This window comes from Anguilla rostrata, chromosome 7, assembly GCF_018555375.3.
Source record: "Anguilla rostrata isolate EN2019 chromosome 7, ASM1855537v3, whole genome shotgun sequence".
In the NCBI taxonomy this organism is placed as follows: domain Eukaryota; kingdom Metazoa; phylum Chordata; class Actinopteri; order Anguilliformes; family Anguillidae; genus Anguilla; species Anguilla rostrata.
The window spans coordinates 55,446,936-55,517,288 of NC_057939.1; the positions used below are offsets into that span (position 1 = coordinate 55,446,936).

General features: G+C 43.4%; 5 protein-coding genes and 1 long non-coding RNA gene across 14 annotated transcripts in view; 2 read left to right on the forward strand and 4 right to left on the reverse strand.

Moving 5' to 3' along the window:
- The first annotated feature begins 15,241 nt into the window (after positions 1–15,241).
- Positions 15,242–17,154, forward strand: foxe1 (forkhead box E1). Its single transcript, XM_064345290.1, has one exon. It carries the CDS (start codon positions 15,481–15,483, stop codon positions 16,606–16,608), a length of 1,128 nt encoding a protein of 375 aa, XP_064201360.1. The 5' UTR covers positions 15,242–15,480; the 3' UTR covers positions 16,609–17,154.
- A 5,571-nt stretch (positions 17,155–22,725) lies between these two features.
- Positions 22,726–33,381, reverse strand: hemgn (hemogen). 4 transcript variants are annotated; one of them, XM_064345294.1, is made up of 4 exons: positions 33,078–33,381; positions 25,981–26,071; positions 24,257–24,816; positions 22,726–23,905 (listed from the first exon to the last, which is right to left on the reverse strand). In XM_064345294.1, exons 1-4 carry the CDS (start codon positions 33,097–33,099, stop codon positions 23,796–23,798), a joined length of 783 nt encoding a protein of 260 aa, XP_064201364.1. In that variant the 5' UTR covers positions 33,100–33,381; the 3' UTR covers positions 22,726–23,795. The 4 variants fall into 4 exon arrangements, with proteins under 4 accessions (XP_064201364.1, XP_064201365.1, XP_064201362.1 ...); XM_064345295.1 differs by having other exon boundaries at positions 25,993–26,071; positions 33,078–33,366; XM_064345292.1 differs by lacking the exon at positions 33,078–33,381 and adding an exon at positions 27,244–27,876.
- Positions 24,982–25,974, reverse strand: LOC135260110 (uncharacterized). Its single transcript, XR_010331474.1, has 2 exons — positions 25,274–25,974; positions 24,982–25,227 (listed from the first exon to the last, which is right to left on the reverse strand). It is a non-coding gene; the product is annotated as an uncharacterized LOC135260110 (long non-coding RNA).
- LOC135260108 (acidic leucine-rich nuclear phosphoprotein 32 family member B-like) lies at positions 31,459–37,038 on the forward strand. Its single transcript, XM_064345296.1, has 7 exons — positions 31,459–31,672; positions 34,389–34,538; positions 35,019–35,141; positions 35,333–35,525; positions 35,856–35,971; positions 36,191–36,278; positions 36,469–37,038. The coding sequence occupies exons 1-7, from the start codon at positions 31,619–31,621 to the stop codon at positions 36,537–36,539; spliced, it is 795 nt and encodes a 264-aa protein (XP_064201366.1). The 5' UTR covers positions 31,459–31,618; the 3' UTR covers positions 36,540–37,038.
- Positions 37,039–38,860: 1,822 nt separating this feature from the next.
- On the reverse strand, positions 38,861–59,112 carry LOC135260104 (coronin-2B-like). Of its 3 annotated transcripts, none has more exons than XR_010331469.1 (13): positions 58,620–59,111; positions 46,845–47,045; positions 46,554–46,670; positions 45,753–45,902; positions 44,981–45,160; positions 43,862–43,978; positions 43,527–43,631; positions 43,282–43,378; positions 42,509–42,621; positions 41,757–41,847; positions 41,307–41,563; positions 40,972–41,155; positions 38,861–40,932 (listed from the first exon to the last, which is right to left on the reverse strand). XR_010331469.1 is itself a non-coding variant. In XM_064345289.1 (13 exons), the coding sequence occupies exons 1-12, from the start codon at positions 58,629–58,631 to the stop codon at positions 41,024–41,026; spliced, it is 1,572 nt and encodes a 523-aa protein (XP_064201359.1). In that variant the 5' UTR covers positions 58,632–59,112; the 3' UTR covers positions 38,861–40,932; positions 41,014–41,023. The 3 variants fall into 3 exon arrangements, 1 of the variants encoding a protein (XP_064201359.1); XR_010331470.1 differs by lacking the exon at positions 58,620–59,111 and adding an exon at positions 50,169–50,474; XM_064345289.1 differs by having other exon boundaries at positions 41,014–41,155; positions 58,620–59,112.
- A 1,304-nt stretch (positions 59,113–60,416) lies between these two features.
- The window catches only part of tec (tec protein tyrosine kinase), a 10,077-nt gene continuing 140 nt past the window's right edge, over positions 60,417–70,353 (reverse strand). The window contains exons 1-18 of one of the 4 annotated variants that reach the window (XM_064345284.1): positions 70,157–70,353; positions 69,143–69,332; positions 68,320–68,424; positions 68,102–68,183; positions 67,195–67,323; positions 66,793–66,842; positions 65,873–66,069; positions 65,423–65,488; positions 65,151–65,205; positions 64,459–64,538; positions 64,076–64,209; positions 63,789–63,863; positions 63,470–63,641; positions 62,839–63,055; positions 62,441–62,505; positions 62,160–62,278; positions 61,912–62,069; positions 60,417–60,789 (exon numbers count right to left, since the gene is read on the reverse strand). The exon at positions 70,157–70,353 is cut by the window's right edge and continues 106 nt beyond it. In XM_064345284.1, coding sequence (XP_064201354.1) covers positions 60,718–60,789; positions 61,912–62,069; positions 62,160–62,278; positions 62,441–62,505; positions 62,839–63,055; positions 63,470–63,641; positions 63,789–63,863; positions 64,076–64,209; positions 64,459–64,538; positions 65,151–65,205; positions 65,423–65,488; positions 65,873–66,069; positions 66,793–66,842; positions 67,195–67,323; positions 68,102–68,183; positions 68,320–68,424; positions 69,143–69,280 — 1,914 coding nt within the window. In that variant the 5' untranslated portion in view covers positions 69,281–69,332; positions 70,157–70,353 and the 3' untranslated portion in view covers positions 60,417–60,717. The other 3 variants (XM_064345286.1, XM_064345285.1, XM_064345287.1) reach the window with 3 other exon arrangements.

Genomic DNA, 70,353 nt, shown 5'->3' on the forward strand with positions numbered 1-70,353 from the left:
ATGGTGACTGGATCATTATTTCAGTGTTCAGGAAACACAAAACTGCAAATGCTATAAGAGAACGCACTGAAGCTAGAAATCCTGAAGTAACAAAAAACTCCCAGTCAGTCCCCCATACCCCCCCCACCCCCCCACTCTCCAACCTGCCGAAACAATGCAGATTAGGAATGACATTTCACTAGAGGATCTGCTGGACCTCTGGCTGGAGGTGGCGGGAGGGGGATGGGGGGGGGGCATTCCAGGATTTCAAACTGCAGCGGTTGACACGAGTCACACACTTACCCCTGTGATATCCCAAAAGAGAGAAGTGACCACAGAGAGGTGCATAAGCACAGGGGCAGACAGGCAATTCGGTAAAAAGCATTCCTCAGGGCCTCGATGTGGGTGGCCCCCCGGACAGACGCCTTCCCCCTAAACCACCGCGGAGGCCGCTCGTTGAGCGCACAGGCAACCAGACGAACGCTGGGCTTGTCTTCATTGTTCTGCTACGTGCCAAACACTTGTAACCACATCATGTAGACTGACAGGTTTCGGTATCTGAAAAACCTCATTAAAAGCGTTTGTCACCTGCAACCTACACTGGCGATAAGAGGGCTCATTGTGCTCACTCTTCACTGTCCTCATTAGACACCATCATGAGAAACGAGGTACGTTTTACAGCCCACCGCCCAGCCCGCTACACCAGTACAGAGCGCCGCCTGCTTACCTGATTACATGGCGGTAATAGCAGGGCTAAGCACAGCTGTGTGGAACACCCAGCCATCCGAAGACCTGCAGCTGGTTTCTGTCAGTAACAGGCTACGATTGACTTGCACAAGGTGCTTACTGACAGACATAAAATATCAACATCAACATGTCAATTTGCAATGAGTCTGATTTTTAAAAAGTTTGGCACCAGGAGTCCTCTTTGTAAGATTTACTGAAGGGCATACACTTCTGTGGGGTCGTTTATAGCATGAATTACTTCGTGAATTGTGTTATTAAAATGGCAGGTGAAACAGAAGGTTTTGAGAAACATGGCCACTCAGTCAGCAGTTACAAGCCACAACTGGCAGCGTGGCCAAGAAGCACTTTTTTGTGTCCTGGATTACAGCTTAGTGCTGTGTGCTTTTTCTAAAGCGGTGTGTTTGCTCTGTCTCTGAATTGTCCCTGTTAAACCCTGGAGACTCGGAGCTCGGAGCCAGCAGACCCATTCAGCAGAGCCCCCTTTATCCCACCCCCTCCTCTCTCCGTTCCCCCCTGAGTAAGAGAGGCACGCAGACTTGCTTCCTCTCTCGGTGCGGACAGGGGCCAGCGTTAAGAGGCGGCTGTCAGGTGACTGGGCCAGCCTGTGTCATTACATGTTTTCCGTCGGGCTTTTACATACTTTCTCCATTCAGCTGAAAGACCCCTCTTTCAGCACCCGACATGATTTCCTAATTGCCCGTCTTTCAGCCCTCATCAGGGACAATAATCAGGGGAGATAAACGAAGCAGAAAGACGGGTCGGGCGGCTCCTGACTCAGCCGCACAGGTGAGGAAGCTCCTCGCTCCGGCAGCGCGATGCTGTCGCTCACCTGCCAGCTAGCTCTAACCGTGGGTGGGGTGTGTGTGTGTGTGTGTGTGTGTGTGTGTGTGTGAGTGTGTGTGTGGTGTGTGTGTGTGTGTGTGTGTGTGTGTGTTTGTGTGTGTGTGTTTGTGTGTGCATGTGTGTTTGTGTGAGTGTGTGATTATATGTGTGTGTGTGTGCATGTGTTTGTGTGTGTGCGTGTGTGCGTGTTTGTGTGTGCATGTGTGTTTGTGTGAGTGTGAGTGTGAGTGTGTGTGAGTGTGAGTGTGTGTGTGTGTGTGTGTGAGTGTGAGTGTGTGTGAGTGTGTGCGTGCATGCGTGTGTGTGTGCATGTGTGTGTGCATGTGTGTGTTTGTGCATGTGTGTGTTTGTGTGTTTGTGTTTGGGTGCGTGTGTGTGTTTGTGCGTGTGTGCGTGTGAGTTGTTCATGCGGCATGTATAACTGGCTGGTGGCCAGGGGACTGGTCTGGGCTGTGTGAGTGTGTGTCATCAGCAGGTATGAAGAGGGGATTTGTGGGGAATCTGTGGGGTTGGTCATGGGCTGTCATAACAGAACAATGCAGACTTGTCAACTCACAGGAGTTACAACATCCACCCGTGCGCTGCTGCTAGTCCACGTTTCAGTCCTTTCCTTCCGCTGCAAGAATCATTTCCTTGTGTTCTGTACTGAGGATACAGAATGTTTCTATCTGTTCCAAGTGCCTTCAATTTAATAAGATTAACCTGCATAAAACACTGACCATATGCTTATAAAACAAAATTTTCTGTGTAAAATAAACTATTTTAAAATACGTTTAAATTCTTCCAGTGTACTTCTGGAATTATATGAACACAGCAAGAGTTAATTTAACACTGGGAATTTTGACACATCCTGTTTTCTCCTACATGCTGTGAAGCTGTATAAAATCCACTCTCAGTCTGAGGTTAAAACTGCATTAACTTCACTCTGGGGTCAACAGTGCTCTGCGGCTCTGGTTTTGTAAAAGGGCTGTACCTCACAACACAGGTGGTGCGAAAAATAAACGAGCAAATTTTTGTGGAATACAAAAAATCTGTCAACATTGTTCGCATGAAAAAGACGATGTGATGACAGTTTGAGTGGAACAGATGTGGATGTACAGTATATCTGCCTGAAATTAACAGGAACATGGTGTGCATCCAGGGTTGGGGTAAATTCCCTTTTAATTTGGTCAATTTAGACGATGAATTAGAGTTCAATTCATGAAATTAGAACAGCAGCAGGAAGCCCTGTGTTAAAGGGTTAAACTCCATTTGTTGTCACATCAAATACCATAAATTTATCAAATATGTCTGGTTTTGAGTAAACTCATATTGCATCTCTCGAAGATAACAATAAACCTTTGAAAACTGTGTTTCCAGGTGTAAAATTATGTTTCAATTTCAATTTTTTGTGCCTCATCTCTGTAGGCTGTGTCTTTTTTTAATGGTGTAAATGTTTCATGCAGCAATGTGTGTTACATTCCTGTTTCATAAGACGCACAGAATGAAAAATTCTGCACCTGATATTGCTGCATATGACTGCGCACACGCACTCCGCAGGTTGTGTCTGTTTGACGCTGCTGAAATAATGACCTGTCTGTGGCATTAATCCGCCCTGCACATCAATCACACGCTGCCAGCGCATGCCTCGTTTGTCACTCCCAGCTCTCATAAAGTGTCAGCTCACTGCATTAGTGCTGTGCTTCTGCACTGGAACGCAGCTCACTGCATTAGAGCTGTGCTTCTGCACTGGAACGCAGCTCACTGCATTAGAGCTGTGCTTCTGCACTGGAACGCAGCTCACTGCATTAGAGCTGTGCTTCTGCACTGGAACGCAGCTCACTGCATTAGAGCTGTGCTTCTGCACTGGAACGCAGCTCACTGCATTAGAGCTGTGCTTCTGCACTGGAACGCAGCTCACTGCATTAGAGCTGTGCTTCTGCACTGGAACGCAGCTCACTGCATTAGAGCTGTGCTTCTGCACTGGAGCGCAGGGCGAGGACGAGCGGGAGCTCCACGGAAACGGAGAGCGCTGGCGGCAAAGCGCCAGCAGACGCCTCGTTTCTCATCCCCGGGCTCAGGCTGTAATCTGGACTGAAAGTCACACCCAGGCCGCCATTGTTCAGGCGCTCTGGAAAAGTGCTCTCTCTGCATGACTGACTCCCAGTCTGCTGGCACAAAGAGCCAGGATCCTCGTTCCGCCCCATTCAGACATGGGAACCGCGAGTCCATGAGTCCATTACTTCAGAAGCCCGCTTTAGGACAAGTCTCTCTGGCTGGCCTCCCAACTCCCGTCAAGAGTCCGGTCAAAGCGAGCCAACATCCACGGGCAATTTTCCTTTTGGTTTAACATGTCACTTTGGGCCTAGCAACAGACGGAATCCTGCTGTGTTGTGTTGCTACTGTAGCAGGCAACGCGATGTCTCTCTTACAACACTAACAACATTACATATACATTACATTACATATACATTCCCAAACAGCGCAAACTCAGTTTATTTCACGACCAAAAATAAACAGATCTCACATGAATTGCCACCCAATGAAATCATTAATACAGTCACCGCAGTGAATCTCTATTGGTTGCTCATTTGTCTTTGAGTCAGCGCCATTTCAGGTAAGCAGCAGAGCCCTGTCCTAACACAGGAAATCGATGTTCAACACGCTAAACAAACACAGCCACGTGATTGGTCTCTGTGCCTCATCCAGTCGGGTCACACGCAGACTCAGAGCAGATTTAAGGGGAAGTGTACCGGCACTTTTCGTGAGGCTAGGCAAGTACGGCGTCTCTACTAGGCCTCCAATTACCCGTACGGTCGACGTGGGGACTTAAAATGGCTTCCCGCTGGAGGAGAGATTAGTGCCCCCGCGCACCCTTCAGTATAAACGAACACAGACAGCAGGGAACTGAGGCGTCGGCTTCGGCTGTCTGCAGCGCATTGTCGAACCGCTTCCTGCATCTGTGACCGCGTTTCTCCCTCGCACAATGGCTCACACCCCCCCCCCCGCACAATGGCTCACCCCCCCCCCCACCCTGTGCGCACATTGCTGATGGAGGCGACCCCAAACCCCACAAAAGAGCAGGGGAATTTGGGTCTGACGGAGAGCTTAACCTGAGAGACTAACTTGTTTTCTGTATTCAATCCCCAGGCACCGGAGAAAAACACTACAGGGGAGGGGGGGGGGGGGGTTTGGGGGGTCAAAACCCAGCTCAAGTCCATAAAGGTGCGGCAGACTATGGTTAAAAGAATAAAATATGATGAAAGCCACAAGCATAGTTTTCATAAAGAGCCACGCTAACATGGATCATAAAGAAAATTCAGCAGCAGGAACGGAGACGCACAGTATATGAATGTTTGAATATCTGCCCACAAGATTTGACATGTATTGGTATTTGACTTAAGCACGAATAAGCCAGAGGTGTCAGTGATTGAGGACGTCCAAATCCCTGAGTAACAGTCGTGCAGGTGGCTATGGGAGTACAGGCATACCACACATGTCCCGCCCCTCCCTTGCCCCATTCATTTTTACCTACCTCCAGTAAAGAGGTAAATGGATCAAGATGACAAGCCTTGCTAACAGGAAACCTCGCCGTGTGACATTTGGCCTAATGCGGTGTGTGGCACATGCTCCTGGGTTTTTGTTCTGCGTAGAGGAACATTCTGGTTTATGCTACAACCTGTCAAGACTGTCACACAATTATGCTCATCGCCAAGTACTAGAGTGTGTCTTCATTAAATGTGAACTGAACACTGCTTTACAGATCGATATGCAGTACGATACGACACATGTAGCAGACAGACGATAAGGGTTATTGCTATGAGCTAAAACCTTTTTCTCCCATAAGTGTACCTGTCCACATTTAAGACAAGTAGCCTAGTATTTGGAAAAAACAGAGGATAATTTACTGTGTACTAAATGTTATGACTGACATCCGCTTCCTCTTAATCAAGGCTCTTCTACCAATTAGACAGAATGAATGTTACACTTCAACTATGATTAAAATACAATGCCGATTTTGTTTAACAACAAGAAGGACATCATTAGATCTTCATGAGACCTGAATGCTCCTGTTTGCAATTAGGCTATTCGAAATAAATTTACAGAAAAGCCTGAAAAAAATTCCAGCGGAACATTTATCAGCAAAGCTGCTTCCATTGCTCAACTGCGCACTAAGGTGAGATGTAAATGAACAACGCACTTTTGAAAGACCCCAACACTCCCACATCATGTCATCTTGAACATAAGCACTTACCAAATCAGGTAAGTGATATTTTTACTCAACACTTGTGCCAAGTAGAGTGTAACGTCATGGATAAATTACTCAGACACAAAAGATCATGCATTCACTCATCCATTCATTGAATGCATGATTTTAGATCGCTAGGCTATCATTAACGTTAGACACTTACCTTCATAATCTGATATGGAACACTCCAGCTACAAAGCCTTATAAATGAAAGCACACCCATCTCAGTTAGCTACAACATTTATATTATTGTCATAAGGGAGACGCTACTGTTAGTAAACCAACCTGAATGCTGAAATGAAACTTAATACCGCTTAATACTGATAATTTCTGTCTGATTGTCAACTCCGAGTTTGCCGTAGGTGCTTTCGCGAGGTTTCAACCACAGCCGCCATGTCCCACAATGCTTCGCGGCCAGTTCAATTCAAATTTCACCGTATTTAACCGTAATATTGCGTATTCTAGCCATTATTTCACATTAATATTAGCTGTAAAAAATGCTCTTCTTCCGACTACAAAAAATGTAAATAAATGATTACAGTAGCACTTTAGTACTTTCAAGGATCAATTTTCTGTGAATTACAATTTCTAAGCTCCAGTGACAAGCTTTTTATGTTGGCACAGCAACCATAATTAAGTTGTGTGCGATTCAGCTGACACAAATATTTGTAGTTTTGTGAGCTACATTTTATAACTCCATTCAAATACAAAGGCAAAATGACCAAGTTATTGTAACTAAGAATTTTACACTGGGCCAGGCTAAAATATAAAGATGTTTGTACAATATTTTATGAAGAAATATTATTCTAAAATCTATAGTTATTTTTGACAGGCAACAAAATTACATTTATCTTAAAGGCTAACACATTACCATCCATTAAGAAAATATTTTAAATGTATATTATGCAGCGTCTGCGTTGATGAATTGATCTGTACAACATCAGCATGCCCTTGTTACAAGCAACCGATCTCACCACATGAAGAAAACAATAACTAGTTACTGTTCCGTCACGAGAAGTACCCGTTGACTGGTAAGTATTATTCAGGTAATTGCTTTATTTATTTATTTTATTTTATTGCTAAATGATCATAGCAAACTGGTTTTAAAGGATAAAGGTTCTGATGTGTCTGGAAGCATTAGCCTGAGGTATAATTAGCGTAAGGTTGACGCGTGTCAGTTATGATCTGTGCTGCTTTACGTCTGCAGAGGCCTAGTCTGAAAGGGAAATCTGCGCGAAGAAAACCATTGGCAAGTGGCGCATTCTAATTACCATCTATTGTGCGTTCTCAGTGATGTTTAATGACAGAACCACACTGTACCTGCCATGCCCATAAAGAACCGATGCGTACGGGGAGCCAAAGATACTTCACTGCTGTCTGTCAGTCTGATGGGAGCGGTGGCTTCACCGGACAGACGTGAAAAAACAAGCAAGGCCTGTAGTCTGGCTGGAACCCTGACAAAAGGCTTCATGCTGAGTTACTCTGAAACACTGAGTCGAAAATAGAATACTGGACTAATAATTGCAAGTGTGACTTTACCGCCTGAATACATAATAATGAAGATATAGAGGAGGACCTGCCTAGGATGACACATAATAAGAGGCCATAAACTTGTCATCAACTTTGTTCAGCTGTCAACGTAACAAGCTGGTAAAAAAAAAGTTAAGCATGATTCGTGTTTTTTATATTTTTTCGGTGATGTGGCAAATGCAGAAACTTGAGGCTACAGTCTCTCTTTCTCGCTTGGTGTTTACACGGATCTTTCATTCACGGGTAATTTGAGGAACTTCTGCCTATTGTTTCTTGCTTCATCCACTCTGAAAATTACGACAAGGTATGTGAGGCATTTAGCGTTGCTTTTCAGTCTGTTTCCTAACAGTATCTCGGGGTCAAATCTGCAACACCTTGCAGAATTTTAGACGTTTTGAGGGTCGATGCACAAAAACATACATTCTGCTGGACCGAAACAGAACTAAACGTGACACTACTTTTTTTAGCAGAAACAAGTGAAACTGTACACCCGACTTAAACAATGCACTGAGATAAGAACTGATGAAAATCTCAAGAAAGCAGACACACTACAATGCAATGCTGTTTATGGTGCTGTAGGGAAACGGTAAAGAGAAAGGGCTTAATTTGCAGGAGTCACCAGTAAACAGAAAGAATGAAGCCTTTTGGATGGCTGCCACTCCTGAGCACTTTGTCAGTTCTGTGAAAAGCCACACAGTGAGAAATTAATCCCGCTTAATGACAGAGAATAAAAAGCACATCTGATGCATTCAGCTCCACGCCGAGCTCGTTGTGCAACGCGATGCCAGTCAGGTACGGACAGGAGAAGAAATTCTGATTTGACAAGCCGTGTGAGGGGGGGGGGGGGCAGAGAGACTTTTCAGGAGGTGTTGAAACGCAGATCCAGACAGATTTGCTACAGTGCATGAGCTGACATCTGCAATCAGGCGCAGCGGCGGCTCATGCGCCATTGTGCTCCCGGTGTTCCTCTGCTGAGCGTCAGGAACAAAACACAGGTGTGTCTGACGAGCAGGTGAGAGGGAGGGAGTGCGTGTGCGTGTGCGTGTGTGTGAGTGTGTGTGAGTGTGTGTGTGCGTGTGAGTGTGCATGTGTGTTTGTGTGTGTGTGTGAGTGTGTTTGAACAATTCTGTGTGTGCAATTCTGAACAAGCTGAATTTTTCAATTTCCAGTAAATGTAATTTATAGTACATTTTAAAATGAGTATGCATCACTGTACTGTATGATATTCAGTACTGCTAGTTTTAGACGTTAACAGGCATATAAAAGTGCAGGAAAATGCTTTCTGATTGAGTCTGATTGGTTCCTCATCTACTTCCCTCTTGCAGTGGAAGCACACCAATACTGTCAGCAGGAATGATGTAAACTGATCGTTTTGATAAGATTATGGTTTGCACTTGAAGATAGATTTTCCATTCCACACACTGTATAGAGCATCATAGGGAGAATCTGCTGAGCTCACTCCACTTCTACACTGATTTGCATCATGCCAGCTTAAAGCAGATTTGTGTTTATGTATATCAAACGCTTCACACCAGCAGACCTATGGCTTAGCTCTCATGTGGAGCATCTCAGACTGTTCCTCATGAGAGCAGGACTGCAGCCCCAGTGTCAGAGTGATCGTATCAGAGTAATTAAACACACACACACACACACACACACACACACACACACACACACACACACACACACACACCTACACACGCACACACACACACACACACCTATACACACACCTACACACACACTCACACTCACATACACATACACATTTACTGTGATGCATGCAAGAATGCAAATATTAAGATACAAGACATAGAAAAATGATAATTAGTGATTGCACAAACATCATTGGGCCTGGATCCAGTCAACATTTGTCTTTAACTTTGACTTTCAAATAAATGCAAGGGCTGGATTTTTCCCTTGCAAATATAGTGTAGGCAAGTTCAGCATTCACGAAAATTACCCCACCAAGCAGTGTTTGTACAGAAAAAAACTATACGAGAGAGAGAGAAGAGAGACAGAGAGAGACAGAGAGAGGGAGGGAGAGAAAGAGAGAGAGAGAGAGGGCGTTTTGATTATTCTTGAGAGATGTGTATGTTTTGTTTCATTTCAAATGTGCTTTTGCTGCAAATGAAATGAATGTTGCTCTGGCTTTCATCTTCATCAGTAAATAAATAAATTCAATAACAACATTTATTGATGTTTATTTATTTATTATTGACTCTACACGATAGTTAATCTGATTGAAAAATGGAAAAAACAGAGACAGGTCACTTTCCATCCAATGGATTGGTGAGTATGTGGTAGTTTGGTACCAGAGTGACTACCATCTCGTCCAATATCTCTTGTACTGCGTGGTTTGGGAGCCCATATGCTGTATGTCCATATGATAAATACTGAGTTTGGACGTCTGTCATAAGCATCATAAACCTCTCCAGTGCTGATGTTTATTTACAGCAGCTGAGAATAATCTGAGAATAGGCTGCTGGAAAGGAAAGCAGTCTCGTACTGAGCCCTCCATTGCTTTTCTCTCAAATGTTAAAATGCAGCTGATTATTATTTTTCCTGCAATTGCGGCCAGTCTTTATTTCTCACGTGCGTTTACTGCGATCCTGTCACTGTTCTTACGGTTTCAATTTTTTAAATAACAATAATAATAATAATAATTAATAATACATAAATAAAAGCAAATGTGTATTAAGGCTCATGTAAAAAAATGTATTGTAAAAACATTTAGTTAAGTAAATATCGAAATAAATAAATACATTTCATACGCTCATTTGGCAGGTGTGCCCGCTCAGAAACAGGCATTTTGGCACGTGTGCTGCTGGTTTTGCATGTGTTTCATCAGTGTTCGTTTTTAGTTTACAGACAGATAATGTAATTAACATCGTCTTCGCTGGACGTGCTACGTTTGTTTATTTATTTGCCATGTAAAGAGGGCAGCGCAGGTGTTTGCTCTCTGACGGACAGTTCCTGAACACACACGGCGAATTAACGGCGGCCTCCCCCTCTCTCGCACGGAGCTGCAGTTATGTAAACTCGCCCAGTCTCAGATCCAGTCAAACCCTCGCTGGGAATCCTCAGGTGCAATGCAAACAAGCAGGCCCTGGCCCAACGTGCGTGCGCCTGCAGTCCAACCACCCCCCCCAAATCCCCCCCCAACCCCTCCTGCCCTGCCCCAACGTGCGTGCGTCTGCAGCCTCATCTGCAGCCCAAACCACCCCCCAAACCCCCCCTCCCTGCCTCAACATGCATGCGTCTGCAGCCCTGTCTGCAGCCTGCACCGGACACCCCCCTTCTCACCCGCCCCCCCCCCCTTCCCAAAAAACCTGCTTCACAAACACAAGTTAGTGGCTCTCTGCCCATATAAACTTAAAAAAATGCCTTTATTGCAGTAGCAGGTTGAATTAGAAACAGTATGATAAGAACTATAAAACACTCCAACGCGTTTCGGCTACATGGCCTACAGCAGGCCTTGCTGTTTCATTAACGTTCTCCAGCCCCAGCACAGCACACCTCCCAGCCAGCAGAGGCCTGTTTGTGCTGCGTGCCCACGTAGCGCAGCTTTCTCTCCTTCATCAGTCGCTGGCCGGAGGCTTCAGGAAGCAGCGCAGTTTACTCCTGCACTGGGCTGTTCGCTAGCAGCTGGCAGACAGCAGCGTGATTTACGACTCATACAAATCCACTCTCCTTTAATGTGCTTTCAGAGTGCTTTAATGTACATCTTGCCAGGCAAATTGGTCAGAAACAAGTAGAGCAAATTGATGGTCTGTTACTTGTTTAATGTGTACCTAGAGAAAAATGCAAAAAATGTTAAATCCTGACTAATACTGGTGCCATTACTGACAAATCCTAAAAGTGTGCTTAACATATGAAAAATATGCCTGACCAAAATGCCAATAAATGAATAGTGACCAATAAATGACCCTTTATAAATGTCTACATTTATAATTATTAAGCCATTCATTCTTAAAATGTGAATGCTAAAACATAGCCTTATCATTTTTTGTCATAGAGAAGACATAAAGCCCTAGTGGAATTAACACAGGTCAGAGGTTCTGTAAAACTATGACTGCACGGAGTCAAACCACCACTGTTTCAAAAGCGAAATTCAAAAACCTCACAAATGCGTTTTAAAGCTGTTATCTCACTTTAACTATTAAAGCTTTATAAATATAAGTGATACATTCATGCTCCTATTTCAGTCTGAAAGTACCTTTAGTTTCTGTGGAAAGCGTTTGAGGGTGAAATGGTGGTGGGTAGCACGCGACGCAGACCGCAGCGAGGTTGGCATGCTCTTGAGTTCTCCGAGTGAGGCGAGTCTCAGCTGGCTGAGCACAGAAGGGCCGCTCTTTAGCTGTTTTTCACAGCAGACCAGCCGCTCAGAAACGCACTGAGACCGTCACGAGAGGCTGGAGCCATCAGCGGCCCTTTCTCGGGCTTTGAAAGGCCATCGCGACCCGGTCTGACCCCCGTCTGGATGCCCTGGTGCTTCACATCTCACCTGCGGGACCGTGCGCGTGACTGAGAGAGAGCCCATTCAAATTCACACGCCGGGGATTTGTTTATCTTTGCTTCCAAAAGAGCCGTTCCAGCGGCTCTGGAGCTGGACAGGCTGCCGCGCTTCATTTGCCTCTCTAAGCACCTCTCGTCCGCAGCTGTGCCAGCGCCTCAAACGCACCCACGACTGTGCCCCACCTATGACTGTGCACTACCCACGCTATGCCCTACCCACAGCTGTGCCAGCACCTCAAACGCAGATTCGGACCTGCACCCACGACTGTGCCCCACCTATGACTGTGCACTACCCACGCTATGCCCTACCCACAGCTGTGCCAGCGCCTCAAACGCACCCACGACTGTGCCCCACCTATGACTGTGCACTACCCACGCTATGCCCTACCCACAGCTGTGCCAGCACCTCAAACGCAGATTCGGACCTGCACCAACGACAGTGTTCTACCAATGACTGTGCCATTTCTGTGATTTTAAGAGTGTTTTTTTCCTGCTAAAAGTAAAAAAACAAATAACATAAAAAGCAGAGACATGTGCACTAGGTTCTCTAAGCGATTGAATACACCATTATGAGAATTTGTACACTAAAAATTGCCATATTGCCATGACTTGCTGTTTCCTGGAAAATCTATAGATTGCATAAAGTAAAAGGACTCTGATTTTACATAGAAACCAGTATAATTCATAAGTTATTTATTATTGTTATAATATGGTTTGTGAATGAATGTACTCTGTTTAACTTATTCCTTGTGACCATAGTACGCACTGGGGTCATATAATGGTTTGTGTGGCAGTAGTGTGTGCTGTGGTCATACCATGGTTTCTGAAAGTCGAGCTTGCTGTGGTTGTACCGTGGTTTATGACAGTTGTGTGTACCCTAGCTGTACCATGTTTTTGCAGTGGCAGTATGCACTGTGGTAATATTCTGATTTTTGCCAGTATTCAACAGTAAGACTGATGTCATTTACTAGCGAAAGCATGAGAATGCACTCCTGCAAAAAAGGGAACGGAGCTCTAGCTGTGAGGTTTTACAGTTTATTTCCGGTGAACACCGATATATGTTGGTCCTATAACAGTATGAAAAATAAATATACTAATATGACCCTCATTTTCAGTTCATGGTCTTTATTTGTATCTATGGAATAACAAAACAACAGGTCTGCTACTATTATTATGATTATGATTATTATTATTAGTAGTAGTAGTAGTAGTAGTATAATAGCCTAATAATAATAATATTTAGTAGCAGTAGTATTTAATAGCTTGTAAAATAAATTAATTGATCAAAAATGGAGCTGTTTTTTTAATGCAGCATTCATCTGATTTTATTTCATCTTATTTCTTTCTAATGTTAGCATTAGCCAGCGATAATCCATGCGCAGAGAGCCAATAGCAAAATTTTAGTTTTCTAGTTAAAACGAAGTATTTGACTTCATCAGTGTGTGTACGTGTGCGTAGGCCGACTTATTGGTTTGTCAGGCTGGTCGTTCATAAATGGCCCAGTCTACAAATTTATCAAAAGCATCCTTACGTCACCAGCAAAATATGCTATTTTTGTTACTGTTTGCTGGTCCGTTGCATTTGTCTTTTTTTCTTTTCTTTTTTTGCGATAGCTACTTGTATGATTTTATTTTGACTCGGAAGAAGCATGTGAAATGAACACTAACTTTTATGTAAATACCAGCTTGGTCTGCTGCAAGTTTATCGCGGCCAAGTAGCTGGTGTTCCGCACTCATAACACACACAAAAGCGTCCCCGCGCCCGTTTGTGCATAACGACCCTAGTCTTCTGTGGCAAAGCGGGTTTGCATAATACACATAATGATAAGCTTTTTAGTCCAACTGCGGTCAGTGCCATAATTCTTTGGTTCAATGTTTTGTTAAGACCTATTTCAACTAAGACACTAATAGACTAATTCCAACAGCAACATCAAACATGACAGAAACATATGCTAATGCAGCACAATTTGTGGAATAATGTTTCAAGGACGCGCTCAACTTACATATTAAGTATGTTATACTTTTTGTCTCTTTGTGCTGATTGTGAATAATACAAAAACAAAGAAAAGCACATTTATGGAATACACTGATACGACATCAATTAGTAATTATTATTGTCATGATCTTTCTGTAATAAGGTTTTAACGTTTGGTGTTACTTTTGGTTAGATGTTCATTTCAAAATCACAGCATTTCCCGCACTGGCTTCCACAAAAAAAGGGTGTTTTGTAACATTTTTCGGTAGTTTTTTTAAAATCATATAATTATATTTCTATCATTTCTATCGTTTTAAGTTTCTATAATCATCTGAAGCTGTATCGTTGTATTTACTTCAAATCTGAAATTCGTTCTAGCAAACCTAAAATGTCAAATATTGAGGGGAAAAATCATATATCAATACATGATATTTCATTTTAATATTCGTAATATTCATTAGTACGTTTTAATTAATCCATTTTCAATACATCGTTATTACGCAGGTACATCGTAATTACGAAGTATGTTTTCAACTGATGAAAGCTCTGTTCAAACAAATACGAGCACTGCACTTTTTAAACAATTTACTCAAAGTATATTCAGGATGTTCAATTGTTAATTGAGACTCGTCAAGTTCCCAGAAGTTAATAGTAAAATAGTAACAATATCCATAGATATTTTATTTTAGTTTTATGATGATATATGAACAGCAAATATATCGAGTCTACACATATAAAGAATTTTGTGTGAGAGCAATATAGAATTGTTTTTAATTATTGGTATTCTGTGGTATTAGTTTGTTGCCGTATATTTTTGTATATGCTGAGCGGTGTTTTAGGCCAGTCTACAGCCCTATATACCTTCTATCTTATATGCTAATAACTTAACCCGGTTAAATAAATGTTTAATTTTAAAATGTTGCAGGTGCAAGGGGCAATAAAGTGACGATTTAATTAAGAATTCAGTGCAGATTAAAACTTAGTGTAGTCTGTTCACTGAAACATTTTACACACTGAAATTAATTTGTCTTATTAATTAATCAGATAACGCTCGTAATCCCACGTCTATTAATGTTTATAGCCTACTGCAAAACCTTCCCATGTCCATTTTATATTTTCTTTTCAAATTTGTCTTGATATAAAAGCAAGGCGGTCGTTTTAATTGTTTCATCCAGTAACATGATACTTTCTGTGAGCTAAACAATATGTGAGAAATTTCTGTGTAAAAATATATATTTTTAAAGTGATACAAGTGAAATAAAATTATTAGGCTCAGAAGAACCTGGTAGTCAAACAGGTATGCAACGTTGACACCTGGTCTCGCGGTTCGCGTGTGGCCCTTTAAACGTGGGCGTGCCTGTTTACTGCTAAAGTATATGCAAGGTAATTCCTCATCCTATTACTCATACCTGTGAGGGCTTCCTTGGTAAGACACCTGACATTGCAGTCCTCTCGGGATTTTTTACTGTTTAAACAATAAGTTACAAAAATAATAAATTTTGTCATTAACCGCATTTACCTGGATTTCAATAATATGTGACAAATCTTTTGAGGACACGTCCTACTACTGGCATTTTCTGTGGATTTCCATTGGACTTTTATTTATTTATTTATTTTATTATGAATGTCTTAAATATGCTCATGTACCTGAAAGGCGCGGAATGACAACGGAAGGACAACCTTGCGACGAATCCTCGACTCTCAGGACGCTGATTTGTGTCCATAAAACAATGCCCGTGGTTAAAGTTGAGAAAGAAATATCCTCCGATGTTTCTCCATCTACCGCCAGCACTCCCACGGAGGAAATCCCCAGAGGCCGCAGGAGGAAACGGCCCCTTCAACGGGGCAAACCCCCTTACAGTTACATCGCGCTGATTTCTATGGCCATCGCTAACTCTCCGGACCGTAAACTGACTTTGGGGGGGATTTACAGATTTATCACGGAGAAGTTTCCATTCTACCGGGACAACTCCAAGAAGTGGCAAAACTCTATACGTCATAACTTGACGCTTAACGACTGCTTCATCAAGATACCACGTGAGCCCGGGAGGCCCGGAAAGGGCAACTACTGGGCCCTGGACCCCAATGCCGAGGACATGTTCGAGAGCGGAAGCTTTCTCAGGCGAAGGAAGCGCTTCAAGCGATGCGATTTATCCACCTACCCGGCATACGTCCACGACACCCCCGTGTTCACACAGATGCAGGTGACCCGGTCTTCGTATTCCGGCTCCATGTATTCCAACGTGGCAGTAAACCCGTCCTACGGCCAGCAGATAACATCGCCGTACTATGCACCCTCTTCGCCGAACTTCAGTCCCGGCCAGTCCCGAATGTTTGGCATCAGCGGCTTCATCGGGCACCACAGCGGAATGGGACCCGGCGCTGACCTCATCCAGCAGCCTGGCGGCAGTTTCAGTCCGGATCTCGGCTCGGCCAACTCCTGCAACCTGCCTGGCGCGAGCTTCCAAACCCAGTCTTGCAGAGGGGCGATGCTGACCCGGCCCTCCAATCACGCGTCTTTCTCCTACACACTGCCAAACGGACACCTGTCGGGACAGAGCACATATTCGCAGGCGAACAATCAGATTTACGGGCCTTCGGGTCGATTTGGGATTCCTGGTTCTTCTATAGTGGCGAATGACTGTGTGGACCCGTACGGGAGAATGTCTCCCGTCTTGCCCCCGTCGTTAGCTCAGTATAGCGGCGGTGATGGCATGGCTACCACAAACCCCTATCTCAGACACCAAGCATATTCTGGTAACATGGAAAGATTTGTGTCTGCAATTTGATATAGGCTACAAATAGGCCTAACACTTGGACGGTTCATTTGAATTGCTACATTGGCTTGTTCGATGCTCGTGGGAGAACTGTTGAATTTTTTTTCCCTTAGGTGTGCTGGCCTGTTCGTATGAGAATACGAGAATCCGTTTGGTTGCACCCGTTGAACTGATAGCACTGTTATATCCATTTAGTCACAAAAATTGTGGCAAATTTTACTGTTGTTCTCATGCCACGAAAATGCCACCATGGCACGAGCCCTGAGCGCAGAGTAACGTTGGCAGTGATCTAAACTAGATTTGGGAACCTGATGTGAGTTATTTTCTGAACAGAACATTTTTGTGATGTGAATCTCATGTTAATATTTAATTTGAATCTGTGGCTGCATGGAGCCATTAATTGACTCCGACCTCCTCTTTTTTAAAATACCACTCGACAGTGTGTGATGGTTTTCTGATATGTAGGTCTATGAATTCGTAACTTCAGTTCTCTGTGTTGTTTGTTGTATCCGTGTTTTACTGACTATATGCTTCATGAGAAAATAAAAACAGATATCCACAAAAAATTGGCCTAACTGTTTATTTCATAAATACAAGGCATAGAGACATAATAATCTACAATTAGACTCTGTCGTTAAAATAAAATAGGCTAAATATTAGTTTACTCACGAGTCAGTATGAAATATGTTCAAGTTCAATGCTTGTATAAAGCTTTATTCGGAGAGGTAAAGGCAACTCTCCTTTTAAATCATTTAATGGTTTAATAATGATTAATAGACCTGAAAACTGCCATTTGAAAGAGCTAGCGTAACGGAAAAAAATTTGCCCAAATAAAATAAAGAATTTATATGCGAATTATTTACAGGACAATATTGCCAATGTTATTTATGATTTTATATTAACCTCGTGCTAAAATGCACAATCAGCGGTAACTTCAGAGAATTTCCATTTTACGGATTGACCCTTTAAAATAAAGATATGGTAGCCTACATCTTAATTGAACATTTAAATATTACCCGTTACGTTAATATCAGGCTGGCATTAAGGCAGATACGAGCGACGTTGAAAGCATTTAAAATCAGCCAAACTGCAGGTCTGCTGACCCATTAGGCTAAGATGTAAAATGTACCATACGGGGTTGTTTAAATTGAAACAACACAATGCTCATTTGCGTTCATTACTGCGTGGCTGTGATAACATTTAGGCTACAGCTCGCAATAAATGCTTGTTTAATTGTTTCGCCGACGGCTATTACAGCCCTTTTAATGTAGCCCACACAAATTCATAAGCGATAATTGTCAGGCTTATAGTTGTTATTAAAATTAAACGTTTAACCAAAATATAGGATTAAACAATTTTCCTGCATCTAGAAACACGCACCATGACTTTATCCCTATCTTAATCTCCATCATTATTTATCTGCACCTTTGCTTTAATCCCGTCACGGCATAAAATTGCCCGATGAAATGCACTGTATCATTTTTTGTCAATCCAATTATCATTAATGAGCAAACGAAATATACAATACTTTAATTTTATTTTTCATTGTGCTTTATACAATGGTTGTCGTGCGTAATTTAGAATGCGTAACCGATGTAAGACAGTTGCGGTAGCCAGAAAAGAAATTGGTGGATAATACTTAGAGCTTGCAAATATTACAAATACATTTGCCGTCAGGGGATCAATTCCGGTTACCTAAAATGAACGCCAAAAAAAGTTCATCCAAATATGCGCATTTATTGTGTGTGTGTGTGTGTTGTTCATGTATTTATTTATTATTATTTTTATTGCATTTATGGAGCACTCAGATTACACGTGTTTAGGAGACTATTTATGATAGTGAAAGAGTTCCTAACTCATTTTAATCTCATGTATGTACATATGATTGTATGTATGCATGTACACAGTAAAATGGTCAGCATGAATTCAACTCTTAGATAGATAACATTTGGTCCACATTCCAGAGATGGACCAAATATTATCTGTGAAGAGTTGGACATAGCACTGGACATTTTACTGTGTATGTTTGCTTCTTTGTTTGCATTTATGTGTCAACAGATTTTTATTAAATGTTATTTCAGTTTCCATGCATATTTTTGATTGTTACATACAAGTTTTTGTGTGGATGAAGAATGTTTTAGCATACAGATGTTTCCCTACAGATTTACAATGGCTGGTATAGGGTAATTCAAGTGTTTCATAATAATATAAAAATACACTATAATGAACCCCAAAGGGTCTGTAAAGCAGTGTCACACCTCCAGAGGTAGAACATGTATATTATTTGTGTATTATGTGCGCATTACGTTCATTCAGAACTATTTCATATGGCCTGTACAACCCGTGCTGGAAGAAATTCTTGCATAGCTTCCTACCTGAGTATTAATGCACATTACTGCCTTGTGAGTGATAAGTTCTGGCATGATATAAAAACACATTTTTATGTTTATAATTTTGAATTACATTACAGGCATTTAGCAGACGCTCTTATCTTACTTACACAGATTAATACTGCTGGATACATACTGAAGCAATTTAATTACCTTGCTCCAGGGCACAACGGCAGTATCCCACCCAGGAATCAAACCTGCAACCTTTAAATTACAAGACCAGTCACCTAACCATTATATTACACTGCCACCGATTAATAATTATCCCTGTAAATTAATCTGCTTATATGTAGGCCCATAGCCTTCAGATTTCACTGACTTACATGCAGCTGGCTTCTTCCAAGGCACTTACAGAATAATGATATCAATCTCGTTTAATTTTACCTCCCTTTTGATCTCTTTGTCAGTGGTGAGTCGAGTAAGCAATCCCATCAGTGTGTGGGACGAAAACTGGCATAGCCACAGTCTTAGGCCCTGCACTATGGCACTGTGCAGTTTAGCTAAACACACATAAGGAAAGTAACACAATGACATTGAGAATGTAATCCAACTATGATGCACCCAAAAGTATAGACAATTGTTTAAAATATTTTTTTTAGTCCATTTGGATCGATTGTGTTAAAATATAGTTTCCGCACTTGTCGCCAATGGAAAGTTGCTCACGGAAGCGAAATCTTTATGCACTAAGGTAACCAAGCAAGGATAATGTGATTTAGGGCAGTGCTTGACAAAAGGTCAATTCAGCTCCAGACAATTTGGAGGTATGTGGAAAGAGGCAGATTCACGGCTCTGATGGGCCTTTGTGTAAATACTAAAACTATCATAGATATGTTTTGGAGGTCTGTGTGAATGAAGGTCCATGAAATAATTAGTAATACGGGGACTTGGTGGGATTATGGGGTGGGGGGGGGGGGGGGGGGGTAGACACAGCTGAATAAAAACCGTTTCAGAAAGGACAGAGGAGACAAAAGCGGACGAGAAGCGGCCATCTTGAGGAGAGGGCACCTGAGTCTGCAGAGGCTTGCAGGGAGAGACCCTTTAAATCCTGTCGCGGATACGTGGATTAAATCATTGCGGTTTTACAATAATGGCTGTAGCGGCATTGAAAAGGCAAGCAGGATCAGACAGCGACATTAACACTAAGCCCTGTGACAACATCAGAAATGTCTGCAGCCTACAGAACGGAGACATCAATAATGGGTTAGTCTAATCATTCTTTTATAACATGGGAAAGTGAACCAGATGTGATTTTCTTATCCCATACTGTTGGAATTCATGTTTTGACATGGTTACAGACTACCAAAAAGCACACTGCCAGTCTTTAAGTTAACACGCATCTGCGAAACAAAGCTACATATCCTGTCTTCACTCATTTATTATTTTGAGATGGCCATATTTCCTGAATATTAGGTACGTCATAAAAACGAGATGTTTAAAAGGAACATTATACTAAAATAATGTAAGAAGATTTCAGGAATCATGTTGGTATCTGATCTAAGTTTTTAAAATGTTCAAACTCGCTTATGAAAGTGGTCAGTATAGACAGCACAGGAGAGAGTATTATTATTAATTTTTTATTGGAAGCAGTACTAGCTGCAGGAGCAGTTTTAATAGTAGTAGTCCTCCCAAAAAATTGATTTATCAACAGAAATAGGCAGACAGACCGAAAGATCACCACCAATGTTATATTAGCTATTAAAAATATATGCAACTCACGTTTTCCATTAATGATTTAAATATTTATTTAAACATTGCCAATATTGTGGGTTTTTTTTTTTACTACATGGGACATTTTACTTTATTTGAGCAGTTTCTCACAGTAAGTAATGAAGATTAGGAAATAGCGCTTTTCAGAAATATAACTACGTTTGATTGTACTGCAATCGTCCTGGCTGCTGTAATGTTGGTTGGCCAGAAGGTGGCAGCATTCCTTACTCTTTGCTAAATTAAAATTTTTTCAGACTAAACCATGATGACACTTTCTATCAGCAGTATATAGGACGTGGCATGATGAACACTGTTTAAGTTCACGCAGTTCCCAGTATACAATTCCTGTGCTCTTAATTTGATTGCATGTGAACACCTGTACTAAGGTTGATCAGATCATCGGCAAAACTGAAGCGCCACCCGGTGTTTGAATTAAACCATTACATTTTTGCACAAAAATACATATGGGTACCGAAAACATTGCCTGCAAAAAAACATTTTTCTTCAAACAATATTGTTCTTATTCCAAGACTTTCATCTAGAGATCATGTTTGAGAAATATTAACTCAATTAATGAACTGTAGTAATCAGTTCAAATCCCTACTCAACAGTCGTATAAGCCAGTTTGGGTTTTGCTGGGAAATGGCAGGGGCACAGCCAGCAGTTTGCACAGATTTGCATTGATGCAGGTGCCAAATGAATGAATAAATCAATGGGGGAATGCTATAAAAACCGTTCATGAGTTCAATAAATTTAATTGGGTGTAGATCATATCTGCCGGAATATGAATGAATTTCATCATGACAGCAGCCAGACAGCTAGAAAATAAGCTATGCAAAAGGTGAGCCTTACTAAGCAATGCTGGGGAAGGAAGTACAGAAAACATTTTAGCATGCCTGGGAGTGGCTAGGGTCAAAGATCTATGACAAACCATTTCAAGTGGTGTGACAAATGTGTTTACCAGTTACATTCTAGCTTGGTGAATCAAGAAGAAAGGATATCATATATCTGTGGGAAAAGAAAAACACATTTTCAGAATCTTGTTTCACAACTGGGGGGACAGACAAAAGCAAAGGAAAAGATGCTATAAATCAAAATGGTCAGCGTGTGTCTTTTGTAGCTTGATCTCTGAAAGTTGTGGGTTTTTGCATGCCTCCTGCTGGTCATCATTTGCTAAAGCAGTCTGGAAGGCCTCATTCTCCCCCCACAAATGAAAAATACTGAATGAATGAAACATTGCATTTATGTAGCACTTCTTCAGATGCTTCACAATGATGAGTGGGAACTCACCTCACAAACCACCAATGTGTAGCACCCACCTGGGTGATGCATGGCAGCCATTTTGCGCCTGAACGCTCACCACACATCACCTGAGGTGGAGAGGGAGAGAACATTTTTTTTTTAAATTTCGCAGTGATTGTACAAGCAATTGCCAAATGTACAGAAAAAGGTAGCACTCATATGTCAAATGGCTCAGTCATTTTATGGTTTACGGTTTGATAATTTGGTAGATGTTTTTAGTGAAAACGACTCTTTTCACATGGTAAGCAAAAACCACTGTACTTCACACAGCTGAAGGTTATTGTCAGCTATATTATTAACTAATAGGGAGTCCTCGGTAATGGGATTTAAAAAATAAATAAACTTCAACCCACCAGGAGTAGTGTGGTAGTGTTTCCTCAGGATACTGCAGCGTTCATTTCTCCCGCAGTGTGTAAGTTGCCACCAGGCTAACGGTGGCCATCGGTGAGACAGACACACACACACACACACACACACACACACACACACACTCTTTTTCAGCCTCACTGCAGCCGTCTCCTCTTGTGTGGGGGGCCTACAGCGTGGGGGGAAAAGTATTTCGCTGGGAAGCGACTGCTTCAAAGGTGCTGAAGCAAAGGGCATTTGCTTCAGCACTTCACAGCAGGGACTGTGGGATTATGGGACTGTGGGATTGTGGGTAGCATGATGGTTCAGGAGGAACTCGAAGAACAATTATTGCCATAATTGGGGAGAAAGAAATTAGTAGCAATCTGTTTTATAATGTCGCATTTATTTAAGTAATATTTCATTTAAAAAAATATTTAGGCTGTACATATTTATTTCCCAAACAAAGACAGTGATCTCCTTTTTATCTTTTATCCTTCTATCCACTTTAGCATTTAATACAAACATATCTGGGTTACATTGTTAAGACAGTATAAATAAACTACTAATAAACAGTCATTTTTATGGATGTGTCGATTGAGATATTTAAAGGGAAATGTGATTGCCAGATGTAGGCCATGAAGCATTTCATATCTGTGTATTTATTCTTATGGACAGAAGAGGGCGATAGACCACACAACTATACATGTAGTACATCAGACTGTTTCCATGTTGAATTATCAAAAATGAAAGATGGTTGAATAGCTGAATACATTAATATAACAATGAATAATGAATGGATGCGTGTCACCCCAATAAAACTTACAAAAGATTTTCCATCAAAAATAATATTTTTCGTTTTTGTGTAATATGGTATATTTTGCAAGTACTGTAGTTACAAGTTTCTACACTTGCACTAAGCTGAGAAGTATGCAGAACCAACTTTTACTACAATGTCCAAGCTACCAATAATGGCTTCTAACCATTTCAGTTAGGTAATAACACAAGTTATCTTCCTCAGACTATAAGCTATAGACATGTATTATCACACTGTAACTCATAAAAACATCAGGTACATGTTTGATACATGTTTTGTGCAATAAGACGTTCTCCTGAATGTTAACAATGACTGAATACCAATATAATGTATGATCATTTTTGTTCCGTTAAGACCTGCATTAAATTGTAAGAAAAACGATTTTCGCGATTGAAAAATTGAGTTAACGTACCATACGCATGCGTTTTTAGAAAAGCTTTTTTTTTCTTTTTTTTGTTAAGTATTTTAAAAATATTTATTAAAAATACTATATTATTTCCTTGGGGGTTACCAGGTTGAGCGTGCCAGCGTGGCTACACGCGCGGTTGCTACGCGAGCAGCGGCTAACTGCTCGGCTAAGCGCGCGGCCTCTCGGTCGGACTGAAAGGCTTCTTTGTTTGGGGGCTAACAGGGTCTCCTCACAGGGAGGGTCCGGGGAGGTAACTCGGCTGAGGTGGGGAGACCAGGGTGGAGATGGAGAACACTCCTGTACTGTCCGTCACGTTATCGCCCGGCTCCTCTTCCGTACCTGCAGAGGCACAAACAGACTGTTTCAGGCACCGTCACAGATCTTAGAGCCGGCGAACAAGACAAACCGTATGCCTGCAAAACGCCCGTCAAATACGGTTAAAGGGTGAACTTCACAAACTGCTCACAGCTGATAAATCCAGGCCAATATGTGAGGCCAATGATACTGTTCATGCATGTCCCTGTACAAAGAATTTTATGAAACTGGAATAATATTTTATGGATATAATCGTTCTGTTTTGTGCATAAAAAATAGATTTGAAAAAATCTGACTGGAGCACTCTCTCAGTCTCTGAGCTTCGATCAGTGAAGCGCTGTCATGTGACCTCTCGGTGGGCGGGTCTGTCAGTACCTCGCTCCGGCTCCAGCTCTCTGGCCGGGTACGGCTCAGGCTCAGCCTCTTCGTCGTCGGGTCCCAGGTCCTCGATCGTGACCTCATCTTTCGGCGGGACGCTCGCGGTCTCCGCGGGCGGGGCCTGCTCCTGGGCCAGGAACGGGATGACCTCGGGCCGGGGTTCCGGAGCAGGAGGAGCCGGAGGGGGGAGCAGTAGCCCTAGCGGCTGGGGCAGAGTGGGCGGCAGTGCTGGGGGAGGGAGGCTTTCCCCCGCCCCTTCCACGGTGTCAGTGGGGAGCTGCTCCGCTACGTCGGCGATGTTGGCGGTAACGGGCTGCTCGGCTTGGTGGGGGTCAGAGATAACCGGCTGCTCCTCTTGGGCGGGGTCCCAAGGGAGCTGCTCCTCCGTCTGTGACAGGACGGCCCCCTGCTGCACCTCCTCCTCAGCACTGCCGTCCTGTGGCGCCCCCTCCTGGGCAGGCTGGGGCGCGACTGCGGTCTCGCTCTTCTTGGGCCGGCCTTTCCTGCCGGGACCAGTCTTCCCCTCCGGCCTGCCCCTCTGCCTCTTACTCTGCACCCTGCGGCCATGGGTTAGACAGTAGGAGCTTACGTACACACTCAAGTATTACACACACACACACACACACACCCCTGCAACCACTCTGAACCCCACCCCCTGCAACCTCTCTAAGCTCCACCCCCTGCAACCTCTCCAGGTCCCACCCCCTGCAACCTCTCTTCAGTGTTGACCGTATACTCCCATTTAAATATGACCGCCAATGTCAATTCTTATTATAGCAAGCTGTTAGTGGTTAGCACAATTAGCATGTCCCTTCGTGAAAAATGAGGCATACAGGGAAGCTGCCACAGCCTGGAGGCTGGGAGGGTAGCTCCGCCCCCTGGGCCGTTGACAGAGCTTCCTGTTGTTTGCCAACGCCTGGCAGACCTCCAGGGTCACAGAGTGCAGACTGTGCTACAGGTACACACACCTGAGGGCTACAGGTACACACACCTGAGGGCTACAGGTACGCACACCTGAGGGCTACAGGTACACACACCTGTAGCAACAGGTACAATTAAATTCTACTTCCACATTCTGCTTTCGTTATTTTCTTAACCCTCCAAGTGAAAGGTCTCTCCGCCTGTTGTAATGTAAATTTTCTTTTTTGTGAGTCTCTCTTTCTGTTCCTCACCTGGCACAGTGAACGTGCCACCGAGGGGGAGAACCAAAAGAGAGGAGCCAATTATTTCTGGCACAGCGAGGCAGCATGCTGGGCAGTGCTGTAAGGCAGAGGCTCTGTCACTGTCACTGCCACATTACTCAACTGCTCCAGCCTTCACCCTGCGCCTCTTACTGTACAATATGTCTATTTTTAATCTCTGAATTCCTCAAACACAGGGTTCTTTCTCACAAATGCCGGGTTCTCTCTCACAAACGCAGGGTTCTCTCTCACAAACGCAGGGTTCTCTCTCACAAACACAGGGTTCTCTCTCAGTGACCCAACATTTATGGCATGTTGTCCAGCAAGCCAGTGGCCTGAGCAATCCCTTTTCCTGATTGGCTGAAACACCCCGGCTACTCCAAGAGCACATGAATAAAATAAAACAGCAGCTGTGATTTGAGTTCCTGTAGCGTTTTTGTGTCCTACATTCAGGACGCACACAGATGAACGACAGATAATATGAGCCCAAGCAACACAAGCACCCGGCGTTTGGAGCACAGCGTTGATTACATAATTTACCCATAAACCCACTGGTATATTTCCTTTTCCTCCGCCTCCGCCCTCCTCTTCCTCAGCAGGTCTCTGTCCCGCAGCCGCCGTCGAATCCCACCTGCAACAGTCCAAGGGCCCTGTGCATTTACTCTGTGCGTTTACACTGTGCGTTTACACTGCGTTTACACTGCACGTTTACTCAGGGAACCCGCGGGGAACCGCACCGGGACTGCACCATGCAGCACCAACCGCGTAACCATGACAACGCACGCTAACGGCAAATTCACCCGATCTCAGTCAGGACCTGCGTCCTGTGTAGACAAGCATAGGATGGAGAACAGGGTAGGAACACACACACACACACACACACACACTCACATGCACACATATGGGGGTATAATTCACTACCTAACCTAGGCAGTAGTCTTGTGTTCTGGACCAGGATCAGACACAGAATCCAGGAGAAGACCAGCACACAGACACAGGAATACTGAGATGTGAGTGAACCAATGAAACCTAAGAGGATTCCACTCATAATGATGATGTTCCCAATCATGAACTCGCTGGATATATTCAGTATACATTCAGAAAACAGTTGACTGTTGAAGTTTTCTAATGAATTAAAAAATGTACTTTTTAGATAACCGTGGCAGACTAGCAGTGTGAATGCTGTCATACAAAGTCCTGAGTGTTTCTTTTCATATACAAATTATATGAAAACAAAATCATCAATGGATGTCCAGGAGGTAGTATGGCGGCATTGCATGTATATCATTGAAAATTATTATTACTATATATTGAGTTGCATAGCTGAAGAGGCATTTGATATGTCATGTTTGTAAATTATATTATTAACAAATACATAAAAACATACATTTATTCATACAACTAAAGTTATTGACACAATCTTTTGCCTGTTGACAGATTATGCAGTGAAAACTTAAATCTACCTTCAAAATAAGTTATATGGTAAAATATTTATTTTCTGCAGTACAAAATGAGAGGTTATATGGGCTGGCACATGACTCAGCATAATCTGCAGAACAACACGCAAATATTTCCTCTTCACTTGTAAATATATCCAACAGAATTACTTCAAGCACGTCAGACTACAGCTGTAAAGTATTCAGAACAGCATGCCTTTAAAGGCAGGCCTTTCAAACCAGCAGAGGCAGAATGAACCAGTATAATGGATTCGGTCTCCAGTGACTAACATTCAACAGCCAGAGGCCAGTTTTGTTTCAGCTTTCATTTGCCTTGGCATAATTTGCATACGAAGTTCAGTCGTACCTTCGTTGTCATCTGGTTGTTTGCATTCCACCTGCGCGGTGTCTTTTCCCAGAGTCTCCATTTTGTTATCCCCCATAAAATGACCCCTTCGGTGAGGATAACGTACCGAGTGTAGTGATCAGGAAGTATTAACGTTCAATTCAGACCTCCTCCAAAAAAAATGTATTATCGGGTTAATCATTAGCGCGGTGTTTGCAGAGTTGTGGCAGCTTTGCTCTTATCATTTTTGTAAGGGCGGGTGACTTGGCACGACTCGAGACTGAATGAGAAAGACGGCGGGTCCAAGCTTTGCGCTCAGACAGCGCGCGCACACGCGAGTTCTCCCGAAAGCGCAATTTTCCACCGAACCGGCGCTCCATACCCGCTCCACTCTCGCGACATGGGGAGAACATGCAAAGTACACACAGAAAGGCCCAGGACGGGATTCGAACTCATCACCTTCTTGCTGTGAGGCGAGTGTTACCCACTGCACATTTTTCAGAAATTCTGTCCTTTTTTTTCTTTTCCAAGTGCCATCATAATAAATGTTTTGTTTACATACATTCTGAAAATAACTGTTCAAAGTGGCTTGGATTCAAAATGATGTTGAAGCAAAGTCCTAATTATCTTTTCTTGTTCTTAGCTTCATTAATCAATTAAAGTCATGCAAAGAACACATGGATTAACCTGAATTATAATACTAACAAAGTCTGGACATAACTCTTCTTCTCTGTGTGGTCCTCTGGTTTTACTGAGGAATTACCTTGGTTTTCTTTCTCATTAGATTTTTTTCCTATCATACATCAGTGTCACTCATTTGTTTTCAGTTTTGGGGCAATACAGGCAAATTCCCTTACTAAATGAAAACAGCAATGACACAGCACACTACTGTAGTGCAGGCGGTGATGTTTAAAATGTGGATCGGTGCTTCTACAGCAGCCTTATACAAGTACAGGGACCAAATCAAGTACAAAAAATATTAATATCTGTCATGCAATAAACAAATATTTGTGACTATCTGTGCGTCGTATGTAAGAACACCTTGCCGTGTGAAGGGAAACAGGGCGCACTTACGATTTCAAACGCTAATGAGGCGGGAAACTAAAAGCTCTGCTCAGTCTCGTCCAGTACGGGACTAGCATGCTCATCTTATCTCTCACGAACCGGGGCCTCCCCGGTTTAGGGTGTGTCCTCAATCTTCCCCAGGCATATTGCAGCCCAGAGAAAAGACAGCAGCCTTAGAGCAGAGGGAAATAAATGGCTGTCCTTATCTCAGACATGTCCCAACAGCACCGCCTGGCCACTCAAGCTGACTAGCGCAGAGACAAACTGAGGAGATAGCCTGCTACCGCTGCCTCATGGTGTTCATGCCAGTCCAGCGCTAAGCTACCGCTAAGCTTCATTTCACATCGATTCGGGCTACAAATTTTATTTTATTTTAAATACGAGTATGAAATCTGACTTGTTTAATGTGTTATTCGGCATTTATCCATGCTGCCGTTAAAGGTTTTATTTAGTAAATTACTAATATTGAGAACACAGAGTGAACATTAAGATGCTAAATAATTCTGACTAGTGCACACTTCAGACGCGTGGGTCGTGATGGATAACTCAACTCAAAAAGGCACAAATACTTCATGTTGCTACATTCCTACTAAGCTTTTCAATTTCCCTACTCTTGGGCCAGGTCAGTCCTAAGCCGTTTTTTACATCCACCCTTTATTCCGCTGATAATCCTGAAAGGTGTCAAATGAAGGTTCAAGGAAAAATATGAATGTTGTATTACAGGAACCAAAAGGAGCTTAAGAAACGTAATTATTTACAGGTCCCGATTCTCACAGGGTGAGTTTATTTCAAATGATGGACTTTTATTACATGTGATTATTGATAATACATTCTGAAATGTAAATAGAACATTTTATTATTGCTATTATTATTTTTTAATTGCACCATTATTATTGAAACAACATTTCTCTGATTGAATAAACATTGTGTAATTGGTATTGATTGTGATAAACGGCTTGTATGAGTACAACAATCGTCTGCAGAGATGCGGAACAAAATGGCTACTTTATCTCGTGAGCCTTAGTGAGGGACAGCACCAGCAGTGCTCCTCAGTCGCACAACCTCGAGTTATTCCACGAGTTCTGTGTGGACTGTAGCAGAGACCAGCATGCAATATATCCCAAATCAAACAAGCTGGGTGATCTATCAGCTGGATCAGCAGAACTGCCTGTAATGGTGGGATTATTGGTGGTCAGGCTGTCACACAGTCTAGTGAACCAATGGCTCACAATCCCCTTCACCAAAAGTACAGGCATTTAGCAGACGCTCTTATCCAGAATGACTTACACACTACTTTTTACATAGCATTTGCACAGCTGAATATATACTGAAGCAATGCAGATTAAGTACCTTGCTCAAGGGTACAATGGTAGTGTCCTAGCAGGGACTTGAACCTAAGACCTTTCATTTACAAAGCCAACTCCTTACCCATTATACTACACTGCTCAAAACACCGAATGCAGCCCTGACAGAATGTAGCATCTGTCCCTGCCACTGTGGCTTTACCAAACTACAGCTGAACAATGCCAATCAGGAAAAATAACAACAGCAAAAATGTGTACTAAAAAATGAGGAAGTAATCTTAGACAGTGTCAACAACAAAATCAGAAGTCAGCAAAACACCTCTCGGGCCATTAGTGACTACCTAGAAGTGTGAGGTGACAGTAAGTGAGTTTATAGCACCCCCTGCTGGTTCATTCCCAGCAAAGCACCACTTGACATCGCAGATAGCTTCTTTACCTTCTGCCATTGTTAGTAGAACTTGACTACATTAAATACTGTAGTTCTCTAGTGCAGATATATACAATATAAAAATTTAAGTTAGCCTTTGGATACTTGGATAAGTGTTCAAAGACGTTGTGGAGTTCAGAAACCGAGTAGTCACCTTTCCATTTGAAATTTAGCCCTGCATGTGGACATATCATGACTGCTTGCTAGTGAAAATACATGGTGAATTCTTAAATAACTGGGCATTTTAGGAATGGAATTACATTTCATATAAATTTATCAAATACAGGTATGTGGTTTTCTATGTTTCTAAATAAATGCCATATAATTCAGTACAAAATTAATTTATAGACCAAGTTCTGGCACATGTAAAGTGGATATCCTGAGCTTTTGTCTTGGAAGCCATTACACTGGTCATGCTCATGATATAAAAGTAATGCTGTTTTATGCAATAGTACTTTTAAAGTGAATTCTGATCTTTCTGACAAGCGGAAAATAGACTATTGACCAGTATATCCCAGCCACAACATGAAATCCCCATCTTTATTATATTATTTTTCTCATCATTGTGCTATATTATTATGGGGGTATTTGGCCTGTTTTGTAATATGGGGGGGGGGGGTGCCCTTGCTATTATCGCTTAAACATCAGCAAAGCTTGCTTGTATAATAATAATGTGATCTCACATAAGACCAAATTGATCTGCATAATGGATAAAATTTAGACCAAATAGAAAACATTTCTACAAAAGCTGCCACATGGGTCTTATGATGCATAAGTGAATATTGACATAAATATCAAACAAATGTACAGAATAAGGATTTAATGATACATTTTCAAACCTGCATCCAAAGAGGACTTTATCAAAAAACAACAAGAAAACATTTTACAGGTTAAAACGGGCTACATAAATTCAATATGAAAATTTCTTAGTTTTAAATGCCAATGAACCATTTTTTTGCGAGGGCGAATGAGACCGAACTTTTAAAGGGGGAGAGAACATGGATTACTACTGAGTTACGTAAGTAGAACACATCTGACACATAACGTGAGCATACAGAAGAAAAGAGCAGGACAATCAGAGGTAAGGTCTGAAGATATGTGTCAGGGAGCGAAAGGTAACACTGACGTAACAGTTCTAATGTCAACGAGCAGATCCACCACGGGAGATCTGAAGAAAAGACTGTAGGGAAGGATGAATGAAAACGATCTCTGGGGGGAAAGGGATATATTTTTATATGTGGAACTTAATACATATATATTTTTAAATACACAATGGCAAGAGTATTACGTGGAAACATAATGCTGCTTTCCTACAAACTACACGAGCTTTCGACAGCGAGTGTCGTTTTCACTGTGACAACAGGTCAGGGTTGCTGCATTGCCTGTTTAACTGCAATGCACCTAACACATCATAGGTGGCGGTATTGAGTATATAATAGTTTCGGTCCCGTTTCCCTCCATGGTTTCTCCTTTGCCTGAGTAAGTTGGCGTTTGGTTCACTTCATTATACAGTCCCTATTCACCCTCCATTAAGGCATCTCTCCGCTTTTGGGCTGAATAAATTCAACCAACACCCAGGAGGACAAACTTAAAGGGGAAGATGGACATGAAAAAGAGGATCCACCTAGAACTGAGAAATAGGGCACCATCTGATGTAAGTGCGAAACCTTAGTTTGCTAGCTACTTTTAGCTTTCTTGGCGTTGATGACCTGTGTAATGGTGACCACATGTGATCAATGTTTTTCAAATACCACGAGAGGAAACACTAGTCCTACTTATTTTGCCTCATGTGCCGTGCTTGTTTTGTGGGCGATAAGTCGATGGAAGCAATATTTCAACTTATTTCAAGGTCTACAGATATTAGCTACAGTATTTAGCTAACCATCTAGTGTTATTGTTGCAGTCTTTTAACCGTTTCGCAGCTTCTTGCCTTGGCTTGAAGGAGGTATTCACTGTCTTGACAATCGGGTTCCTGTCTCGACTGTAATAAATGGCAACTTTTAGCAGGCAAAATTTGGTCAACGCGTTAGGACAGTGTCACCACGGTATTTGGAACAATTAAATACATTTATATTAGTTATTATTTTAGGATCCTGGCAGCCATGTTTGTAACAGCGAAAATGGGGCGCCCTTCTTTATTTAAGCATTTTAACACAATACCAGTATTCACTATAACATTGTTTATGCAATGAGAAGAATTTCATATTTTTTAGATTGACTGAATAGATAATTTCGCCATATGCAACTAAAATCTCTGTGGTCACTCGCTATCAAGCAAGCTTAGTTTAATATTAAATGTTCAGTTAGATATGAACAAAAACCAAACAGTTTCAGCCAACTTTAAAACAAAAATTGCTTTGAAGTATTTAGCTACCGTTAGCTAGCCAACTTTCCCCCCTCAGCATCGAAGATAGCACTGCATGTGACCGACTTACAATTTTTTCCCTCCAAACTAGACAATAATGTGTTACAACAAACACTGCTTATGTGCAAAATAAAAGTTGCTGCTTCATGAAAACATGTAGGTTAAATAAATCGAGGGTACATTTTTGAACTATCTAGCCACATGACACGGTAGCGTTGGCGCTAGCGTCGTCATCTCTATCCTGACCTTCTTCAGAGCCTAGCTTGTGTTGTCCGGCTAGCTACTTTTGCTTCCCGCCATTACCGCGTAGCTAATGTTAGCTCAGCGACATAAATTCACTTTGTCTTTCGGTTGCAAGCAAGCTATAAAACAATATCTAAATATTCGCCAGAAGTAAGTTACTTAAGATGGACACGTTTCTTTGAATTTCACCTTCATGTAATCGTCTGGAGCTCGTTAGACTGAAAAATAACGTTACGGTGTAGCATTTTGCTTACCGGCTAGGTCTAGCTAAACTGCCGTATACATGCTCCTAAATGGCTAGCCACCGAAGAAGCCCGCTTGTTAGTTATTGTGAAAACATGTGGTACGCTGACAAATTGCTAGCTCTTCTGTTCAAACGGAAATTGGCGTTCCAAAGCATTAAACTACAGATAGAAAATTAAATCTTGAGAGTTGAGCAAACTCGGCATACGCTGTATCTTGAGAATCGCCATGTTGTCACTGCCGTCTTTGAAGCTCTTGAGAAAGGAACGCTCTCCATCTTTGTCTCACTAATTTCCGTTTTCAGCATTGCCTTCGCCATTCTCAAATAAACGCCGAAAATTAATGCATGGCGCAAGAAAATCGGCCTAAGCAGTCGATGATCACCAGTTCTCCACAAGCAGTTTTTATTATTGAAGTATTTTTAAATGAACCGTGGTAAACGTTCCTCCCCCCATACTCGTGGGTAATGGCGGATAGCCCGATTGTTTCTGAGCCTAGCGCAACTGCGCTGTAGCTCTTAAAAGGGCTATGACTACTTGTTAACTTTTGCATGTGTCATTCATTGTAGCCGCGTAGGCTTCATTGCGGTGCATTGAAATATTCCGCCATGGGTATTTCTGCCTCCTCGTTAGATAAGCGAAATAATACGGTTATATTTATGTTTCAGTCGAAAACGTTTTGATAAAAGTTGCCTTTAACGGATACAAATACCTTCGTTGCTGCTTAAGTAGCCTGCAAAGTACTTAGATTACCGGCTACATAATAAATAAATGAGTAATTAAGCGAGTTGGCACTTATATTTCCTGTTTCACGTAGATATAATGGCTTGCGTGAGGTGTTTTGGTTACTCTAGGAAGCCTGCTAGCTAGTAGAAGTCATGTCCTATAACTGTCCGTGTAAGGGTTACTGTCAATCATAGCTATGGATAAAACCCAAAGAACTATGAGTCTTTTGTGTAAAGCGCACAATCAGTGTGACAGGATGACGTTGCCAGGTATCTTAGAGTTAAGATAGCTATTTATTTTGTTCTGCCCATACGCACGGTAGCTAGCATGCTAGATGACATTATGCGGTCACTTCTCGAGGTGTGTAAATCGCATAGAATGGTTCTTCTCTCTTTTGTACACAAATAAAGACTTCACATTTGATTTAAAAATGTGTTTTTAAGAAAACCTAGGAGATGGTTTATGCAATATTTGCAAGTTTAACCACCACGGGATTAAGGGATAAAGGGCGTATGTATAAGTGGCAATTAAATTATGAAATGAGCTAATTGTGATGGGGCCAACAGAAAATTGCGTGTCAAATCAAAATATTACCATAGTATAATTACTTGCAGTGTGAAAAATATTCATGACATGACGATGATCAAAATGCAGTTCCTTATTATGGGATCACACTGTTGAAAGAGTAATTATATTATTATATTATTATATTAGTCACTGCATGAAAGCCTACACCCATTTGTGTATTTGTCTATTTCTTTAGGGAAAACATAAGCATTCTTATTTCTTTCCAGGTACGAGAACTAGTCCTTGACAACTGCCGGTCAAATGAAGGAAAAATTGAAGGTCTCACTGCAGAGTTTGTGAATCTCAAATTCCTCAGCCTAATAAATGTTGGCTTAATGTCTGTTTCCAACCTTCCCAAGCTTGGTAAATTAAAACAAGTAAGTGTTAATTTTTGAAAGTACTTTGGCATTTTATGGGGGGGGGTTTCCATGTTATTTCGTGTTTGGTGTTTGTGTTTTCGGCTCAACCCGTGAAGAGATGAGTTTGTGTATCAGTGTACAGCCTCAGGTTGCATGTGCCAGACAAAACAGGTCCATCTGAGAATAAGTTACATAATTTATCTTTTAAGAATAATCAAGTACTTTACAGTCATACTACCTTTGGAGACATACTGTCACTCTACAAGCTGCTTGTGAGTTATTTGAAGTGTATCTTCTTGCTTCAGATTATAAACACCTGAATACCCAATACCTGCCATTGTAACATTTGACGGGTTGTCAGAAATTTCTCTATATATGCAAGATATTTTTCATTGTGCATAAACCAGTTTTAAGTGACCTCTCCCTTTTGCATTTCATCATAACATGGTATCAGTTTAGTGTGCACTTTTTTAAAATGTCCTTTTTAACGCTTTTTAGTTGGAGCTCAGTGACAACAGAATTTCAGGGGGACTCGATGTCCTGGCAGAAAAACTTCCAAACCTCACACACCTCAACCTCAGCGGAAACAAACTCAAAGACATCAGCACGTTGGAGCCTTTGGTAAGTGCTCTTTACTGGAGGGGAGCATTGGCTTTGGTTGGCTTAAGCGTTGTGAATGACAGGTATAAGCACAACATTGTAATTCAAATTTTCCAAATGTAGATCACAAATGTTAAATGAATGATCTGTTCCATTGCTACCTGTGTGTCCACCACCTCCCCCCAACACTTGCTGTCTGTTACACCCATCAGAAAAAGCTAGACAATCTGAAGAGCCTTGATCTGTTCAACTGTGAGGTCACAAACCTGAATGACTACCGGGAGAGCGTGTTCAAGCTGCTGCCCAAGCTCACGTACCTGGATGGATACGACACGGAGGACCGGGAGGCGTCCGACTCGGACGGGGACCTGGATGGAGATGGAGTAGACTATGAGGATGATGAAGGTGAGAGAGCTCCCACTTGGAACAATCTCTCCCTCTTTCTCTCTCTGTTCTGTCTTAATGTGATTGTAAAGGTAAATCTGTGAATAGCTTCAGACTACACTGCATGAGGTTATTATGGTATGTATTAAGGATTGGGAACACTACGGGAAATCAATTTCATTACAGTGTGTACTTATCAGTCTAAACTTTTCCATCTATTCCCATGTGGGGATGAAATTGGAGTTAAATTTATTACTGGGCTCTGGGATATTGGGTCCAGGTACTTCATAACATCATACAGTAACTAGAAGTGTCAGTGCTAAATAATATTCTGCATTTCTTGTGAAATAGGAGAGGATGAAGAGGATGATGAAGATGGAGAGGAGGATTTTGATGAAGAGGATGATGACGAAGATGACGAGGAGGTAGACGGGGAAGAGGATGATGATGTCAGTGGAGAGGATGAAGTAAGATTCTTTCTGTTTCTTTACTGAAGTCATGATGGATGCTTTTGGAATGTATCCTATAGTGTATTCATATCATATTCTGTAGTTACTTAAACTCATGTCACTGAATTATAGATCACATTACAAAGAACAATATCACTTTTAAGAATTTGTAATATAGACTCACATTCCAAGCAACACAAACTGTTTTAACTGGATGGATTTTGACCTACTTTTCAGGAAGAAGACATTGTCCGGGTTGGAGCAGCTGATGCTGCTGATGATGATGATGATGACGACGACGATGATGATGATGAAGATGAGGAGGGTGAGTTTCCCTTTTTTTCCCCACTGGGGAAATTCTGTAACCTGATCTCAAAATGAGAGCAAAATGTCTGTCTCATTTGTTCCTCCAGTTTCAGGCACTGTTTGGAAATGGAGGAGTTTCCTACGTCTTTCCCCATCCTAATGTATGCCTATAACCTTTTCCCTCCTCTCGGTTTTCTTTTTTCCTGAAGAGGAGGAAGGAGCGAGAGGTGAGAAGAGGAAGCGTGAGGCAGACGACGAAGATGATGAAGATGACGATTAAGAGCAGACGTCCCAGTCAGTTACCCTTTCGCTCCTCCTGTTTGTCCCACCTCGGCATGGGGTCTGTGCTCCTTTGAAAGACTAGATTGTACCGGCTGGAGTGGCCGCGTTGAAGTGGGGTACGCAGTCAAGAACGGCGAGCCAGTGTTTCAAACGGAGCTCCTCACAGCATTCCGCAACTACACCGTCAACTCTTTGTAAGCTCACGCGAGGACTTTGGGGACTGTTTTTTGGGGTCTGTGCTTTTAATAATTTGTTGGAGGATTTGTTTTGTTGTTGTTGTTCTGTTGCTCGTTTTATTTTTATTTTTCGTTTGTTTCGAATAAGTTTATTTTTCATTTTCCTTTTTTTTTTTGCTATAGCAACAAAGTGGGTTGGGTCAGCCGCAACTTTTGTGTGGCCGCCCGTTGTACTCATCAAGGTTGTAGCTATATTTTTACTTTCTGTCAAAAAAAAAACAAACAAAAAAAAAAAACTTTGTAAATAAATTCTTAACATTACTTAATTTTCCTGGCTGTATATTCTTCTTGGACCATGAACGTACGAACTGGAGAAAAAGAGATCAAGGTGAGCTTGCATAACGTAATTCGTAGGAGTTGAACATCTATCGGATCGTGTGCTTAGGAAGAAAGCACGCGTCTCCGCTCCCGAATCGCAATGGTCCCGTCTGTGATTTGGGCCTGAGGGCTTTATACCTGCTTGTTTAATCACTAGTAACAATAAAATAGTGTAATATTTATATTTATGCTTACGTTTAAATGGGTTATCTGCCATGAAAGTTGATTATCTTGTCATGCAGATTATTTAAAAAATGTAGCAGGGTTGTAGCAAAGCTTACCAGGACTATCGTTATTACCTTGCAACTCTGGTCAGCAGTTAAAATGCCTGTTTTGCTAAAATAATGCGCTACTTGTGGATCCTGTGTTTTTCTAGATCAGTGTAGCTAATTTCTGGTTATCAGGAAGATGTTCTTGTATTACACATTTATTGCTTAAATGTCAGGAGATAAACAGAATGATTACGAATCTCGCTGTGATCACTCTTGCTAATGAAGCTACACAAAGATAAGTAAGTTCGTTTCGTAGGCCTACCAGTCTCAAATGTCGTAGTTGTGGAGCCGCCTGGTGGGAAAACTCCAAAATGCAACGGTTGGAAGAAACGAGGTACAGAACGACTTGTGGTCCTTTCTTAGTGCTATATTGCGTTTTGATCCGGCGACCGAGACGATCTTTAAATATGTTTAACTGCATGTATAACACTTTGCTCCTCTAATCCTAGCGGATTGGTTCTGTGTCACCTTTATAGGTTCCCCTCTCTGCCAGGTGAAATTAATTAACAAAAAGTCAAGATAATCGCTCTGTGCCCTTAAAAAAACCTTACAAAAAACTCACCTTGCCCGGTGAGTGTATAAGCCTACCCCCAAACCGTCCCAAAAGAAATACACCGTATGGAATTATAGAATGCTTCGACCGTGTTGCCGTTTTCTGTTTACTGCCTGTAGATTTAATTGCAATATCAATTTTTTTCTGATTAATTCTGATTTAAGCTTGCCATGTTTAGACAAATCAATAACATGCATATGGTAAAATGTAGGCTACAGATAGTGCTTAAGTACTTTTCACACACAAAAGACTCAAAACAATGTTATGTCCGATTATGATTTTAATTGGTTTGTTTCTTTGTTTTGAATGGGTTAAAAAATTCTGTTAAAGATTATATTTTTTCACATTTTCTCTGTGTGTTGCAACGTGCAGAATGGTTATGAGATCACAATACAGTAAAACATAATAAACTGGGTTTTTTTAGGCACAGAAACACCAGGCTTTTATTGCCCTACGATAATAACAAGAGAATTCTTTCCTACGGTTATTAAATTAGACTCCATTAATTTTTTTAAGCGTTCTTCTGGATTACTCAATAAAGAGACGAATGGCAAATATTCCCAAACCACAGACAGTATTGTGGTTAAATATTGCACCTCATAAAATGACCTGTAATTAGGCCACTGATATGAATTTACAACAGTGTCAGAAGTGATTTGGTCTTTTTTGTTGTGTTACCCGTTTTATAAAACATTAAGACTTGACGTGAGCTCACCGTTTCAAGTATGAACCAGCAAGAGATTGAAGAACACGTCTCCTAATTCTAACGAATATATTTGTTTAGCAGATGTCAACAGGAAATATCCCTATACTGATTTAATGTATCTATCACCGCTCTCTCAAATGTTATGAACTGTACTTTAAAAGCACACCTGAGAACTATCCCATCCAACATTTCTTAAGCACATAAGGACATGTAAATTAAGCGATGACAGCAGGATGTCTTAAGATTTTGGGTCCATACCATTGAGTCCAGCTTTATTACACACAGGTGGAGTCCACCAACATGCTAGATGAGAATCCTGATTCCATAAATTACAGAGTTAAGGGAGATTAAAAAGAAAAACACTACATAGTGTACCTGATAAGAAAATAATTTCCATGCTACATTTGCGCAGTCTTGGTTTAAAAAAAAAAAAAAAAGACATTTATATGTTCCCCCTCTACAGTGCATTAGTATGTATTATTTGTTCCCTTGTTTTTAGAGAGGGCAAAATATAATTCAGACAGGTCCTGAGATCAGGAATATAATGCAAGCACAGTACTTATATTCTGCTACAGTGCTCCGATTAGGAACGTTTTATTAAAAAGAACAGATTTCCAGTGGTTTTAGGCACAGTTCCTGGAATATCCATCAAGCACAACACTAACAGATGAGTAATATATCTTTGACCAGAAGGGCTCAGTTTACCTTGCTGTGGTCTCTGAGACAGCTCTGAGGAAAACACTGCGCAAATGAGATCCATCACTGCAGCATCATTAAGCGCAAAGAACTGAGCGGACGGTGCAAAGCATCGCAGCAGTGCAGATTAAAGTAAACTACGGCTAATGCTACCCTGCATTGTTGGCGTGAGTGCAGATTTAAATTGTTCTTTAATTTGCCCTTAAAGATTTTGATAAACTATTATGGTTCTAAACTTTTAACTCGATAGTATTCAGTAATTTGTAAAACAAACTATGTCAAGGATTTACAGCTAGACTGAATAGTTCCTCGCTGCAAATGAAATGCATACACTTGATTCTACCAATGAGGAACTGTCACACAGGCAGTTGCTGTGTGGCAAAGGATTCTGGGTAGTTTATTGGGGACCAGTACGGGCAGTACAGAATCTAGCTCTTTGGTTTGACAGTTACAGTCTGGTCTCAGGGAAACATAATATGAAATATTGTTCACAATTATTCATTTGGCGAGTTAGAGATTATTTTTTCTTTTTTCAGAAATATAAAAATGTAACTAAAAGCAATAAAAAAACAGAAACAAGTCTAACTAAGGTACAAAGACTACAAGGGGATATGTCCCTCCTTGGGATTGGACATGCAACTAGGCAGTCAGAAGAATTGAAAAAGCGGTCAAATTAATTTTTCACTGCTGTTAGTTTAAGTTATATCTCACAGAATCAGACATCAAAAACCGTTTAGGTGCTTCACTGTCGAGAGTTCAACCAACCAACTCAAATAGTTCTATCAATAAACTAAGTATAAAGCACTTCTTTTGATGCAGGTTTTGAGATAACAACATTAATGTACAATAGTTTAAATACATAAAATAAATCACATAAATGAACGTGTCCCATGGCCTGATATGGACTGTGTCAAGGCAGACGCACAGGGGGGTGCTACACTGGCCGTGCGACTCCTAACATGTTTCAGAGGACTGGTTTGTCATTATGTGGTTTGACATTCAAAACTGGGGAAAAAAACATTTAAAAAACCAAACAGTCACCTACAGAAGTTCTGTCTCCTCTGTCCTAGACTTTGACAAGCAGACCACCCACATCATTCATTGAACACAGGCACATGTACATTTTTAAATGTAAAAAGCGAATTTGCATATCTGTGACATCGCTGAAATGAGCAGAAGGCACCTGGGTGGGTTATAGTAAGACCCAGGAACAGCACACGGCCAGGTCTCCACCTGTCAGGGGCCAAACCCCTGTCCTTTAGGGCCCATTTAAAATATATTATATTTACAAAGGAAAAGTAATTATATGTTCCAGTAAAAATACAGTGCATGCTGCATGAGATAATCTTCCAGCTCAACTTTTTAAAAAATATTCTTTTTTTTTCTTTTTTTTTTAAAGCTAAAGGTCCCCTTTAGAATTGGTCAGTTAACATAAAAAATCAGTGCCTATCTTAGGAGGAAGATTTTGAATTAAAAGCTATTTACATAAGGGACGATGAGAGGATGCACCGTGCAGCCCTGGAGTTACATTCATAGAAAGGGTCCCCGGGGGGGTGAGGGGTGCAGTGGGGGGGAGGGGGTGCGGTGTAGGGGGGGTTGTGGGGGGGGACCTGGCAGGTGTCATGGTGGTCCCGGGGGGTGCGGGGGACCTGGCAGGTGTCATGGTGGTCCCCGGGGGGGTGCGGGGGGACCTGGCAGGTGTCATGGTGGTCCCCGTGAGTTCTTCACATTGTTGATTTCCAGCTCTAACTGTTTAATCCGCACATCCCTCTGGTTCAGCAGATCCATTAGCCGACGAATCTCATTCTGCTGCTGGAAAAACGCCTGTCGGAGCTACACACACACACGCACACACACACAAACTGTCAGTATAAATTTTAAATCTGGCAACCCAACTTGCCTGAACTAATTAATAAGCCTCCCCCTCTCCTCTCCTCTCCACCCCCACACCCCCCGCCCAGCCCTCATTTGAAAGCCACCGTACCTCGTTCTCAGTTTTAGGAGGGGAACACTGCATGAGCTCGCACCCATTGGACGTGGTGGTCCAGACTGTGCCCTGGGTCTGGTCCTCCTTGGACGGGGCATTGAGGGTGTTTGGGCCCTTAGCGTCTTGGCCCTCCAGGGGACTGAGCTCCAGGAGCCCGGCCCGGCTCTGGTAGGGCGTGCCCCCCAGGGATGTGTCCTTCTCTGGGTACAGGTCTGCTAATCTACTCCCAGGCTTCAGGGACATCAGGACTGGGCCTAGCGTGGATCAACAGCAATATCATTATTTCACATAAATTAGGAAAATAAAACACTCGCCACATCAAAATGTTACAGGTCAAATTATTTAGTCTTATTTTATCTGTTATTGTGGAAAAATGAACTGATAACGCCCATTGACAGTTAAAAAGTAAATGTCTGAGAGTTTTTTGTCAATCTGTGCGGTCCTCACCTTTGTCCATCCCCGTAAACCACTCTCCCGCAGTCATCGCTGGCCGGTCCCCTGCGGTCATGGGGTAGATGTCTTCCTGGTATGATTCCGACTGCGCAGAGGACAGAAAGCAAGCTCAGCTCAAACAGCCCTCTCTACTGCAGGTACGCAGCCTCAGTGCATCTCATACAAAAACTCTGCGTTCTGTACTGAGATTTTACACTCATGGCAACGATTCTGCCTCCTATAACACACCATTCACAGCACACCTGGGCCTAATAGGCATTTTAAATTAGTTAACTCCTTATCTGTAGGAGTAAAATCTGATAAAAATGTCCGGAGATCCCAGAGAACTTTCAAAGCTTGTTACTAACCAAGACATTAAAAATAACTAAAAACAATCATATGAAACAATATTAAAGTTCATGGGCAACGCTACCGCTAATTATGCTACCGCCAGCCTTTCTGATCTGGCCAGATGGGGGCGCTCTCTGCACTGTGATAGACCCCTTACAGCATTTCCGCTACATTTCATTCTACCGCTACTTGACACCAGGCCGGCCAGCAGAGGACGGGCTCCCCCTCTATAGCCAGGTTCCTCTCGAGATTTCTCCCCACTGGGAGTTCTTTACCTCATGTGCTGGCTATCTGGGGCCTGGTGTTCGCTCTGTTTGCTCTGTCTCTTGCCTTGCTGCTCTGTAAAGCATCACTGTGACAGCTCCCTGTAAAAAGCGCCACACAAATAAAAGCGGACTGAGCTGAGTCTCTCTCACCCTGCGCGGGACGATCATGGAGAGCGGCTCGATGAGGCTCTTGATCGTCACCAGCCTGTAAAAACGGAACACCTCGCAGGAGCACACGTCCAGACCCCTCTTTGGCATGACCCCTGGGAGACAGGAGCGGAGGGCGGGGTCAATGACATCACATGTTTTATGGCCAACTTATTACAAATTACCTACTGGCTGTATGTACCAATATTAGTTCACTCATATATTAAACCACAGTAAGGAATTCAGAGACAGAAATAAAGTAGATAAGGTCATATACTTTAACGATAGTCTTCAACTATCATTCAAAATTTAATTAATTAAGTAAACAACAGAAATAAAGTAGATAAGGTCATAAACTTCAACTACAGTCTTCAACTATAATTAAAAATTTCATTAATTAAGTAAACAGCAGGACTAAGAAAACAATAAAGGAGACACAAGGAACTCCAGAAACAGATTAAATGCCCTGCCTTGCAGATGCAACGCTGGCTCTGTGTGGACTGGCTGATCACAATGTTAGCCATGCTAACGGGTGGAGACGTGAGAACAACGAATGACACGACTAATCACACAGTTCTAAAGATCAGTGAAACCTCACAGCGTGATGCCCGTCACCTCCCCTTTAACTGCACCGTCAGAGTTACTAAAGCTCTCAACACCGAGCCCCAGCAACATTTCACAACAGAAACTAGGAAGGTGCAGCAGAACCGTAACTGATATGGGTAACTTCATTTTAAAACACAATCAACCAGTTCCCCTAAATGAACTGAGCTCACCCATTCCCTTCTGTGGGAGGATGGAACGATGTTCGCTGAGGTACTGCACGTAGGGTTTCTCCGAGCTGATTTCATAATATCTGATATTACCGTCGCCCTGGAAACAGACAGACATCATTGGTTTCACACACACAGGAAAAGCGCTCTCACTCCAGATTACCCATCTGCACAAGTCACCCTTAAATACAGAGCACAGCGTTGAGCACAATAACGGATCACCAGGTGAGTTATAAATGCAGACATACCTTTCCAGCTAGGTACAGCATGTGAGTATCAGGGTCATAGAAGGGGAACAGAACACCAGAGGAGCCATCCAGGTCCTCTTCTGCCAGCGGCACCGACAGGTCCTCCTGCGACGTGAAAAAACTTTTAGCACACCCGAAAATCCGTAACTAGACCAATGATTGCTCATGGTATTTGTTTTACACCAATCAATGACTGTGTTATTAGTTTTGTGTGTGGTGTACTGCCATTTTGATCTAAATCCAAGCAGGAAAAACTCTGAAACTATTACCATTCCATGCTTTTGATTTACCCATTAATTGTTTTAGCAATATAAGGAAACAGCTGTTCCTATTACCTGATCCCACAGAGCTATTTGCCTGTGGTTCCACCGCGAGTTTCCTGTTGAAAGGAGCATCTTCAGGTTCCCCAGAAAGAACACCTTGCTGGCTTTATGCGACTTGCAGTTCGCTTCCTGAAAGCAGGTGGCAAGAGCAGAGACAGACATCGCATCAAGTCCTGCCAGCGTCAAGGACCGTTTCATCAGTGCATGGCTTAATGCTGAGTTCACAATTTAAAAGTTTTTTATTTATGTATTCATTCTTCCATTCAATATTTTTTGCGCCCTTAATGTTTTCAATATTTTTTATGTTTATCTGTTTGTTGTGGGTGCATTTATTGTTTTTTTTGTTGTCACTGTGCTGCAGAACAAATTTCCCCGTAGGGGTGATAAAGACCCTGACAAACTAACAATGTTTTTTTGATAAACACAAATGGAGAGACAGCACTTCTTGAAGATGACATGCAAGAGGTGGCATTGTACAGCCTAATCTATTACAAACAGACCGGTGTGTATGACTCATCTATTTTAATCTCGCTTCAGGCCCAGCTTTGTGGAGGTGACATGTGTACACGCACATACACACACACGCACGCACCCATGCATGTACACACACACACACACACACGCACGCACGCATGCATGTACACACACACACACACACACACACTCGCATGCACGCACACACACACACACACACTCGCATGCACGCAGGCACACACACGCTTTGTGAAGGTGACGTGTGTATTTGTGTAGCCGGGGATGTGGACATAGCAGTGGGATAGCAGCATGAGGGTCTTTTCATTCACAAAAAGAGTGTCACTCCCTTGCGCAGAAAATATTGTGCTAAGCTCAGTAAACATCTCTCAAGGTTTTCATTTCAAAAGCTCATAATTCAGTTTCATTCCAAATAAAATGTAATACAATACATGATATGAGTATATAACTTTTAATAGTCATCAAATCTGCCACACAAGGAAATCAAGCAAGTGTGTATTGCGAACTTATGCTGGAAAAATGCACATGCACATACATACACACACACTCTCATACGCATGGACACAGTCACGCACACACACACTCACACACACACACGCGCACTCACACACTCACACACACACACACACACACACACACCTGTAGGAGTCTCCCAGTGCGAGTCTCTATGATGCGTATCTTCTTGTCCTTGCAGGACGTAGCCAGCCTGCTGCCGTCGGTGTTGAAGCTCATGGAGAGCACCAGGTCCGAGTGCTCGCTGATGGTCTTCACCGGGTTCTTGATCACCTGCTCCGGCGTGTCCAGGTTCCACACCATCACCTGCGTACCGCAGAGGGGGGAGTCCCGGGGTCAGAAAGTAAAAAGTCCTGCCGTGTGTTTCTTCCAACCCAGGAAATCAGGCAGCTGAGTTCACTGATTAGTCCCACCTCCTGGCTGAAGAATTGTGTTAATTAGCAAATCCAGGTGACTGGAACAAAATACTGGGGAGGACTTTTATTCTCCGAACAAGGCGTTGAGACCCATAAGAACTGGTTTAGACCTGGATTGAGTGTTTGAGACCCATAGGAACTGGTTGAGGCCTGGATTGAGTGTTTGAGACCCATAGTAACTGGTTGAGGCCTGGATTGAGTGTTTGAGACCCATAGTAACTGGTTGAGGCCTGGATTGAGTGTTTGAGACCCATAGTAACTGGTTGAGGCCTGGATTGAGTGTTTGAGACCCATAGTAACTGGTTGAGGCCTGGATTGAGTGTTTGAGACCCATAGTAACTGGTTGAGGCCTGGATTGAGTGTTTGAGACCCATAGGAACTGGTTGAGGCCTGGATTGAGTGTTTGAGACCCATAGTAACTGGTTGAGGCCTGGATTGAGTGTTTGAGACCCATAGGAACTGGTCGAGGCTCGGCTTGGTACCTTGTAGTCGTAGGCCGTGCTGAAGAGCACGTTGCTGGCGGTGGGGTGCCACTCGATGAACCCCACCCTCCGAGAGTGACCCTGCAGCTCCTTCGTGGGGACCGTGATGTCCTTCATTACGCCATGCTTTGGAATGTCCCAGATTTTCACCTGGAAAAGAATGTGCACGTTACATGTGTACTGCACAGTGTACACCACAGCGGCTTAAATAAACCAAACACCTCCAGCAAATAGTGGATATTAGCTTCAATCTGGATCAATTTCTCTAATGCAGTTTCAGAATGTGTGAAAATAGTCTGACTGTGTTGAAGAGACAGTATGCGCCGGATGATGCCTAATGTTTGTGCTGCCAGTATTCAACCCGTTTATCTTGGCTGAGCCGCCACGTCCAACTGGGACTGTCTGCCTAGGAAGTTCTGGCACCGCCTGCTCCTCTGCAGGCCCAATTTCCGGCTACGCTGTGGGTTGGAAGGGTGGGATTTGTGAATGAGCAGTGCTGTGAAGCAGCGGGTGTGTGACTGTGAAGGATGTGGCGGGTGTGTGACTGTGAAGGATGTGGCGGGTGTGTGACAATGAAGGACGTTGCGGGTGTGTGACAATGAAGGATGTGGCGGGTGTGTGACTGTGAAGGACGTGGCGGGCGTGTGACTGTGAAGGATGTGGCGGGTGTGTGACTGTGAAGGATGTGGCGGGTGTGTGACAATGAAGGACGTTGCGGGTGTGTGACTGTGCAGGACTTGTGGGCGTGTGACTGTGCAGGACGCAGGAAGAGGATGTCAGGTTGGCGGGGTGATGACTCACAGTAGTGTCCTCAGAGCAGGACGCGATGCAGAAGTCGTTGAAGGGGTTCCATTTGATGTCCAGCACGTTCCCCTTGTGGCCGCACACTCGCGGGTGGTGGGGGTCCACTTTCCCCGTCTGAAAAGACCAGCAGAACGGAAAAGTCAGGCCACCTTTCTTCCAGCGAGGCGTCACTGGATTGGAATCATGCAGGTGCCCAAAATGGCACTCTCCGGGTCATTAGCTGAGGTCTGCAGTATCGCCGCATCACTATCGCCAGAAAGGCAGAGCTGGAGGTGGGCGGGGCCTCACGTGGCGAATGGAGAGGACCAGAAAGGCTCCGCCCCCGGCGCACTCTGTGATGACGGCGACGAAGTGCGGGTTGACGGCGCAGAAGTTGTTGTCCTGGACGCTCCGGGTGATGGGGACGCCGTCGTAGCAGTTCTCCTTGGCGGCGGCCTTGCCGAACACGTGCCGGAACTTGGACGTGCGATACTGGGGCCGCCATGTCATCTGGAACGAGACCAGAAACTGGATGGTGAGTTGCGCACGGAAAGCAGCTGCTCTGCGCAGCCGGACGGTGAGCTGCGTACGGAAAGCAGCTGCTCTGCGCAGCCGGACGGTGAGCCGCGCATGGAAAGCAGCTGCTCTGCGCAGCCAGACGGTGAGCTGCGTACGGAAAGCAGCTGCTCTGTGCAGGCAATAAATTGGATATCTTTTATATAAGGCACATGGGGAAAAGAGCCTAGCATTGTAAACTTCGGAATGCCACAGACGAGAACTCCTCACACCCAAGAAAAGGCATCAGCCGTCAGCATATGAACTATTTGTCCAAAGTTTTCTATTTTGCTCACTATTTTGCTGTCCGTAATCATGAGTATAATTCTGACCTCGTGCACGAGGGATTCGGTAACGCGGAGAAGCCCCCGTCTGCCTGAGCCGCAGGGGCTGAAGCGCATTACCTCATACATGTAAAACATCAACAGTGACCTCTGCAGAAAGACGGGCTGCGTCACATTTGCCTAGAACACGCCGCCCCTGCAGGTGCAAGGGGTTCTGAGAAGCCGCTCTGCAAATGCAAATCCAGTGTAGTGGACAGAATCCAGGTTCCACAGTAAATAATCTGACTGAATCTCATTATTTTAATTTTTATTTATTTATTTTGGGATCTGGCTCTGAGGGAACCCTTTAAAGGGTTTCTCCTTCAGTCCCGGGCCCTCCCTGCTACCTCTCACTGCTCCTCTGCTGGCCAAACCCAATTTGAATGAGAAAGAAATGGCGTCACCACTTCACCTGAAGTTTTATGGCCACTACAGCCTCAGATTCTTATCAGCTGTGCTCTCTCAACCCGACCCACCCAGACATGCAGACTGCAAGGCGTCACGCTGCTTTTGCATGTTCTAAATGCCATACATGATGTCGCACACACTAACCAGCATGGATACAAGGGAAAACTACTGATGTACACTAGCTCAACCTGATGCCCTTGCTGTATTTAAATGTTTTTTTTTTTGTCTCTGAGCTTTGGTTAGAAAATGAAAATCAAATGAGGTCATGTGACCGTACAGTAAACTGATCTGCTGAAAACAGTGTGTGTGTGTGTGTGTGTGAGAGAGACAGACCCAGACTTCATTCAGTAGTTAAAAATAACAAAGCAAGATTCGCATGAATGAAAAGGTTACAGCAATTCAAGTGGGGGATAACATTCTCAGCATGGTTTAAATACACTGTGAGTGGTATGCATGAACATACCAGCAAACTGTTGTAATTGTAAGGGGCATACGCACCCAAGGTGTAACATGGCAGGTGGCATATCTGCCATCAAAATGCCAGTCATTTTCAACTTCAGTTTTTCAAAAAGAAATATCTCTGTTTAAAAACTAGATATAAAGTTTCCCTGCAATCCTCTTCTGTTTGTTTTATCTGCAGTATGTGCAACACCGTTTGTGGGGGTGGGGGTGGTTAGTACAAAGTTCACTGGCAGATCCATAACCACGCCCGAAGCAAAGTTCTGTGGATCCTCCCTTTCCTGGTTTCGCTGCCTAAAGATCATACGAACACACACCTCTAGCCCACTGAAGAGAAGGTGTTTTGGAATGTTCAAAATTCCAAGTCAGTGTTCCAGAACTCCACTGCTTTCAGTTGCCAGAAGCGATTGTTACATCACCAGCGTCAGAATGTTCAGTTAAGAACGTTCCAGTGGCATATTTGCGGTCTCACACAGTAAAGGGTTAACCCACACAGGGACTTTGTAAGTGGGATGAAGTAGGGAAGGCAGGCCGGTCGCCTGCAGACTTTTGTCCTCCTCTGAATGGGAAACGTGAACCGCGGGATGTTTGGGTTGACCCCACATTTTTTTGTCCACGCTCCTGTTGGACCTGATAGCACACAGAGAAGCGAGGTTTCATTGAAACCAGACACCTCCCTGGAAAGTACAATAGGCTAACAGCTGGGACTCCATACAGGTGCCTTGAGAGAAAGTGGGGATGGTGGGGGCTGGAGTTTAACACAGCGGGGTTCCCAGGACAGAGGTATGCTTCCAGACAGAGACAATGACTGGGAAAGGTAGTGCAAACCAAGACCAGGCCAAAGGTCCAAGACTAAGGCAAGAGAATGAGACTTACCCAGGCACAGTCATTATTAAAAATGCCTATTACAATACAGTACATTAAATTACATTAATTTAGTAGGTGCAGTTGTGCAAGCTTTATCTCCTTACTCCTTTGTGTATGCACATGTGCATGGTTGTGTGTGTTTGCGTGACTGCTTGTGTGTGTGTCTGCGCATGCGCGTGTGTGTATGTGCTCACTCATCTCTCAGGTTTCAGGTTTGTCACAAGTTTTGCAGTCAAAAAGTACTATAAAAAGATAGGTGCTGTGTAAGGATACGTTTTTCCACTAATGTGTTACTCAGTAGGTATTTTTCATATTTGGATTGGCAATGCTGCCCTACTTGTTTGCTTCACAATGATGAGAGAAACAGGAACAGGGAGTTTGTTTGTACATGTAAAGAGCTGTCTCCCTGCGTGCCACCTTCCGCTGTAATTACATACATGCTAATATGCTTCCGCACATGAACACATCTTTCTGGCGTTTGGAGGAAAACCACATTCTGAGTGTTCTGAAGAAGCAACAACATCGAGCCCTTTTGAGAGAAGATGTATCTGCACTGGAAAATAACATCTCTGCAGCTCTCCACATGCACAATAACTGCCCCCCCCCCCCCCCCACCACCACCACCACGCCCCAGTTCTCCAGTTCCACACACACACACACACATAAATACACTAACCCCCAAAGCACTTAAAGTCGCCATGCGCTCTGCCACGCTCAGTAAGCCACACCCACTCTCAGCGGTCTATGACCACACCGCCAGCCGTTCCCCAGGAGTCAGAGTGCTTTACACTCCCGTGCACTCAGAATCTCCCTGCTCTACAGAACAGGCACTGCTACGTATGGAATATGATATCCTGGAGGCTCCTTCCCAGAAGCCTTGTCCTGCCCTGCCCTTTCTCTTAAACAGCAACACGCTCCAGTCCTGTGAACGCCTTTCTCCCCGCTGGGGAGTCCCTACCCCCTGGGGGTTAAGTCGCCCCTCCCCCCCCCCCCCCCCTCCGCTCTCCACACCCCGACTCACCCTGGCTCCGTGGATGAAAGGTAGAGCTGCGAAAATGGGGGCAGGAAGGGGTCAGATCCCCCCCCGCCTGTCGGCCAGGTGCTCTTCCCTCCCCAGGCGAGAGACTCTTGGCTGTACAGCAACGGCTCGGAGGCGCCAGAAATCCCGCAGTCACACTGGCACGCACCGCGCGGTATCCCTGTGTCTCATCCACCGCTGCAGCGCTGAACGAGTGTGTGTGTGTGTGTGTGTGTGTGTGCGTGTGCGTGCGCCTCAACACTCCTTAAAAGGGCGGAGCCTATCCCAGCAGGAAACAAGGTAAACAGAAGCCCCGCCCCCTCGCTGAGCCTCAGCAGGGCAGGCACGCCTCAGCCTCTCCAGAAGCCCCGCCCCCTCGCTGAGCCTCAGCAGGGCAGGCACGCCTCAGCCTCTCCAGGTTCTTATAAATAACACCAGAGCGTTTTCACTGCTTTTAGGTTTTTATCTCCGCTGGTCCCGCGCAGTCACACACCGCCAGCGTTCCCAGCCGCTCTTCGCATCGTCAGTGCGTATTAATAAATTCCATGAGCCAAAAACAAAGATTAGAGAAGGATGCAGCCGCCCTGAGTGTGGATTATGACGGGCAGTCAAAATCCACAGAGACCAAGCGATGGATTAACAGTGACAAATTAAACTGCAGTAAAAAATCGTGTTTTAATGGATGACACCGACGCAGCGGCGCGTGCAGCGTGACACAGCTGGCAAGCTGGCCGCTCTCCAGTTAATCTGCGCTCACCCAGCAGCCCGTGGTCTTCTCCAGCAGTCACAGCCAGCCACACGTCGGGCACGCCGTGGCGCACTGGCGCCAGGGAGCTGGCATCAGCGCCGACGGGCACGTCACTTAGGAAAACGAGCCACTTAGGGACACACCCGACGAACCGTCTGCCACAGAAACACGCAGAGGAGTCCAGCACTGCAATAACACTGCACAAACACTGCACTAACACTGCGCTAACACTGCACTAACACTGCACTAACACTGCCCTAACACTGCACCAACACTGCACCAACACTGCCCTAACACTGCCTAACACCACAACACTGCACCACACACAACACTGCACAACACTGCCTAACACTGCCAACTGCACCAACACTGACAACCTGCACAACACTGCACCAACACTGCACCAACACTGCACCAACACTGCACTAACACTGCACTAACACTGCAGGAGTTCTGTGTTTGCAATTATTTAGTACACACAAAGTCCCACAGAGATTCTGTTTTTGAGACACATAGTTTTCCCTTGTGAGATGTTAACCGTCCTGAAATCAGATTAAACTATGATATGAAAATGAAAGCGTAAACAGAAATCAAATAACTGTAGTCTCTGGGCTACATGTGCAGCAAACATTCACAGCTCACAGATGGACCTGTGACCTTCCATCCTGTGACCTTCCATCAGCAAGTACACGGTTGCTTTCCTTTCAATCCATTCATTTCACTAACACATTACCTGTATTGCAACCTGGTTTATTCTCATTGGACAGCCGCTGATCTTTAGCCACAGCGAGTGTTTAAACAGTAAAACCCACAGCACACTCATTTGCAAGCGACGCGAGGCGAACCGATCGAAAATCAGCACGAACGTGAAGAGGCCGACTCCAGACAAGACGAGAGACAAAGACCGTTCTGCATTAGCCTGGGTCAGCACTGCGACTGCTTCAGAGGCTTGACACAGCCAAATTAAAATTAAATGTAAACAAATTTAACCCCTCCCTCATCCGTCCATCTCCCCAGCCCAATGCAGACCCCCAACCCCCCCCCCCCCCCCGTATCAGAGCGGGGGTGAGAACGGCACTCAGAACGCTACCTGTCCACACCCTGGACAGGTCACGGCCCGTTCCGTTAGCAGTCAAAGACGGGCGAACGGTTGAGCGTTAACGCTTGGTGCTTTTCGGAGGGCTAAACAATAGAGACCAGGCCTTTGATCCACCCACTAATCGGGGATTATAACCAGAGATCACCGCTGCCAAGAGCTGGTCACGTGAAGGACACAGACCGAGAGCGCTGAGAAGAATGTGAGCGAGGAGAGACTGATCCAGCGAAACCTGTCATGTCCCTGTGAGTGTGCGCATTTACTGACCCACACTGGGAAAAAAAGGGAAGAATTTCCACATTAACGAACATCCCGTCTGTCATCGTCTGACCTCATAATGGGTGCTGTCGGCACGGCGATCTCCGGCACATTCGTTTGGTGCCGTTCAGCTTTGTAGTGGGTGGGGCCTGGTTCTGCCCCCCCCAAATCCCCCCCCCCCCCTCTGCTGGGGGTGGGGTAAAGCCCAGATGGACCCTGCTGAAAGACAGGCAGGGGGAGACTCTGTTTTGCGTTGCGCTCAAACTCAAACGGAGTGCGCGGATGCGCAGGGGCTATTTTTAGCTTCTTCAGAGATTATGAAATCAGCAGAGAAGAGCTGGCATATCAGCAAGGGTACAGGACGCAAAAGAGGTGCGGTATAACATTAGACTGAGTGCATTACGAGCTCCAAAGAGACAGACACCCACCATGCTGCTCCACTCCTCCTCCTAAAGAAAGTGCTTATACTGTAATAAACTCCCTTTGGAACGTGAAATGCCCGTTGCAGTTTCACATATGCATTCAACTGTCAGCACATTAGAGTGACCCTCACTCCCCAGCTTGTCCCTCCAAATTCAGGCGTCAAAGTCAATATTATTTCTAATTCATACATGATCAGGGATTATAGTGAATCCGACATTTACAGTAAGGACACCATATTGATTAGCTAGTTTCATGCATTCATGCACAAACTTATCACCTCTGGCGATCCACAGCCATTGTTATTTTATTAAAATAAATACTCAGCTCATATTTCATGTCATAACAGAACCTCCCTCTGATTTGTTAAGGCTCCTCCGGGTGACACCTGCATTAAACGCTGACATACACACACACACACACACGCACACACACACACCCACACACACACACACACACACGCACACACACACACACACACACACACACACACACACACACACACACCCACACACACACACACACATGAACAGGTGACACGACCTCCTCCTGTGCTTACACAGGAAATTCAGCACTGAGGCGGCAGATTTCTCTGTTTTCCATGCATCACCAGCAGACTTCATATGTGTGGTACAAACAGAGAACAGAAGCAGAGCGGAGTGGTGCTTAAGGGTGCGAGAGGGTACGCTGTCCCGACCCAAATCTGCTTTTGGGACAGCTCGGGAGACGGGGGCCACTTCCCAGTCTAATCTTTCTCGGACATGCAGCTGTATTATTCAGGTGTATTCACCCCCATTAATAACAGCTATTCAATTTCACTGCTCCACCTATCTGAGCGATGTCAATTGTGCGTTGTGTGCGGAAGCTTGTGCACAAACATGGACGTGCATGAAAGAAACAGAGAGAAAGAGACGGACATTTCCATTAGCAGATAATAGGACAGGCTGTGAATCTGTGTCCTGTACACGAGCTGGAGATGCTGCTCCTGTCATTTCCCTCATGAGTAAACACCGCATGTATGCACAGGAAACAATGCCTCCTTATAGCTCCCTAAATCCATTACTGTTCTCTGGTAATAACACATATCATATGAGGACGAGAAACATAAAACTAAATCAATCCATTAATTGAGTTGGAGGCCAGGTCTGCAGCAGTGCGGGATTGTGTTGCAGGCTCACAGAAGATGGGAGACAATGGCACCCACATCATTAAGGCACCATGTGACTGCCTGTTCTACCCAGAACCCTCTGCGAAGAGGTAAGAGACGAAAATACAGGAACACAACATGGCTTATGCGCAAAATGTGAAAGATCTAACGAGGCTCGCTCTGTTCTACATATCTGCGAAGTGCAAAGTTTATAAATTTTTACAACAAAAACGCAATCACAAACCATGGCAATCAAGGGCATACGGTTGAATCCTGGTCCAGTAAAATTGACTGATTAACGTTCCCCTTAATGGCGATCATTAGTGATGATGCATCAGCTTCTAATCACAGGCAAACTGAGTAAAATTCAGGTCAGTAAGATGTAAGCAGATCAATGATGGCCCCTCCTTTTCCCAGGTCCGTCTCGGGCCTGATCATTTCCAAGCAGCCAGAGGAGCAGCCACTTCAATAAACCAAACGCACAGCCGAGCAGCGGAAGCAGCAGCAGACTGAGCATCTTATTCAGCCATCGCCTGCACTCTAGCTGTCTCTCTCCCGGTAATTAGATCACTTCCATTAGCCGACAACAGTACAGAAGAGACAAAGAGTGGGAGGTACACTTCATGTCCAAAGATGGTACTGGAAGATTAAGGGGGGGGGGGTGCTGGGGGTTCTTAAGGAAAAAGGCTTTGCACATCATGTGATGTTTGAGTGATATTTATAATGTATGAAGGTCATAGCAGTTTTAGAGAGTGCCTATGTGCTTGTCTTTTTCTTCCCCCTGTGTTGCAGCTACTGGGTATCAGTATCTATACAACAAGAAGTGAATTTAGGAATACTGCTACTGCTGCCTTTATTATACATCTTTAAAAGTACAGTTAAAAAGTTCATGTGTGCATGCGTGTTTGTGTGCATGAGTGTGTGTGTATGTGTGTGTGTGTGAGTGCGTGCCTGCCTGCCTGCGTGCGTGTTGTTGTGTCTGTGCCAATAGCAACAGGTACTTTCCTCAAGAAAAAGCTGAGCCAAACCCTCCCTAGCACAGTGTCACCAGCCTGCTGAACGCTCCCTAACACAGTGTCACCAGCCTGCTGAACGCTCCCTAACACAGTCTCACCAGCCTGCTGAACGCTCCTAACACAGTTCACCAGCCTGCTGAACGCTCCCTAACACAGTCTCACCAGCCTGCTGAACGCTCCCTAACACAGTGTCACCAGCCTGCTGAACGCTCCCTAACACAGTGTCACCAGCTTGCTGAACGCTCCCTGACACAGTCTCACCAGCCTGCTGAACGCTCCCTGACACAGTGTCACCAGCCTGCTGAACGCTCCCTGACACAGTGTCACCAGCCTGCTGAACGCTCCCTAACACAGTCTCCCCAGCCTGCTGAACGCTCCCTAACACAGTCTCACCAGCCTGCTGAACGCTCCCTAACACAGTGTACCAGCCTGCTGACTCCCTAACACAGTCTCACCAGCCTGCTGAACGCTCCCTAACACAATCTCACCAGCCTGCTGAACGCTCCCTAACACAGTGTCACCAGCCTTCTGAACGCTCCCTAACACAGTCTCACCAGCCTGCTGAACGCTCCCTAACACAGTCTCACCAGCCTGCTGAACGCTCCCTAACACAGTCTCACCAGCCTGCTGAACGCTCCCTAACACAGTCTCACCAGCCTGCTGTATGCTCCCTAACACAGTCTCACCAGCCTGCTGAACGCTCCCTAACACAGTGTCACCAGCCTGCTGAACGCTCCCTAACACAGTGTCACCAGTCTGCTGAACGCTCCCTAACACAGTCTCACCAGCCGGCTGACTCACCGGCTGCAGCCCAGTGCATTACCCACTCGCCCATCACACACACAAATCAGCTTTGTCATCAGACATAAAACACCGTAAACAATTGGGCAGGTCTTCAGGGGAAGCGGCTTCCTCTCGGCTTAAAGCCCGGGCGTGCTCACGCAGTCAGAATGGAAAAGGGCGCTCGGAACCAGTCATTCCAGTTGCCTTTCAAAAGCACAGCGTCCTATAGCACGGCATCTGCATTATCTCGACTGCAAAACTAACCCCCACCGAACCTGAAGGTCCTTCTATTCTTCCACTGTGCACTGCTCCCTGGGTAATCCCTGGCATCTCGACGGCTGCAGTTGGAACACGTCTGATATATTCTGCACTGACTCAGTGCCAGTAACAAGCCCTCTATGGCATTCCTCCGCTTTCAGTAATGTTTCACAGCCCAGAGACGGCATTAATATGACAGTCATAGTGTTGATCATCAGAAGAGCTAAAACAGCCCTGTTAGTCCATGCAGTCATTATTTGGGTTGAGATGAGACTGTGCATGTGTTGTCTTGAAAAGTCACTGAAAAATTTCTTCCTTTTTTATCGATGAATGTGTCACTTTGTGTTAAAAATATTAGATCTTTTAGGAGGCAGTCCAAAAGCCAGTAATCAATATTAATCAGTAAGTGCTCAAGTTAACATTTACAGTATGTTTGCTCTTGGTCAAAGACGCTACTTACCACAGACAGGGACTTTGAAACCTCACCCACCTAACAAAGCTGTGGAATTCCCCTCCAGAGATATTATGTCTTGCTGTGATTATTTAAAACTTGCATAACCAGGTGAAAATCCTAGACTGAATGCTAATATGAACACTTTTATTTGTCTTTGAGATTAGAGACAAGATCAATAAAAAACCTTACAAATATCATTCAGCTTCATATCTGAGAATGTCTGCTCTTATAGTCCACATCCTTATGAAAATGAATGCCTGAAAAAGTATTTAATTATAAATGCAGGACAAAGCTAATTAAGGCAAAGTCCGTACCTCAGGTCACTCCTTACTACCCTGGGCATATCCTTGGATACTGGCCAACTTGCACAACATCCAGTTCCTGAGCTGAATGAGCGCACTTAAAGAATTTCAAATGCAGTGCACACTTTCTCTTGGAGTTATTAAACTAAAGTCTACCTGCTTTTACTTTTAAAAAATCCAGAGGAGAAATGAAAGATTGTAGAGAAATCACGAGGTTGGGTTACATTTACCCATGCAAATTTAACTGTAAATGTAATGATGCCATCTAGCTGTAACTGTAATGACAAAACCCAATCTTTGCTGCTGTAATATTGTGAAAAATTGATTTTGCAAAACATTCAACAGGGCCCCATCTATGATGCACACTTCTGGTGAGCATCTCAGAAAAGGAATGTAATGTGCAGACCTGAGACATACTGGGGCTCTCTGAGTCCTGAGCACAACACTTTATGTTTATTTTACAGTCCCATCACAATCCCGCAGGCAATGGGAAAGACATAACATCTGGCCCTACAGCAGATTAAAAAACGTGTTGTGGCTGCGTGCAATACAAACTAAGAGCCCATACAAGCTAAGGGCCCAAGCACCCTCAATGCAAGGAATTATTTTTTATCAACGTGGATATTGTGTCACGTCTGCTTTTGTTCTCGGGAAACAAGACAACAATTTTTTAAAATGTTTTTTGTATCAAAGCTTTGTTGTTGGTGCTGAAATACTAATTCCATTTAACAAATGGCACAAAAAGGTACATACGCTACTGCTTTGAAAAATATATATGTATAAAATGGCCTGCAATAGCAACGTGGACGAGTGGATGTGTATGTAGATACCCTAAAATTAAGGCAGACGTCTGCTCCTTAACCTCTCATTGATTGCTTCATTTAAAATCCAATGCGCTGTAGTCTAGAGCAAAAACAAGAACTGTTCCACTGTCCAAATACTTATGGACTGCACTGTACATGAATACAGCAATATTGATGTCTGCCAAATAAATGTAATGTAATGTAATGATGTCACATTGAAAATAACACATTTACAATGTTGAAATAAGCTAAGACATAAAACACAACAAATCAGGTGTTGGAGTACCACACCCATTTTTTCACAATTCTTTAGGTTGAATAAATGAATCATTAAAAGGAATCAAGGCGAATTCTTCCCTTTAGAAAATTGTATTAATAATAAACCCTCGCATATAGTAAAATTTTACCGGCAAGACTGCTTCCAACACTTCAACGCCAGAAGGCATTTAGAGGCTTAGGACATTTAACCATAAGGATGGAATGGTCGTGGCCATATATTTCATACCATACGGGGCAGTTGTGCAAAACCGTTACTGCCATCTGTTTCAGAGTTATTCTCAAAACAGAAAGCAACTACAATTACTCGTTTTATCCGACCGGAGCATGAGTCGACTACATTACATTTACAGTCTCTGCATTACACTGTCACCGAACGAAAAGCGATTCTTGACAAATTTCTGACGCAATGCTTTGTGGAACGGCCTCAGCGTGCTGCTCCTAGCAAGACTTCCAAGTAATCAATGTTGCTATTTTGACAACATTCACATTACATGACCCTAGCTTGCAGGTAACTCGTCCTACTTCTCCATCTCAAAGACGATCTTTATGGCCCGTCAAACCGACTGCGAGGTGCAGCGCTTCGAAAAAGGCACTGACATGCTTGTTTTGAATATATTAGCGGTCTTCCAAAGAAACAAACAGTTGTTCTACACTCAGCTGCCAAAGTTCAGAGGCACGGACGCCGTAGCAGTTTCCATTGATAAGATTACGTTGAATGCCCTGCATCTCGTAGGTGCACCCATGGGATATGCTGTTTCGCTGACATGTCACACCCTCGAAATAAACAGGCACTCCGCATAACAGTAGCCTATGTCAGTAAAAGTTACCATGTGTCAAAGTACATTCCGAGCACAATTTAAAGACTTGTTTTATGATCAATCGTGCCTTACCTTTGTTGTCATAAAGGACGTCGTATAGGATTGCCACGGAGGCGCAAACCGCGATAATGGTTTGGAACTCTGCAATGTGCTACTCGCTATGTGGAACTTCTTGATTCCTCGGGTTACGTAGTAGGTATCCAACGGCGTTTAATGTATCCGTGCAATGTTCATACATAAGTCATGACGGTCTGGCGGACTGACAGGGCACACAGTTGATGGGTGGAAAGGAAGAAAGCGCGAGTCAATCGCTCGGGTGAGCCCACGTAAACTAAACACACCAAGGTGCTTCTAAATAGGGCACCCGCCTAGCTGGAGAGGAGGAGAGGATGAGTGGAGAGAGGGAGGAAGAGAACCCCTCTCCAAGCGAAAAAAAGACTAGACACCACAATTCTCCTTTCTTACCACCAGCATAGGCTATTTTATCAATAAACTCGACTCCTGCTTCTTGACTTTGTCATTCGAATGGCAAGCCCTTGTTGACGTATACAGCACGTGGGCTACAGTTACCATAGGGATGTGTGGGCAGGGCAAAGTAACACACCGGTGTTGCCGCAATAATTTTAGCCAACTCTTCATGTTGCATACATTTTTGTCAAGGGATGTGCAATTTTAAACCAATTAACAGTATAGAATATAGGTAGCGTACGGTGGTTAGAGATCGTAAACAGTTTACGTCGAGCTACCATATTCTGTGTAACGAATAGATTCAATAGCGATTCACACTTCATTAAGTAAGAATATCTTTGATTTATGTCAATGCTAGAAGGCGTTCCGTTTTTACTACAAAACAAAGTACGTTGGCTAGCTCACATAAGGCTTGAATGCTTCGATGGCTTCTTTTTCGATGACAGTCCAAGCATTCGCTAAGACTATCATACTGTTGCTATAATCCATGTGACCCAGGGATAAACAGAAGTAATTCCGATAAATGGGTCAAAGCAGCCAGCCAGTAGCCAACCGCAGGGCATTTGTCGCCCAGCGGTGGCGTGCAGCGAAACATGATTTTAAAAATACTAAGATTTGCAGACTAGCCTATAATAATGAGTTTTAATAGCATGAAGGACGATGCAGCCAGGAGTGGTACTATATGATGTGCCTGTGCAGGACTCACTGCATTAATAGGAGGTCTAACTAGCCCTGAATGGTTTGCGTCCAGAGATGACGAAATACCTCAATCCTCAATAATCCACGATTATCTTAAATACATGCATTTAGTGCTGCTGTGAATGTAATACGAGCTTTCGCACTTTATTATAAGCATGTCAATGTCATAAAAAGACGTCCCGGAAACCGTCTAACAAACTTTGGCTCCCTCTACAGGGAACAAGCTCTTCGCAATATCTGGTAGAACTAAGTTCCAGATAAAATTATATATATATATAACATTTGGAAAAACATTTGTATTTAGAGAAAAGCAGTCACCGGCAGCTTCACATCTCAGTACAAACAACATTAGTGTAACAATTTTACAAAAATATTAGCATCAAATTTGTGGCTCCTAACATTTATGCACAAAAGAATTGCATTATCTCATAAATGGTTTTATGTCATACTGAATTCTGTATGCGTATGAAATCCAAAAATCTGTGTGCACATGCATGTGTTTCCGTGTGTGTATACCGGTGAGTGTGTGTGCCGTGTGTCTGCGTGTTGGCATGTGTGTATGCGTGTAAGTGTGTGTGTGCATATTTGCATGTGCGTGTGTATGTGCACACGTGTGTGTGCATGCGTGCGTGTATGTCCATGTATTTGTTTATGTGCATATGTATGTATAAACCATTTGATTAACATCAATTACAACATAAGTCATCTTTACAATCAAAATGTCAGGATTCTTCTATAAAAATATTCCAAATGTAGCATGAAACAACCTTCTGAAATGTTAAATGCGTGGCTGAATGTTTCTGCAGCATGCAGATGTACTTTCTAATTGATATAGTTCAACACAGACAGATTTGAAATGTGTGGCTTAACATGGTGCGTCTCTGGCAAGCCGTAGAACAAATCGTATGTGGAAGAGGTATTCAAATGAGCAGGCACCTGGGCAGAAAACTAAGATCCAGGTCATGTTTATATTATAGTCCATGTCTCTTTTTGCATGTGAGATTCAGCTCCATTCCTCCAGCAACTCTCTGATCAGCACAGTAATCTGGGCAAATGTTGGCCGGTCTTCAGGTTTCTATGAAAAGGAAGGTACAGGAGAGGGGAAGTGGTTACATTCAGAGAGCGAGGACTTAATTTTATCATTTTCTTTTAAAAGATATTAAAACTATTTTCGCTTACAATCCATACATGGGAGATTTCTTGAACTGAGCAGTCAAAGACTAGATCACAGTGCTAAACAACATGGGATAATTGTAACAACAGACTCTTTGCAGTCAAAATAAATAAATAAATAAATTAATTAATTAATTAATTAATTAATTCTACAATAACAATAAACAAGATAAAAAGTTAAATGCATCACTGAAACAAAAATGAGATATGAAAACACTGTTTTTACACCAAGTAATATAAAGTGCAGATCTATTAAAAAGTCACAAAATTTAAACATCCTGCTTTTAGACGTCCACTTCCTGTTTTAAAAACCTGTTGGATTGTGTGCATCTGATCTGTTTGTTTATAGGCTAATGGCAGAATCAGTAACTGACATGTAGGCTGACATGTTGCTTTTTTGTAATAAATCATCATTGTTAATATTATAGGTTATGGCTCGCATTGTTAGCTGACTCCGTGTGATTGGAGTAGCTGGCTGCAGGGGCACACAGCCTTGGAGAGTATTGTGTTACAGTGTAGAAGCATTGGGCACTACACCCAGTGACCTCAGCACAGAGCAGGCCAGCTCATGCATCGCACTGACACCCATTAACACTTCCTGTTCCACTGTTGCCTCAGGGTTGTGAGCGCATTGAGGCACCAGCCTGCACAAACCCTCCTCATACCGCAGCTAAAATAACCGCATTAATAACCCACAAACAACAAAGGGCCGATATACACTAACAAGCAACCACTGATGATGACATAATCCACACCATTAGTATTCCTCACCTACTTCAGACATGGGGTTTAAAGGTGATATTAAGGGATACGATTACAATTCATTCAATATTCTATTTGTTTTACGAATTAAGAAATATAATTTTTATCTCGTCTATAAATCGTGACAGCGAGGAAGTGTGGATAGCCTTTAAAAGTAATGTTGAGTGCACATGGATTTCACAGTGATGACCTAGTACAGGCAGGCCGCCTGTGAGCATGATGGATCAGGCACAGAGTCGGCAAACCTGCAGCACACACATACCTCAAACCAGCACAGCTGCATGATTTCGTAGATGTTGGCTGTGGCCTTCTTCGGTCTGTACAGCCGATGGCCTTGGGAGACCATCATCACCACTTCATGGTTTGCGTTTTTTTCAAAGGGCATTCTGCCTTCTGTGAACACCTCCCACATCAACACACCTGAGGAGGACAGGAGGATCTCAACACGTTCACTTACAAAGACCTGGCACACAAGCATTCTGTGCCAAAAACCACAATGTCGGTCCTTACCGAATGACCACACGTCTGACTTGCTGCTGTATTTACAATAATTGTAGACTTCAGGCGGAGACCACTTCACGGGGAATTTGATCCCAGCGGAGCTGGTGTACTGATCATCCAGGACATACCTGCAGGACAAAATAATCCCACATTTCACTTCACTTAATTTCCGAAAGATCATACACAAACAAATAAACTCTCTGTGTCAGCTGAATGACACAATTAACTGAGTGACACATTTTGAGTTATAAATAGTTTCACTGCTCATGTCAGAACATTTTTCACAGTACCTAGCCATTCCAAAATCTGACACCTTCACCACCAGAGAATCGTTCACTAAGCAGTTCCTTGCAGCCTGTTGGGAGATATAAAAAAATCAATGTTCATTCAATATGCATTTCAAAATACAGCCTATACAACGACATAATAGGTATGATACAATAGGTCTTAATGTTCAATGTGGAATCCATTCTCATTCTCCAACATCCACCTATCATCTACACTCGCCTAATCCTGGTCAGGGTGCTGGAGCCTATCCCAGGATGCACTGGGCGAGAGGCAGGAAGACACCCTGGACAGGGCGCCAACCTATCGCAGGGCACAGCCGCTAACAGTTTAGCCTGATAATATCCACTGGAGGACGACGCAGCAGCTGGGGTATAACAGGGTGAGTATAAAGGGTGAGTACCAGGTCCCTGTGGATGAACCTGTTGCTCTCGAGGTACTGCATGCCCTCACTGACGTCCTGGGTGATGCCCAGCAGGGTCTCGGTGCCGAAGCTGCCCCGTCTCTGCCGGATGTAGTTGAGCAGACAGCCCAGCTCCATGAACTCGGTCACGATGTAGATGGGCCTCTTCTGGCTGCACACCCCGTACAGCTGCACCAGCTTCGGGTGGGACAGCCTCCTGGCGGTAGAGATTTTAAAAAGAAAAAAAAAGCACGGAGATTCTCTTCAGCATTTGTGAACCTCAATTAAGATTGCATTCATTTGTGGATGTCAAATACGTTCTCAATGACTTCGGGACATGAAATAAAACATCAGTGATTCAGAGGGGGCCAAACAACGTACAAACGGTTTGAGGATATCAAGTAATACTGAAGTGCAACAATGGAGGGCTCTTGAGTGGGAAACATGGTCATCTATGCCAAACCTTGCGTCACATGATGTCAGTACCAAGGAGAGATGGAGAACAAGAAAGTCCCTGGCCATAGACACACGGTGACAGAATTAGTCTTTTTCATGACGGACATTGAACCAGGGAAGGGCAGCAGCAGCCGCCTATCATAAGTCCAGAGGGAGTACTGCATCGGAGACTCACATCATGACTTTGGCCTCCTCTATGAAGTCCTCCTCGGACATGGCGCCCTCACGGATGGCCTTGATGGCCACCTTGTGCTGCGCCCGCCACTTGCCCAGACGCACCACCCCGTACTGCCCGCTGCCCAGCTCCTTCATGAAGGTCAGTTCCGACGGGTTGATCTCCCACTTTTCTGGAGAGACAGCCAAAAAAAAAAGAGCACAGCCTCACCAGACCCGCACAGAAAATCGGGGGTGCTCGTCCTGTTTACGGCTCGGTTCTAGTGCGTGGACAGGCCCCGCGGTCCTGGTGTGGAATCCGGACCGGGCCGGCTGCTCACCGTAGCTGAATCCTGCAGTAGGAGGGGCTGCCATGCCACTCTTTCCCACCGGATAACGCAACCTGGCCACAAGACCTGCACGCCAAAAAACACAGCCGTCAAAACACCACAAAAGCCTGCATGTTAACACACATTCACCACAGCATTTACACACACTGACGACCGATCAGCGGCTGTGCGTGCAAATCATAGGCAGCTAGAAGCACACTGTTGCTCATAGTTAGCGCTGTGCGCGGACAGAGCCGCGTTTGTGCCCCGGATGAGAGCGCTTCGGCGTCCGCGCACACCTGCTGCGTTGTGCTGGTGGTACTCAATCAGCTCCGGGATACTGCTGAAGTGGTGCTTCTCCGCCAGGTAGTACTGTTTGGGCGTCGCCTGCGTCTCTTTGATGCGGTAATGTCTGATGGAGGGCACGCCTTCTCTGGGGGAACATGGGAATCAGACAACTTTGCGCGCCCGGGGACAGTCTCGACCTTTCGGCGGCTGCGTGTTTCTGAGTTCTTGGCTCGCCAGTCGAACAGCCCACCCATTTAACAACCCACATTTCTGCAGCAAGTAGCGTGTGTGTATATCAGTCAGAGCCGGTATATATCGCCAGGCAGGCTCAGGGAGCTCGACGCACAAGCAGCGCCAGTAAGGATGGGAGTGCGGGACGGGCGTCCGTGCTCACCCTGCGGACTTGGTGTACAGAGAGACGGTAAAAGCCCCGGGGCTGCTCGAGTCCCTCACCACGAACCCTCCCTCTTTATCCTGAGGAGAGAGGGGCAGTTACACACCTGTACTGGGGCCTGCACGCTTTCCAAAAGCAATACAGTTTAGCAGTAACGTCAACTGAGTTATAGCCCAGCCTGATTTCAAAATTTGAAGCTGAAACGCAACACAGGAGAATGTGGGGCATCTATTTTCACAGGCACATAGCATGCGACACTCGTCCAATGCGAGCGGCTATTTAGGCACATCGCTGGGAAACACTTGCAAAACCTCATCAATGAATGTGTCTCCTTTCAGTAATACCACTTAACCAAGAGAGACAAGAAAATCCTGTTTTATAGCTTTTAAAGCCCGGAGAGAACACACAGCACTGTGGAATGTTGTTCACAGATGTTATTGTTACCTAAAATGTCTGCTAGCCAAAGGCTAAAGGCTTACTGAGGCCTGTATTTTCAATGCTGCTGATTGGACAGCTGAGCCATGCAATGGAACTTTAAACGTGAATAGACTATGCCCACCTGATGATATTTTGGAGCAATCGAGGTAGAAAAAGAGTAAAGCCCCACAGACTCTCTGGAGGACAGATTTCTGCTAATGTGTTATTTCTTCAGTGGATTGGCATTACATACACAATTGCAAACTTTCACACACCTCTTTTCTAAGTAGCTGCTCTGCTTGGTTTCTGTTCACATTTTTGCAGTACCAGCTAAAAGGTAAAAAAGAATAAAGCAACAGACACAAGGTTAATTTAACACAAGCAATGTCAGGATTCATCGTGATATGAAACATACTAGCACGAAGTGCAGGAAGGTATATTATGCATAATACTGCAGTTTTATGAATATTAAATGTAATTTTAAAAATTTAAAATTTGAAAACTTACAATAATAAAGAAAATAAGACTCAATATGCGAGACACTTACACATACTGGTCAATGTGACCCAATCCCTTCTCGGCCACATAATTGCTGGGGACATATCCTTCTTCTCTAAATAAGCAGCAGCAGAGGGTTAGACATCAAGACTAAGGTTCTCAATAAACATACATGCACATACATTGAGTTTAAGGACACTAAAGCACGTGCCCCTTCTGTTGAATTTCCTGAGTGGAATTAGCTTGAAATGCTAAAATAGATGACTAATTTTTAGTTACAACTGAAGGAAGCTTCCTCATTAGCTGAGTGTGTCCCTCAGCAGGAAACGGCTATAGCACTGCCTCACCACTAGAGGGCATTAGACAAGCCCTGTCAAATCTTTCATATATATATATATACATATATATACACACATATATATATAGAATCATCGTATCCTAACCCGCCAGTCTACAAGCACTCCCGGAGCACAGAGGGGAGGGCACTGGTGTCACGTACCCGTATTTATTCCGTGCTTTGTACCAGTTCACGTCACTCTTCTCCACGATCACATACTCCTCCCCCTTCACCAGGGTCAGGTCCTGGGCCTCCATGCCATCGAAGTCGTACAGGGCGACGAACACCTTCGCGTCCTCCTCCTGGTTCTCCTCCTCCTCTTTCTCCTGTGGAGGCGGGGGTGGGGGCGGTCGCCGGCCCTGTGGGGAGGAGGTCCCAGATTAGCAGCACCTCAAACAGGAGCAGCGCTGAGAACAGGTTTGTCCCGACATGAAGGTGGCACTCCGTCAATTAAGACTGACTGTTGGGATTGATAGATTAAGATAGTTGGGATTGATAGATTAAAATTGTTGGGATTGATAAATTAAGATTGTTGGGATTGATAGATTAAAATTGTTGAGACTGATACATTAAGATTGTTGGGATTGATATATTAAGATTTTTGGGACTGATAAATTAAGATTGTTGGGATTGATAGATTAAAATTGTTGGGACTGATACATTAAGATTGTTGGGATTGATATATTAAGATTGTTGGGATTAATAAATTTAGATTGTTGGGTTTTCAACAGAGTAAAAGCCAGCTAGCTCCAAGCAACCACAACATTAAAGGCATTTTTGAGATGCGCTGATACAGAGTTTATTTGCATTTTTACACAGTATCAGGTAAACAGCTGGATGTAGTAAAGCAATTCATCTTAAGTACCTCGCTCAAGGGTAGATCAGCAGTGTCCTAACCGGGAATTAAACCTGTAGATTACAAGGCAAGTTCCCTAACCAGTATCCTACACTGTTACCACCAAGAAAACATCAGAACTAAACCTTCTGCAAATCTCAGATCACTGTGTGTATTCAGACTGAATAAACTGGCACGGTGAATGAAACTGTCTCAAGGAAAGCGCAAGAAAGCATCATCAAAATACCTTTCCAGTCTTTTCATTTCCAGGAATTGGAGGAAGAGGTTTTCGTGAAACTGAAAGAAGGAAGCAACATTTCCTTTAACGACTGCAATCTCAGCAGTCAGTAAGTTGCTAAGGCAACGATTGGTGTCACTGAATTTCAAAATGAGCTATTACCACATTTCCACTGGTTTTGACATGAGAACAGAAACAGGGCCACTCCCCCACTGCACCGGGCCATTTGCTCAAAAATAACAGTTCATACTTTGACTAAGGTTCTGCATAATCCTCAATCTTTCACCAGCAAACCTACTAAAATAATACAAGTAATAATAAAAGTACTTATTTTACACAAGTAAGATTGGATTAGTATAATGAGGGCACACTGAGGGCACCGCTCCGGCGGGCCATCTCCTTCGGCCTTACTGTCTCCGAACAGGTTGTACTCCTCACAGCCCAGGGCCAGCTTCTCCACCTGTCTGCAGCAGAGCCACACCCCTTCCTGCCAGAACTGAGGGTGGAATTTGGCCACGACTGAGGTATTCTGCTTAATCTCTGCAATGGAAAAATAACGAAACAATTATGCTCAGTTTACGGCAAGAATGCAATCTTTTACAAGCTTGACTTCACTGGAGGCCTGAAGGCTTTCCAATGTCTCCCATAACTTTTGGATAAATAAAAGTTCACAAATGAAATGCCACGATCCAAGAGAACCAGTTCTTCTGCAGCTGAGTCGGCTGTTTTTGCTGGTTAGATATTCACCCTGCTTCAGCCCTTAACTGTATGAATGAATCCATTACCTGGATAGACCTAAGCCCACCTCATGTACCAGGTACAAACGTTTTGCTAACTGCAAGGGAAAACATTCAACATTTGGTTTACAGACTTTGTTGATAGAAGTAGAAGTTGTGGAATTTATCCAGAATTTTGAAATCTGCCCGGCAATATTTGCATCTACAGGGTTCTATCAATCTCTTAGAAATTGTGGCCTGTTCCAAACTGCAAAATATTTAAACAAAACAATCCTCCTAAAACTCATTTCAGTCCCCCATAAGGCATTGGTCTTTATCTCAAGAACCATGTCATACTCTGCTGAAACTAACACTACAAGGGACACTCAATAAAAAAATAAATAAATAACATTCTGGAAAATTTATTTCACTGCAACATGGTTTGTCATCCAAGACATCTGTATTTTGTCAAAATATTGAAATAATTAAACGTTTTCTTCTGTTGCATCTCAGGAGGATAAAAAAACATTCATAAGTAAGATTTATTTTCGTCATAAAACAACATCCTAAATTGTTTAGTTTTATTACTTGCAGTCACTTACCCTCCTTCATATACTGTACCCAAACACTTCTTCGCTCATTGGTTGGGGCAAAAATGTACAAGGTGCTGGAATCATACACGACCTGAAAAAAGGAAAAATCGCTTTCTTCAAAATCCAGATACCGAATGTACAGCAACTGAAGGCCAGTGTTCATACACTGTGTCTGTATTTTGACTCAAGTATTGTGAATAAAAATGAATAGAAGTCCCGCACTGTACCTGAAATGGATACTTATTTTGGCAGGGGATAAGCGTGCCTCCATTTTTTACTATCTCCACACATTTGACCTTCTGTAAATCAACTGAGCCCTTTTTTGTCTTCTTCTGTGAAAGAAAAGGTGGGGACACAATATTAACTATCTTTATCCAAGCCAGACGTCATACACATACACACACACACACACACACACACACACACACATATATATATATATATATATATATAAACCATATATTTAAAGCCACACTCCTGGGAAATCACATGCAGAGCCATGCGGTTATTTCGCAAGCCTAGAGCTGAGGGGAGGTGGGGGAGTACGAAAACAGAAGCTGACCTAATACGAGTTGGAACAAATTCAAACCATTTTTGAGCTAAAAACCCATTTACATTTTGGTTATCTTAAGCATGCGATTGGCCTGATGGAATTGTACAGCATAAATAATATCGTTTCTGTTTATCATTTACAACAGTGTTCTTTTTATCTGTACTTCACAGCAAGTTTAATTTGTCAAAAAATAAATACTAACAGTTGAATATTCATTTGCTAACTGAGAGAACATTTTAGGGGCTTTAACTTCAAGAGATGATCAAGCAATGCAAAATGAAACATCATATTTGTACCATGATAATAAATCACTTGCATTTTGGATGCTGAGTTTTAACATGGTTTCTATCAACTGGTGTATTATATAGCTCACATGTGCTCGTTCCACTACAGAAATAACGACGGCCTATTAGAACATACGACCCTGACAAAACAGTATTCATTTAAATTATTAGAATATGACAAAACAGCCTTTATATCAAAAACGTCAAACGCACCTCAGGTGAACCTTCATAATATGTTAGTTTCGTCTTTGTTAAGACAAATAACCTCTCTTTGTAGTTCAGCGGCGAAGTCCTCTTCTTCTGCTGAGACCGTTTTATCAGAACTTCCTCTAAGATCGGTTCTGAATTCATGACAGCTTCCAGCTCATCGTGGTTCTTGCCATTGGAAATGCAATCGGTGGAGCTAAAAAGAAGGGAAATTGGTTCACTGTAATCTGTTTTTTTCTCTCTCCTCCAACTAGACCTACACCACGCCAAGTAAAAACCATAAAGGATTTTACTGTGTTTTTGAATTTTGATAAATATGAGGGAAATTAATTCTAACTATTATTATTATTAGCCAATAATTATTGTATTTGTACTATTACTGTAGATGCTACTACACTATCGATACTTGATATTTAAATCAAACTGAATCATTAATTGACATAATAAAACGACAGAATAAAACAACAAGAGTAACTACTATAATGAAAGAGTAATATTAATTTTTATATATTTTTTAAATTATATATTTTATGTATTATGACGCTTGCCAGGCCACTTTTTCAAACGTTATTTTTTTCAGGAGAAATGCTGTTTGGCCCGTGATCACCCACCATAGCTTGACGTTGGCTAGTTACACCTGCAGCTGCCATCCTACCGTAAACAGAGACGATATCACGCTATCAACAAGTAGAGCAGGCAGCGTGAAGACTTCCATTTTCGCCTAGGCTAGCCTACCTCTCTAGACAGTTCGACCACATTTCCAGATTAAGGAAATTATAAAACATAAAACCCCATCTGGAGAGGAAGTTGAACATAGTATCGGCTTAAAAAACATTAAATAATTACAGTTATGCACACATACGTTTTAAAAATTTCCTGACAAACACAGCACTACAAGGAATTCACGCACCACTAAGAACGTGTTTCTGTGGTTGCGGCTAAGGTACCCCACCAATCCAACATATAGGCAATGTTTTCATGAACCAGTTGTGCAAAGTAGTACACTTAAATTTACCTTACCTCCTATGTCAATAGCCTTTTTAGATTCCAGGTTCGAACTACAGTGAGCAAAGCCTGTGACCTTCGCCCAGTTAATGTTTTACCGCTTGGGTGATGATTAACGTATATGATTAAAAATGTTCATTGTTAGCGTGTAAAATGTAGATCCTTTGATTTAAACTTTAAAACGTTTGGGTAATAGACTTTAAAATTTGTCA

What these genes read in the sequence shown, in the direction of transcription:
- LOC135260104 (XM_064345289.1), bottom strand. An exon ending in GCACTGGGAGACTCCTACAG is followed by an intron (nt 43,979 to 44,980) that starts GTGTGTGTGTGT and finishes ACCTGCTTTCAG; the next exon opens with GAAGCGAACTGCAAGTCGCA. An exon ending in CCATGATCGTCCCGCGCAGG is followed by an intron (nt 41,848 to 42,508) that starts GTGAGAGAGACT and finishes TCCTCTGCGCAG; the next exon opens with TCGGAATCATACCAGGAAGA.
- hemgn (XM_064345292.1), bottom strand. Translation starts at nt 27,319, where the DNA reads ATGGGGGATAACAAAATGGAGACTCTGGGAAAAGACACCGCGCAGGTG. An exon ending in ATATACCAGTGGGTTTATGG is followed by an intron (nt 24,817 to 25,980) that starts GTAAATTATGTA and finishes CCATGGCCGCAG; the next exon opens with GGTGCAGAGTAAGAGGCAGA. An exon ending in AGAGCTGGAGCCGGAGCGAG is followed by an intron (nt 23,906 to 24,256) that starts GTACTGACAGAC and finishes GTGCCTCTGCAG; the next exon opens with GTACGGAAGAGGAGCCGGGC.
- LOC135260108 (XM_064345296.1), top strand. Translation starts at nt 31,619, where the DNA reads ATGGACATGAAAAAGAGGATCCACCTAGAACTGAGAAATAGGGCACCA. An exon ending in ATGTCAGTGGAGAGGATGAA is followed by an intron (nt 35,972 to 36,190) that starts GTAAGATTCTTT and finishes CCTACTTTTCAG; the next exon opens with GAAGAAGACATTGTCCGGGT. An exon ending in TGATGATGAAGATGAGGAGG is followed by an intron (nt 36,279 to 36,468) that starts GTGAGTTTCCCT and finishes TTTTTCCTGAAG; the next exon opens with AGGAGGAAGGAGCGAGAGGT.
- foxe1 (XM_064345290.1), top strand. Translation starts at nt 15,481, where the DNA reads ATGACAACGGAAGGACAACCTTGCGACGAATCCTCGACTCTCAGGACG.